Source organism: Battus philenor, unplaced genomic scaffold (assembly GCF_028537555.1).
Source record: "Battus philenor isolate CCGP_79_NKW_IND1 unplaced genomic scaffold, ilBatPhil1.0.hap1 SCAF_34, whole genome shotgun sequence".
Classification (NCBI taxonomy): Eukaryota; Metazoa; Arthropoda; class Insecta; order Lepidoptera; family Papilionidae; genus Battus; species Battus philenor.
Window position 1 is genome coordinate 118959 of NW_027181698.1, and position 57907 is coordinate 176865.

A 57907-nucleotide genomic window follows, 5' to 3' on the forward strand; every position below is an offset into this window, starting at 1 on the left:
GCAATCCCCGAAAGGGGACAAACCGGCTTCCGCGGACCGGATGAGGGAGGCGCGAGCGTGCCTAACAAAGGCGAAAGTACACCTGGGCAGCTCGCGCAACCTAAAAACGGAAATAAAAGAGCAGGTGTTGTTAGCCATAAATCGGCTATACGAATTGTACAAGGAGGCGGAGCTCGCACATAGGGAGCGAACCCAGGACCCAATAAAGGGTCCAGTAGAGGAACCGGCGGGTGTGGCGAACCGGGTGGAAGTAGAAGCGAAGAATCCACCCGCAAACCCCCCGCCGGTGAGTCATTGCGAGCTCCTTAAAAAATTAGACAGCCACGCGAGACTCCTTGAAGCCAATACCAAAGAATTGGAGGGCTTGAGGGAGTCTCTCGTGGCTGCAAAAGTACAAGAAAAAGTGAAGCCTCCCGGCACGTACGCGAGCGTGGCGGCCGGCCCGGCAAAAAGACCGCCACCGGGGTGCGAACCTAAGCACTCGGTGGCGGTCTCGTCGGGGACAGACACGGGCGAGCAGGTCTTGGGCAAGATCAGGAAAGCTCTTAACGCCACCCAGACCGGCATAAGGGTCGACCGGATCCGCAGAGTGCGGGACGGTCGTGTTATTCTAGGTTGCGGCACAGAGGCCGAGCTGGAGAGGGTGCGCGAGGGGCTGATGAAGGCAGGGAAGGACCTGAGCCTCGCGGAGGTGAAAAACAAGGATCCACTGGTGCTCCTCAGAGACGTGATGGCGTATAATATGAATGAAGAGATAGTGAAGGCCATCAAGACCCAGAACAAACATCTTCTGGTCGACGTCTCTGAGGAGGATCAGAGGGCAGAGGTGAGGTTCAGGAGGAGGGCGCGAAACGTGCAGACGGTCCATGTGGTCATGCGCGTGTCGCCTGCTCTCTGGGGACGGCTGACGGCTGCGGGCTACATGCACGTGGACCTCCAGCGAGTGCGGGTGCATGATCACTCCCCGCTAGTCCAGTGCACACGGTGCCTAGGTTACGGCCACACCAAACGGCATTGCACAGAGAGCGAAGACCGGTGCAGCCATTGTGGTGGCCGGCACCTACGCGCCGAGTGTCCGGATCGGCAAGCTGGGAAACCTCCCGCCTGCCGGAACTGCCGACTAGCTAAGGCAGACCGGTGGGACCACGGCGCATTTGACGAAGACTGTCCTGTGCGGAGAAAGTGGGACACCATAGCACGGGCGTCCGTAGCCTATTGCTAAGGGCGCCCAGGTGACCCACCGCACTCTCCGCGCAGGGCACCACCAGTACCGCGTGGCGCAGCTTAACCTGCAAAGGTCCGAGCTCGCTACTGCCGAGCTGATATGCGAAGCGCCGAAGAGAGGCTGGGCGTTCGCATTGGTCCAGGAGCCGTATATCGGCGCTATTGGCGAGATGAGGCACTACCCAGGGACAAGGGTGGTACAATGTGTCGCACGAGGCAACGGGGAGGTTGTCAAGGCGGCCATTGTACTATTCGACGACACCATCGATATCACTCAATGTCCCCAACTCACGTCTGGCAACGTTGCCGTGGCCAGACTGAGGACTGGGGCTTGGGAGATAGGGGTGGTGTCCGTCTACCTGGAGCCTAATACGCCCGTCGGACCATACCTGGACCGGATCGGCTCGGCCGTGGAGGGCTTGGGGACTGCCAACGTGGTACTGGGTGGCGACGTCAATGCGCATAACACCTGGTGGGGTAGCCGGTCCACGGACCGAAGGGGGGAGGAGGTCGCAGCCGCCCTCGACCAACTGGGGGTGCACGTGATGAACCAGGGGTCTGAGCCGACGTTTGATACGTATCGGGGCGGTAAGCATTACTCCAGTCGCGTCGACATTACTGCTTGCTCGACCACCCTGCTCGACCGAGCGGTGGGCTGGAGCCTCGTGGACGACATATCCTCGTCGGATCACAGGGCAATTGTGTTCAATCTGAAGCTTGACAGGTCCAGAGGCACGGACGTCAAGCGGACCACACGGCAGTACACTACCCGTAGGGCAGACTGGGGCGAGTTCCATCGAACTGTCGCCCGGCTGCTATCGGATCGCTGCCTGACGTCTGCCGAGGTGAATCAAATCACCGAGGAGGGGGCGTTGGACAGCATGGTCGGTCGGTACGTGGAAACCGTGAGGGACGCTTGCGAGTTGGTCCTGCCGAAGGTCTCCAAGCGGAAGAGGACAGAATTGCCCTGGTGGTCCGAACAGCTCTCTCTCCTCAAGGCGGATGTCTTGAGGAAGAAGAGAAGGATCAGGGCCGCGAGGCCGGCTCGTAAGGAGCTGGTCTGGCGCGAGTACTGCGACGCGAAGGAGGCATACCGCCTCGAGGCGAGGCGCGCTCAGACCCAAAGCTGGAAGCGTTTCTGTGAGAGGCAGGATCGCGAGACCATGTGGGACGGGATCCACCGTGTGATGCGTCGCACGGAGGTGAGGCGAGAGGACGTCCCCCTCGTCCAGTCAGGTAAAGTGCTGGACGCAGCGGGATCAGCCAGGCTGCTGGCGGAGGTTTTCTTCCCGGAGGACGACCCCGGGAAGGACAATGCGGACCACAGAACTGTAAGAGCTAAGGCCGATGAAGTCAATTCGGGGGACCATGACGGAACATGCGATCCCCCGTTTACGATGGAGGAGCTCCGATGGTCCGTATCGACCTTCAATGCCAAGAAGGCACCTGGCTCTGACGGACTCACCGCGGACATCTGCCGAGCGGCCGTCGCCGTGGACCCCGTTCTGTACCTCGCGCTCTCCAACCGATGTCTCGCGCTTTCCCGCTTCCCCACGAGATGGAAGGAGGCAGTGGTCGTAGCGTTGCGGAAGCCGGACAAGGAGGACTACACGCACCCGAAATCCTACAGGCCCATCGGACTTCTGCCGATTCTTGGCAAGGTCCTTGAGAAAATGATGGTCCGTAGGATCCGGTGGTACACTGCACCGTATATCAGTAGCCACCAATACGGCTTCATGCCGCAGAGGTGTACCGAAGACTCCCTGTATGACCTGATCCAGCATCTGCGAACCCGGCTGAAGGAGAAGGAGATCGCAGTGCTGGTATCATTGGACATAGAGGGAGCCTTCGATAACGCCTGGTGGCCTGCTATACGGTGCAGACTGGCAGAAACTCGCTGCCCCGCGAATCTGCGGCGCCTTGTCGACAGCTATTTTAGCGATCGCAAGGTGTCCGTACGGTACGCGGGGGCAGAGTGGGCCAGAGAGACCACCAAGGGGTGCGTGCAGGGATCCGTACGCGGCCCAACCTTCTGGACCCTCCTCATCAACCCTCTCCTGGAGGAGGTGGCAAAGACCGGGACACACTGCCAGGCGTTCGCAGATGACGTCGTGCTGGTCTTCTCGGGGCAGAAGGCCCAGGACATCTCGAGTCGGGCCAATGCCGTTCTCGCCCATGTTCATGAGTGGGGGGTCAGGAACAAGCTGAGGTTCGCACCACACAAAACAAAGGTGATGGTGCTAACCAACAAGCTGAAGTTCGACTACCCATTACTGAACATGGGAGGTGAGCCGCTTGGCCGGACTGGGGAGGTCCGGATACTAGGCCTCACAGTTGACGATAGGCTCACGTTCAACAGTCACGTGAAGAACGTGAGCAAGAAGGCACAGGGCCTCTATCGTCAGCTGTGTAGGGCTGCGAAGGTATCTTGGGGTCTGAACTCGGAGGTGATCAGAACGATGTATCTGGCGGTGCTGGAGCCGACGATTTTGTATGCAGCGAGTGCATGGGCGCCGGCGGCTAGGAAGCTGCTGGTCCGCAGGCAGTTGGACGCGGTCCAGCGGAGCTTCGCGCAGAAGATCGCGGGGAACCACAGGACCGCGTCCCTGCACTCGGCCCTTATACTTGCCGGGTTGCTTCCTCTGGACCTTCGGGTCCAAGAAGCAGCCCGCTTATTTGAAATAAGAAAGGGTCATTCCCGGCAGGTGGTAGGGGACCGAGACCTGGAGGTACCGGTCAGCTACCTGAGACTACCGCACCCGTCTGGTCAAGTTGGTGTGGAGTTCTCCTGTCTGGGGGAAAGTGCGGAGGAAGTCCGACTTGCCACCGCGGCTGCCGACTTGGTAATTTATACCGACGGCAGCCGCATAGAGGATAAGGTGGGTGCGGAGTTCTGCGTCAAGCGGGGCGCCGCAGAGCTGTACACAAAAAAGCTCAAGTTGGGCAACTTCTGCACCGTATACCAGGCAGAGCTGCTGGCTCTAGCTGAGGCAACAGGGTACGCGGCCGGCGAGTCAGCGCAAGCCTGCGCCATATTGAGCGACTCGCGGTCCGCCCTCGAAACTGTCGCAAGATCGGACACCCTCCACCCCTTAGCGTTAAGAGTGAAGGAGAATGTGATGAAAGTGAGAGAAAAAGGGAAGGATGTAAGGTTGTATTGGGTGAAAGCGCACGCGGGGATGGAGGGGAACGAGAGGGCGGACCAGCTGGCCAAGGAAGCGGCCCTGAAGAGTAAAAGACGACCAGAATATGAGAGATGCCCTGTTTCATTCGTCGAGCGGCAACTGAGACAGGAGTCGCTCGACGAATGGAACAGGAGGTATGTAGAAGGAACGACGGCTTCGGTGACGAGGATGTTCTTCCCGGACGCCGTTTCAGCCTACCGCGTGCTCCGCAGCATCGAGGTGGACGCGGTCTCGGCCCAGCTCTTCACGGGGCACGGGGGGTTCTCTGAGTACCTTCATAGGTTTAAGCTCAAGGAGGACCCCTCGTGCTTCTGTGAACCGGGCGTGGACCAGACCGTGATCCACCTTGTGGCCCGGTGTCCAGCATTCGGGGGACTCCGGTTCGGCTTCGAGTGCCGGTCTGGGGTTCAAATCAGGGAGGAGTCAATAGCCTCCCTAATAGGCGGAGAACATCAACATACATTCTTGACCCTCGCCAAGGAAATTGCAAAAAAAGCTTTAGACATAAACAAAAGGCAAATAAATCTGTGATAAATAAAAAATAATTATAGTGTAAGAAATTTAAATGTAAAAATAAAAAAGTAGCCTTAATATAAAAAATGGAAATTGTAAAAAGAAATGAGGAAAGAATGAAAGTTGAATAGAGCGATTGAGAAAGAAAGATGAATTGTTGTATGAAAAAGAGAAAATAGACTGAAAGAAAATGAAAATGTAAAGAAAGAAAGAAAAGAAAGAAAATAAAAAATGAATGTGAAAAAATATAAATTGTAAAATAAGTCCCTGTCCCACCATAAGATAGGGGTACGAGAGGCCTCCAATAGCGGGGGTCATAAAAAAAAAAAACCTAACCTAACCCTGTGAACCGGGTGTGGACCAGACCGTGATCCACCTTGTGGCCTGGTGTCCCGCATTCGGGGGACTCCGGCACGATTTCGAGTGCCGGTCTGGCGTGCAAATCAGGGAGGACTCGATAGCCTCCCTGATAGGCGGAGAACATCAACACACATTCTTGACCCTCGCCAAGGAAATTGCAAAAAAAGCTATAGACATAAACAAAAGGCAAATACAATAAATAAATAGAAAATAGAGAATAAAATGATAAAATAGGAAACATATAAATTTGTGATAAATAAAAAATAATTATAGTGTAAGAAATTTAAATGTAAAAATAAAAAAGTAACGTTAAAATAAAAAATGGAAATTGTTACAAGAAAAGAGGAAAGAATGAAAGTTGAATAGAGCGAATGAGAAAGAAAGATGAATTGTTGTATGAAAGAGAGAAAATAGACTGAAAGAAAATGAAAATGTAAAGAAAGAAAGAAGAGAAAGAAAATAAAAATGAATGTGAAGAAATATAAATTGTAAAATAAGTCCCTGTCCCACCATAAGATAGGGGTACGAGAGGCCCCCAATAGCAGGGGTCATAAAAAAAAAACCTAACCAAACCTACAACTTGAACAAGTGCTTCGTGTAGACTGGAAAATGTGCTTCGAAAATTGGTTCAGATTCGTGAAACTCTACATAGACGCTGGCAGAAAATCCTTTGAAAATATTTAATGAAACAAATGTAAACATTTTTACTCGAATCTTTTGTTACCATTCAGATTTTACATTTCAAAAGTCTAATTTTTCTAATTGGGACCTTTTTATGTATATGTGTTTATGTCCTTGTTATCACCGTCGTTTTAGCCTCTAGACTCTCACTACAAGGCGAAGGTCTCCTCCAAAAATATCTATGAATAAAATATCTGTCTAATTGCCTCGCTTTGGTAGGAGGATTGATGGTCGCAGTGTGGTATTATAGTACACAGAGGACGCTGCTGTCCATATTGGTATATGAAAACTTGCTTGTGTGTAGTAACAATCCTATGTTATTAATACAGTGTCATTTATATAAGATTGTATCTCGGGAATCGAACCCGCGACCTTCCATCGAATGTCTTAGTCCTCTACCGCCGGGCTAGCACTGCTCTTATATATATATATATATATAAACATGTAAATGTATATAATGATAGTAATTATTACCGTGTAGTTTATTGAAGGAAATTTCAAGCTGATATATGAATATTAATACAAATCGATTATCAAATATCAGTTTAATAAAAGGCGTATTTATAAGTTTAGTAATATAAAAGGTTGTGTTTAAAAATGCAGCAGTGTTCTTATATGACACAACATAGGATAAATGGGAATACTCTCTTATACAGCGTGATTGGAAATACGTATACAAGTTATAAAGTTGCATTGCTCATTTTCCAACAAAATATTTTAGATTTTACAACTTTTTCCAATAATACTGCTAAAATAATCTGTTTGATATATGTTACATTAATTTATTTATTCTATTGGAATACGATAGCCAAGGGTAAACGATAATTAATTTTAACATGTGGTTATCTAAACTTTTCGATCGCCTTTTTTGCTTACGTTATTTATTACTTCTTTTATTTTCTAAAGGCGAAATATTTGACCTCTGTCTTGCCTGATGTTAACCGATGACGTGGCCTACGACGGTACATGCTTGCCTAGGAGAAAGCTATTCACTCTTGTCTTGAATACTCGTAACTTATAATTGCAATTGGAAACAATGGTGCCGGAAAATTGATCCAATCTTTGGCTGTACGCACTGTAAAAGTATTAGCGAAACATAAAGTGCGGGCGAAGGGAATTTTAACCGTGTACGGATGTCGTGAATCCGTGCATCTTATTGTCCGATGGAAGAAAGGAGATGGGCGAATTATTTGGTGTAATTTCGCACTCTGCAAATTTTCAAATCCATTGATTTTTGTATAGAAAGTAGCCTATAATGATCGTTAGTAAATGAGCTTTATATAAGTCCTTTCAAAGCTCTTAATACTTATTTGTAACTAGCTGACCCGGCGAACTTTGTTCCGCCTTAATGGCAATAAATAAGCAGATTGTGTTTTTTTTTTGGAAAAAATACAAAAAAAAATTAAATAACTACATTAATCATTCATTTTTATTTCTGTATTTTAGTACATAGGTTGCTCTTCACTTAAGTACCTTGTGATACACGACATTTTTTGTTTTATTATCAGGCGCAAAAACAAACAACGCAGATGGTCTTCCGACCCGTGAACATGCCACGTATAATTGACCATGTGAAAAACATGAATGTTCTAGATTTAAACCACAAACTTTTAAGGATTGGCCTTGTGATTTGTTGATGGTCATGGCAAATGCAAGACGTATCGGAAATTGAAGTCTTTCGTGTAAATTGTGCGGTGGTAAGCCAGGCACGTCCAAAGAGTTTAAAAATTCAATTGGATAGTTGGTGGCTTCATCTTCATTTGTGACGCAGTCAATAGATTTGAATGAATGCATTGTTCCAATGATCTTATTTTGAATTATGTACTTCAGGTCATCTACATCTTTATTCTGAGCCGCTAAAATTGCTCGCTCACTCAACCATTCATTATTTTTGTAGTTAGAAATAATATTTGGAAATACATTGTTAATAAGTTCGTCTTTTGATGAGACAAAATTACAGAAATTATTTGGAAATGATATTAATCCGCTCGATTCATCGACAGGTACTTGACCATTACCGATAGTCAGCAATTGCTCCGAGAAATCTTTAGCAGATGTATCATTAAGCAATGTAACTCTCATGTTTGTTGTCAGCTGCAGTTTCTTCACATAGCGCCATAGATTTGACGATTTGAGGCAAGCGTTTATTTCATTGGCAGCCGTAGATCTTGGAATTACTGGCAGTATTTGGCGGAAATCGCCAGACAGTAAAATCATTGCTCCTCCAAAACATCTCGAGTCATTGCGTAAATCTTTTTATGTTCGGTTAAGTGCTTCTAATGCACGTTTATGCGCCATTGTGCATTCGTCCCAGATGATGATTTTCGATACCGCTAAAACTTTGGCCATTGCTGAGTGTTTTGCAATATTACACGTTGGTTCTTCAATAGTTTGAAGATTTAACGGTAATTTGAATGCTGAATGAGCCGTACGGCATCCTTCTAACAATGTGGCTGCTATTCCAGAAGAAGCAACTGCAACCGCTATGTTGGATCTCGCCCGAACAGTTGCTAAAACTAATGACATAAGGAATGTCTTGCCAGTTCCACCAGGGGCATCTAGGAAATATAAACCACCATTTTCGTCAGCGATTGCCTTCATTAAAGTATCATAAACTTCCTTTTGTTGGTAATTTAACAGGGGTACATTCCTTTGAACTACTAAATCTAATTCCTGGTGATCATATTCACGTTCCCGTTCCAATTCTCGATTAAATGCGTCATTCATTTCACGATTTGGCGCTGGCATTCCTAACCTGATTAATAAATTACCGCACATGAGGTAACACATATCTTCGATCAAGAGTAAAGCACGATTATGTATCTCCTCATTCATCTCAATATCGTGATTTCTGGAACTGACACGACTTTGATGTAAAATATCTTCTGACATACTATCCTTGTATTTGTGCCACAGGTCTCCAGACAGGTTTCCATCAAACCCATGTATTTGATGGAAAACATGTCGAAATTATGATAGCGAATAATGTGCGTATCTGACTTGGAGATGCAGAGATAATGGCTTCAGCGATTGTCGTATCCCAATGGGTAGCGTTTTCTCATAAGTTCAATTCTTCACATGCAGCACGATATGTTGGGAATATTACACCATTAACAGTTCGTAGTGTCTCAAATGAAGTTGGCCCACGCACATTTACCAGCAACAACCGCAAATAGAAACATTCATCATTCTTTGGATTAACTGTATACATACGACCAAGAGCATCAGTAGAACGCACATCTGGATACCCAGGAACCGCATCACCTTGCTTCCGTCTTTGAAAATTCTTGGATGAAGCATTCCAAGTATAATAACGTGGCATCTCCGAGTAAAGCAAAGTTCGTACAAACTGATCGCTTTGGCAGATTGCAAAAAAACTGGTCAATGTAGTTGCTGGAGGTGTTTCAGCACGTTGAGTAGCATTCGAAGCCGTGAAATATACTCGTTGACCATTCTCCAGATGCACCGCCAAATGTATAACAGTAGGATGACGTTCGTGAATTGGAAATGCGAATATACGCCAAATCGCTTCATTACAGTTCACATAACGACCAACTTGATAGCGTGAAATTTCATCGTTGGTATTTGAGGACTGCAATCCAAAAACCGCCATATCACTGCCTTTCGTGACATATTTGCAAATATATTTTATGGACTTAACTGAATTGCAGTATTCAACGTTGCAATGTGTCTTGAACGTTTTAGAAATAAGTGGCGAATATGGAACAATCCAACTGTTGTCGACAACGAAATCCATTCTTTTCACTTTCGTTCTGACAGTTCGACCGTTGTCATCTGGTGATCGACGCCGATACAGCGGATACCCATCGTTGCCAGTGACAGTCTCCGCCGTTAATTTCCGTGGATATCGTTTAGAGCACTTTCCATCGACCATGCAAGGTGATTGGGGATTGATGGCACCACACGGTCCATGAATCATATTAGTAGTAACAACATCATGTAGGTCTGGATCGACTTCATGATCAGGAATCTCGGCACATATGATATCATCTATTTGGTCAGGCTGAATTCTTTCCACTAACCAAATAAGAATGTGTGCGTGCGGCAGGCCTCGCTTTTGCCATTCGATTGAATACATCCAGCATCGAGTATCTCCAAAGACGCGTTGTTTAACAATAAAGTTCATCAGGGACCGAATTTTTTGCCTGAATATACGTGCTGTGATGTCGTGTCTATTGTTCATTGTCATTTGATGTTTGTCCGGGAAGCAGCAATTGAGTAATTTCAATCTATTTTGGATTACAGGTAAAAGTAATAAAGAGATCTGGCCGGCCGTAATGACGAACATATGTCATTGCATCTTGTGCATATTCATGCATATGACGTGGGCTACCAATGTACGTCGCCAGCAGAATAGTAAATCGACCAATATTAGCTGCATTTCCTTCAGTACTAACTGCATCACGTAAATGGATGTACTCCTCAGAACGCAGTTTGGCTTGGTTCAACCTAATAAATGTTAAACGTTCCGTTTCTATTTTTACATACATGTCAACGCAATACTGCTGAAACAATCGACGAAACCGCAGCAAATAGTTGTCAGCATTTTGACGAATCATCAAACGATATGCATAATAATTCATTGAGCTAACTTTCTTTGTAGTTTCTTCACCTGAAATTCAAAATTTGATAATTAACCATTTCAAAGACAAATAATACAGACATTAACCATTATTAAGATACTGATACTTTACCATTCAATGGATTTATCATTTTAATATTAAAATAATATTCATCTTCTCCTTGCCAAAACATCAGTGGGTATTGCAATGCGTCATATGATCGATGAGTTTCAGATATTTGTTGCAGTTGCCCAGTATCGCGACGTGTAAGCACAATATCGCGTTTTTTCAATTGTTCACCAACAATCAGGATGGCAACTTCGTCTACTGTTGGAGCATTAAATGTGCGTTCGTGTGTTCCAGATGGTCGTTTATCTGCTTTGATGACAACTTTATACTCATTTGGCATTTGCTCTAAAGCACTTTTAAACAACCTGACCAACGCATGATGTTCATGAAGCAGACACTGCAAGTCTTGAATAATTGCTCGCTTCATTCCTGCATTGATCCCTAGGCGTCGATCAAGTTGTTCTTTCATGTTGCCCATGAAATATATTTGTAAAAATTTATTCTGTGTATCTTCGAAAGGTAGTAATGATCCAATTCGATGGTGGATCTGTCCTTGTATCTACAAAATAAAAACCAGACAGTATTAACTGGGTTATAAACACTTTTTCTATGGGAGAGTAGAGTTCAGTATTAGCAAATATAATACATACCAATAGATAAAGTAAGTAAGTTATTCTTTAACTACATTCTATGTAAGTACAAAAATAAATACCTTAAATGTCGGATTAAATCCTCCTTCTTCGATAATGTCTGCCCCAAATGACGTCATTTGGAAACAACTATTGTATTTTCGAGTATTTGCAAGAAAGTGGCGTGATTCTTGTGTTTCGCCACAAAGCAATGAATACAATGGATCATGTGGCGGAGTCAACACTGGCAATTTCACTTTACCATTAAGGCAGCATAATCCAGGCGTTTCTCCGGAAAACTTTAATGCACCACAATACTCGCAAACAACGTCCATTTGCCCAATGCAAACGCTAGGATGCAAGCTGTAATCATTGCTGCAATCGTATCGAAACGCTGCTCGATTCAAATCAGCTAAATATCTTGTTCTGCGTCGCACATTATCTATTTGTTGCCTTCTGTTGTTCGCTCGACGATTCTGCATTGCCAACCGAGCTGTTTCACGGGCTGCTTCACTTTGCTCTCGTGATTGAGAAGCACGAAGTCGAGCCATACTATCGCGGCGCTGTTCACGTGCAATTTCTTGTTCTTCTTCAGTCCTTTCATTTGCAGTATTTTGTATTCTTCTTGCATTACGGCTTTGTCGGGAAAGATTCGATCGTCTTGGTCGCGGCATTATTAATTAAACTTCACTTCACTTCAATCCACTAGTTAATTATTTATTTAATAGAAATAGTTTTAATATTGATTTCTTACAAATATCAAATTGTCATCCATACGTCAAAACATAGCTGTCATTTTACGTCAATTACATAGCTGTTATTTGCGTTTTGTTATTCCAAGTCTGATTCTTTTTTGTTATACCACGTTTTATAGTGACTGACGTTTCATGTCAAGTCACACGGGAACGCTGTCGAACGGGATAAAAAGTATCCTATGTCCATCTCCTGGCTCTAAGCTACCTCCCTACCAATTTTCAGCCGAATCTGTTCTGCCGTTCTTGAGTTATAAGTGGTGTAACTAACACGACTTTCTTTTATATATATAGATTAACCTGTACATAGCGAAAGTTAATTTTATCAAATGCTTAGCGATTTTAGGTAAATGTTCGGTGCTACATTTTAAAAAGTTACTTGTACATATCGATGAAAACTCTAAAATACATTATGTCTAATGTAATAACACAATAAGTTTTGAGTAAACTTTTTGTAAGCTCTATACGAGTATTTAAAATTTAAATATCCAACTAAGTAATGTTACCTTTCGGCTGATAATTTAAAATTTAAATTAAGAATTAACGAATGTTTTTCGTATTAATTTTTGTTGTTTTTTCGATCGTACTAACATTTAAAAACTTCTCTTTTAGAGATAGAGATTGTAGAAGGAGTATTATACAGACATCTCTCACGATGGACACTTTACGAAACTAAAACCGCAAAAAACCATCTGGCTTAATTAAAGAAACGGTTTGGCTTCGGAATGAGTTTTCTGACGCTGTCTCGCTCAATAATTTCGCTGAAAGGCTGTGGTTCATAAACGACCTATGGAAATGTAAATTTTTAAAAGTACTCTCTCAAGTGCCATAGATTTAAGATAGAACTAGATAAAAAGTCCTTCGTTATTTTGTTAGAGTTGAATGATTAAAAACTTGAAATTATTAACCAATAAAGTAACATCTACACATCTTCTCTTAAATATTAAAACAGAGAACATAATAATGCTTATACATACATGAATATTGTCGGCATTTCGTCTTCTTGGGATTCCCGTGCAGGTTACATGACTGCTTCATTTTTCTTTTTTATAATTTGTATATCATAAATGCAAGAACAATCAATTACAAAATATGTACAGCTACACCCGCCTAGTCGTTGGGTTCAAAATCTAGTCACGTACTACGTGCGTGAACATAAAAAAATAAAGAGATATAACTTATAAGCATTGCAAGATTTTGCATGCGGTTGTCGAGTCCGTCGTATATATATATGCCGGGTTAGATACTCCAGTACTCTAATAGCAAGCTTAGACAGGCCTCCCTATAATGCTGTGTTCACCTCAACGTACCAGATTTCTCTTCCTATCTAAACAATTTTTTTAATGATCCTACTAATCCCGTTTTTAAGTCCGGGATAGAAAGAGAGAGACATTATTTTTATTGACATGTCTACATATTTCAGCGAGCTGTTATATGCCCCTCTCTGTTTCTGCCATTGCATACAAATTTACTACGAATTCGTATACAAAAATTTAACAAACCCTTCAATCTGAGTGTATGCATATACCATAAAGTTATACAAGGTATGTTAGACCTTCCTTTTCTTATTCTTAAATCTAAAATTAAAATCATGTTATTAAATAATTCTTACTACAGCATGAAAGATTTTTAGGTTGATTGAAATATGTGGATTCTTTTATAGAATCATAAACTATGAATTTGATCATGTGACGATCTTTAGCAAAGTTGTTATGCATAACTAACTCTAACTTGGTATGACCAATTTTTGTTAGATGGCCACTGTCGTTCCCATGAATTTCAATATTGCCGTGACAGTTTACGCTGATTTGAATTGAAACAGCAAACGAATGATGACGTTTCGAATTGTAAGTGACATAGGAATTTATGTAAATCAAAAAATTCACGTACGGCTCACATAAATAAAATAAAAAGACAAAAATCTGATAAACTAAATATTTATTTTGTTAAATTCCACGCGGACGAAGTCACGGCTAATTTGTTTATAGTCATCATATATATACGTCAAGTTAAGCATCCTCGAAGAGCCTAATCTAAATACCAACTATGATGAAATTAAACTCCCATATAATGTCTACGAGCGTTCAAATGCAGCCTAGTCTGAGGAAAACCAACAACAAATTCAGACGAAGTTTTTTTAGCGATTTTAAGAAAAATCATTCTTAAACTTTGTTATCATTTAAAAATCTTTTACCGTAAAAGGACTTTTAACAAGTTTTTGTTAAATAAACTTCTTTTATAGATGTAAGGCCGGTTTTAAACGCATTAAACCAATCGGTTTAAAACGAAAAAAAACCTTTTAAGTTTAAAACGGTTAAGGTTTAAAACGAAAAAAAACCTTTGTTTAGTGTTGACGACTATGTTTTTCTTAAATATAAACACATTATCTATTCCAAGCGTAGACATTACCTAGCTAAGTTGAAAAACTATTACCTAGTTAACTATATTGGTTATTTTGAAAAGATTTATCAATCAGTTTCATTCGGTTTAAAACCAAACTCACACACTTGCACTTCTCACGCGGAGAGACGTCAAGATGCAACGTTGCCAGCTCGCCTACTCCACACCACACACACACACATACATAGCGTGTTGCGTGCGGACATGTGTTGCCAGTATTGTAAAAAAATGTGCAAATTTGGATTCAATATAAAGGTACTCGTACCAAATATGCCAAACATTACTAAATAACTAAAATGTAATGAGCTGTTATAAAATTAGATTATTAGGTACTCGACTTTTTCTTGAAAGTAATAAAAAAACTGGCTAATCTTACACCGTCCACTCGACAACATGATGATCATACAGTCAAGAAAGTCATGAAAATTTATGAGGCGCCACTATCTTTGTAAAACTGACTGACATTTCTGTCCTAAAATTAAATATGGCAACACTTTATTTCTTTTCATGACTTTCTTGACTGTATGATCATTATGTTGAAACTTTGAACAGAAATTGAGGAGTGGACCTTTGAGTAGACCTTAACTACTTGGAAATAAAGGTCAAAACTCCTATCCACAATTTCTTTATGATTTAGGTACATATTTTAATCTATTGTATGTAATATTGTTTCTTTATAATAATAGTACTTTATATGTAATATACTTACCTACATAGGTATAAACTGCATAGGTAACTAACACAAGACCAAGTATTGTCGATAATGATGTGTAAAAACACTGTTCTTATATTTTAGTAGGGAGTTTTAAACCGTTTAAAAAGATTTATTTGGGGTTTTAAACCGCCACTTTTGGTTTTAAACGTTTTAAATCGGCTTTTTTACATCTATAGTCAATATGATCAAACGTTACAGGCGGCAGTTTCTGTAAATCTCAAGCTACAAATTTCGGCAATTCTTCCGGGTCTACTTCTTTAATTGTGCTTATAGTATCTTCCAACTCACGTTGACTTTTTCCCTCTCGTTTACGATTAACTTTTGTCTTCTTTATTTTTAGTGAGCTAAACAGTAAACTTTTGGCTTCAGAAATATCCTCTGGTTTAAATGCTGTAGTACAAAGGCGAATCATCCCTTCCTCGTCCATAACGTCACATTTATTTTGAATGAAAGTAAGTAATTCATTCACCACGATATTGCAATTAGCGCACTTTAACACGGTGGAGGTCGTTGACCTCACCGGACCGGACATCGTTAACGCGTACAGTCACAACAAAGCGTAAGCGATGATGAATTACAGATGATTTTTTATTTAACATTAGGACTGAAATTCAGCATGTACCTATGTTGCCCAAAAGTATAATGTATAGCTCATACGTATGTCACAAACAAAGGTGGGGGTGGCAACTGCAACTGTTAATAATTCCGTTTATATCAGATAAAGAGTCGCAACATTTTAAGAAATTGTTACCGTTAACTATAATTGTATGTGAAACGAAATTAAAGAAAGTCAAAATGACTTTTTTGGGTATTGTTAAAAAAAGCGAGTAAAGATGCGCGGAGAGCACTTTGATTTATGTGTTGGAGTACCTTGGCATCCGGCGCGGGGTTGTATCCTTCGGCCGTGTGTTTGTAAAAGTCGGGGCAGCAATCTTGATTTGTCAGTAAATGAATGTCGATGTAATGAATATTTGCGGAGGCGGGGTGCGCGCGCGCATCTGCACGTCGTTTGTAATTGTTGGTAGTCTGGCTGCGCTGCGTGCACCTTCCTCCTTGATTGTTTTGTTTTTTTATAAAGTTTTATTTAAATATATTATTATTAATATTGTCGTAAGGATTTTGTTAATTTTTTTTCCATTCATTTCCCCGCATCACTCTGTAAACATATGAAGATCAAGTTGTCATCTCAGTTCTTTTTTTTTGCTACAATTTGATTTGCATGTAAGGGCTCAATTTCATAGACCGTAAGACCAAATCAGCCTTGTTGGATATATTTTTATATATATTTTATTGTTAAAATAACGATAAAATGCAACAACTAATCTTGACTCTCGTTGTACAGTAGAAATCGGCGAACCAGTTGTGGTCGCCTCTTGCCGACCTGGCGCGCGTGTGAACTTCACATTAATACACTTGAAGAAATAAGTATCAATATTAATGTTCATGAAAGAAACTAAACATAATTGTTTCCGATCATAACGTTCACTTCCAGAAAGTTGCGCATCCGGCGCAGTTCCCACTTTGCTGTTCGAATAATCGGCCAGTTTAAATTAAACAAAAAGATTAAAGCCTTGAACCCAAGGACCGAGTAGTTGAACCTTGTGGAAACTACAATGACTTCTCTAATGCGCGCAACGCCCGCAGCGGCCAGGTACCTAAAATACTTGGTTTTCAAAATAAAATTTTTGTATTTTATGAAAAATTATTTTCTTAACATCACAAAAGCAACTCGCGATTACACTGAGACATTGTTTACACTGTCCGATATTGGAGCCAAATTCTAAAAATAAACTTTTTTTAAATCATTTATTTAAGAACTTTTTTCATTAGGAACTATATTTCACAAACATTAGCGTCCGTGCCTTTGTTTTTACAATTACGTTTAATATTTCCGAACATTTTTTTGCTCACGTTTCTGCATGTCGGTGGTCAAGTCTCTCGAGCTTGCTAACTTAAATCCTAAACTATTTACAACTAAGCTGAAATCAACTAATTATTATCATTTTTTTAATTACCAATGGTGTCCTCTTTGTTTTTAACATTGCCCTAACAATGTACTATTTCATCCCTACTCCAGATTATCTCAAATAAGTGTTTATATCAAGTGCAATAAGATATCGGTATGAACTGCACACAAGCGTATGTTGTTCTACGACAAATAGTGATGAACAAAGTGTTTGCAGTGGAATGCTTTGGTTGCATCGCAGGCGCGCGTCTGCGGCGAGTGATGACAGCGCGCTATCGCGTGCATGCGCGGCTCCGGCGCGGCTCCGGCGCGGCTCCGGCGCGACCAAACATATTGTATTTCAAATGTGCAACTCCGCCGGCGGCCCGCGCCCGCCATCGTGCATTAGGCACGCACACTCCTATTGTAATTTGATTACCATAGTTTATGAACTAGTCACGTGGTCTACAAAATGATTGCTTATAAATGTGGAAGCTTCGAAGCGCTAAATACATATATACATCATTGGTCAGCAAGTAGTTGTAATACGTTGACACATTATCAAACACCTGCACAATGTGATCACTTCGGAACATGCCGCTTTAGTTTTTGGTCTTTTAAAATTCGACACGACAATAACTTTTGGCAGCATACTTAAGGACAGACATTCAATATTTAATTTTAATGTGTAGTATTGAAATTCAAATTTTGAATACACCGTTTTTACAATTTCATTACTCCTTAGATCGTTGATCTTCGGACACGGTGCACTATGTGTTGAGAGAAAATGATGAGAATATTCACACATTAAAAGCTTTTACGCCTCATTACAATCGCAAGGTAGTGTGCGTGTGAAGGGGAATTGTGAAAACACATTGCTGTCACTCGGTGAAGCTGCGCGCTGACGGAAACGATGATGGCAAGTGAGAGAGCCGCGGACACGCCCCGCGGGAACTGTGAACACCACTATTGTTTGTTTCAAATACTTCGCGCGTTGACCAAGCGGTGCAGTGCGGCCAGCCCGCGACAGTGATGAATCACTGATTTTTTGACGCAAACACAGTGTGCGGACATTGACGGGCAGGTAGCAGCAAACACAGCAAAGTACTTAATGATTGCTGTGGGTCAAGATCTGAGACCGCTAAAAAGAGCTGCCTCTTGGAGAAGGGATGACAATGGTGTACCGCTCACGTTTACACGATATAGTTGCACATCGTATCTGTATTGTGTAGTGTTCGTTATTTCTTCTTATCATTATTCCCTCTTATCATTATTCCTCCCTATCCTTATTGCTCCTTATTCGCGCTTCCTTTAATCGCGTTTACACGATTCGCGGATTAAAAATTGCGATCCAATTTCTTTGTGTTTGGCTAAAAAAAATTTTATTCGTAAAGTGTTAGGGTGTAATTAAAAGATGTTTGTAACACTTTATCAATTTATTTAACGCACGAACAAATATTTGTTAACGCTTGAGGGCGAGTAAAAAGAACGTGCATTCGCCGTGGGATCTTGGGGCGCACTGAGCTCCGCGACCGAGCGACAGCGGGCAATAGAACAAAGCTGCGCCTTTGTTGTTTGAAACAAAAGGTCTGCGCCCGCGTCACCGGTGCGTGCGCGTGCCCACTGCACTACGTCGGCACACTAGGCTCGCCCGTCGGCTCCGCTCGCCCACAAAATCTTACACCAATTATTCATCCAGACATCACATTAGCGCATCTACGACTCCCACATTCGCAGATTTAATAAGTATAGACAATAATAAAGGGATTTCAAAAGGCATCCGAACCAGTATCCTTTGTAAATGCCGTCAAATCTGTAGTGTAATTATAAGGAAACTATTTGATCTGCTTTATTTTGTGTGTTGTGTGATCGCTGTATACGATCTTACATAATCTATAGAAAGTTATTCCAATATAGTTACCGTATTCAATAATACCGATATAATTAAAACATCTCTTTTCATTTGCAGACATTACACACCCATTATGGTATCGGGACAAATTGCGATGGCAGTTTTGAACCCCTACTTGCAGCCGGGGCTGGTGCCAACTAATTTGAGGATATGCTTCCCGCGCGGCGACTATTTGCAGTCAGGGGTGCAGGGGTACCCGACCGTGGTCAATAGCGCGCAGCCCTTCGGCTTCCCCAACATGCCGCAACACATACCCCAAAACAATATATCACCAAATATAAGCCACAATATTCCGCAGAAGCCGTCAAACTACGTTATGCAAAATTATCCGTCCAACAAATTTCAGGAGATGCCACCTAATGTAATTCCAGACGTGTCACCAAATATTGTCCAGGACTTGTCACCCAACGTGAGAAATATGCCGCAGCACAAGCCGGCGCAGGAGTCAACAATACAACAGAGCAGTCCAGGGCTATACAAAACACATGTTAATATTCAACATTAATTTATTTAAAAGAAAAACTACCCTGCGTTACACTGGTTTGCATAAATTAACGCGAGTAGGAAACTCTGTAGTCCAAATTATATTAGCCATATGCACTTTATACACACTTATATTGCTCTCTTGGTTAGTAAAGCAGACTGTCCGTGTGTTTTGAACTCGACCATGTGTTGCTCGCTAGGTTAATGCCCGTGTGATGCTTATGAACTCTACTCGCATCGAAATTTATCATTCCATTCCATTCCTCTCTGTTGCCATTGCGTTCAGCTCGAAGGCCACCGAATTTGGTAATTTAACCTTTAATTAGGCGCATGGGGTCAGGGCCACTTGAAATTCAAAAAATTATGGCTTACAGTCTTCAGAGCGTACTAACGCTCTTTCTAGCTTCCTCACTCTCCGCGGGGTACGCAAATTAGTCGCATCCAGAACATTAACTCTTGCCCACACATCGCTGTCCTTTAGAGAGCTGACCCCATGCGCCCAGTTACGTTCCATTTTTTGGCGAAGGTAAGTTTTTACTTTTGTGATTTTTTTGTGTTTATATTAGTATATTGTTTACTATTTATCTTTGTATGTGTGTATTTTGATTCGGTATGATTTCTTTATGTATTTTTGAGTTTTTTCCTATGCTTTTTTTTTGAATTGAAATGCCTAACGACAAACAAGTATTGCAATGGCTGGATGAAGTGCTTGATGAAGAGCAAGATGTTGCTGCTTCGGATTCGCAAGACGAAACTTTAAACGATGCTGTCATTAATAGTGCTCATAATTCAGAAAGCGAAATTGAGGAGTCTGAACATATCCAAGACATCCCTGTATCAACGGAAGATATTTTTTTTTTCTTGACATACTCAGAGAAATGGCCCGAAAGTGAAATGGTGTAAAGTACCACCATCGAACGCAGTAAAGATCCGAGTACAAAATATTATTTTACATTTACCTGGAGTATAAACCTATCTGGCATCAACGCATTTGTCATACACAAAGCGAATACTGAGAAGACTTTGACACATTCAAGACGGATTTTCTTGAAGAAAATAGCTGCGGAACTTGTGGAAGATCACCAAAAACGTCGCATACAACTACGTGCTGTACCAGCGACAACAAAAAAACGGCTCCGTGAAGTTTATAATGTGAACAAGGCGGTTTATCAATCAACATCTAAGCGCGGACACTGTTCATCATGTCCTAGAAAGGACGACAAAAAAGTGCCAACAAAATGTTTTAAGTGTCGTAAATTTATTTGTCAGCAACACTCAAGGATTTACTGCGTCGGATGCAGAACAGAAGATTCCGCTGATGAGGCTGAATAAACTTTATTTCTTAAGTTGATCTCGGCTCTGCCAAAAAAATTAGTTTAAGGAGAGGTTTACTGTTTTCGTTTTTTTTTAATATTTTTAATGTCATAGTAAGTATTTGTTTCTTAAAGTTAAGTATATTAAAGAACTTTATTAATTACTATAGAAATCCATTAAGTTTTACTCCTTTTTGATACTCCTTTCCCAATGTTTTTTTGGGGTCATTTAAGACCCCATGCGCCTAATTGAGTGATTTTCTTAATGCGCCTAATTAAGGGTTAACACTGCTACAAGCCGATATCTTTTGATAATATAAACTACAGGAACATCGAATGTAATCTGAACTTTGTAAAAGCTTTTTCGTACTTTTTGATCTAATGTTAGATAACTATTTTTGGATAGGGCGTACAGTTCATTGATTAACAGCAAACGAGCTGAACGTATATCACTTAATGTTTTTACATCTATAAACTATAAACAGGGAGACGCATAACGAAATCTATCTATGTATAATGACTATCCCAAAGTTCTGAGAGCCCAACTATGGCGACTGAATATCTCCCACACCGGTGTCATGTGTACAACAGCACGTGTAAATATATATGTTTACAAGTTAAATTAGTTGGATTATCATCTGATGGTAGCCCCCTGTGTGTGCTTATCTGATGCGCGTTGTAATGCAACTTTGTTGTCTCCAGTACAAACTAACCAGCACCACGACTTCCGGCCGCGGTACGTGTTCGACCGGCTGCCGACTCCGAGACAGTTCGACTCGACTTGGACTCCGAACAGTGAAGTGAGTTTCGCATCGATAAATACTGCCTTTTGTCTTTGTTCACAGTCCTCGGCCTGAGGGTGGGTAGAGCCAAATTCTCTACTCGTCACTTGGGTAATACCTGTCCGGCGCGTCCACGTCGCGGGGGTGGGCACCACTCACTCCAGTAGGCCGGAGTGAAATTGGTGGCTGAGTTCGGATAGGGACCTAGTGCCGCGGGGTATAGCGCGGCCCCTTGCCCAGGGTTACGGGTGAAGACCTTAACGGCTGCAAAGGCGGAGATGGAGTCCATTGGTACGGTAGAGCAGGCGGAAGAGGCAAATATCCCAGTCGCAAGCTGCCCTCAAATATTGGGGTCACAGGTTGCTCTGGAGCTACGCTGCCAGGTGGGGTGGTGTAGTAGGGTTGGTGATGAAGACCGCGGTCGGCAGAAGCACCCATAGCTCTCCAAGAGAGTTACTACCTTAGCGTCAGGCGGCAGCCGGCTGTAAAAACCCAATTGCCAAAACAAATTCTCCTTATCATGAAAGTTACAAGAAATAATAGACGAGATCATACTAGGGCGTACCCCACAAGCGACGCAAATACTTTAGAGGCGAATAAAAGGGCGACAAAAGAAGACAACACTAGGGCGTCCCCCGCAAGCGACGTAATTGACACTCTGAGATTCGCTACGTGGAACTTAGGTTCCCTTACCGGTCGCACCAGCGAACTAAGTGAAGTCCTCAAGCGAAGATACATTGATGCGTGTTGCTTACAGGAAACCAAGTGGAAGGGTTCCAAGTCTCGTGATATTGGATTAGGATTTAAACTAATATATAATGGAACATTAACACACCGAAATGGTGTGGCCATAGCTCTAAACTCTTGTCTAAAAGATAGAATCATTAGCATAAATAGGAAGTCTGACCGGCTCCTAGCCATAAAACTAGCGCTTGACAATCAGCCACCACTAAACATCATATCAGCATACGCTCCTCAAATTGGATGCTCTAAGGAGGAAAAACAAGATTTCTGGGAGGACTTGATGATGTGATAGCCTCTATAGGAGTTAATGAAATAAAACTAATCGGCGGTGACCTTAATGGGCACGTTGGCCATAAAACTCCAAATGGCAGTGAACACCATGGCGGTTTTGGCTATGGCAAGCTAAATCAAGAAGGACATAGTATTTTAGATTTTTCAAGTAGACACAATTTAATGATCATTAACACATGCTTTGAGAAAAAGGAAGAGCACCTTATAACTTACAAAAGTGGAGGTAAGAAGACGCTGGTTGATTACATACTGGGGAAGAAAAGCTTAATATCTAGATTCAAGGACTGTAAGGTTTTATCCCAGGGGAAGCATTAACAAGTCAACATCGAATACTTGTTACGAAGTTCAAATCGCGGAAACCACTGAGAAATGTCAAAGATAAAACACCAAAAATCAAATGGGCTAAACTGAACGGACCAGAAGGAAACCGCTTGTTAGAATGTATTACAAACTATTTAAAATCTGACTTGGACAACAAGTACCAAAACGTAAATGAAATGTGGTCCAAATTCGAAGATCTAACGGTCCCGGCAGCAAAAACTATACTAGGAGAGTCAAAAGGCATAATTCCAAATAAAGACCCTAGTTGGTGGAACGATACCGTGAAAGCAGCAGTGCGGAACAAAAAAGAGCATTTCAAGGCTTGGCAAGATTCGGAAAGCGACGAGGACCTAAAGGCATATAAAATAACCAAAGCCCACACCAAAATTATCGTTGCCCAAGAAAGACAGAAAGCTAGAGATAATTTCTATAGACAGTTAGAGGAAAACACAGACGATAATGATATATACAAAATTGCTAAGCAGCGCCAGCGCAGTACATTGGACATAAACATAAATAAATATATCAGAGATGTTAATGGTAAACTCTTGACCTCAAATAATGACATCAACAAAAGATGGAAAATCTACTACGTCGAATTATCCAACGAAGAATTTCCAAGCGAAAAACTCCCCTCCATACGTGTGACCTCAGCGTCCATCGAAGCCATAACAGAATCCGAAGTTAAAGTAGCGATACTAAAGATGAAGAACAAGAGGGCTACAGGGCCAGATCAGATACCTGCGGAGATATGGAAGCGTGGAGGAATAGTAGCTATAAGGTGGCTTACGAAACTCCTAAATCTTGTCCTCACGTCCGGTACAATGCCAGACTCCTGGCGGAAGAGCTACTTAATACCATTTTACAAACATAAAGGAGACGATTCACTTTGTGGAAATTACAGAGGGATAAAATTAACATCACACACTTTTAAACTCTTCGAAAGAATTATTAATAATAGACTAAATAAGAAAGGACCAATATCTAGCCACCTCCGCACATGCAGTGGTTGTCGTGCATGAAAGTGCACCGCCCGCCAGCCCGCTCGTAAATGCGCATGCGACAGACAATGCCAACTACACAACCGCCACCGTAAATTCACTCAACACGTGTTTCACCCCTCCACGGGGCATCTTCAGGAGTTGTTACACAGATTAGTGCTAAACACCGAGTGTCTCCTTATCAATTTGCGCCAGGCCACTCTATCCTGGGTTGTCCCTGCATCAAGTTGAAGGGTTTCCAGTTCCTTTCTGATATTAGACCACCACGTAGCTTTTGGACGCCCTCTCCCTCTTGGGAATTCTGGGAGGCTTAAGGCAGTTTTTACCACGTGGTCATCTGGTTTTCGTTGAATGTGGCCATACCATCGTGATCTTTTTTCCTGTAATTTGCTGGGGATCGGAGCTACCTTAAACGAACGTCTGATATATTCGTTCCGAATTTTGTCCATTCTAGTGACGCCACCCAACCATCTAAGCATCTTCATCTCATTGACATGAAGTGTTTGCTCGTGTCTCTGACTTACAGTCCAGCATTCCGAGCCGTAGAGCATAGTTGGTCTGACAACTGCTTTGTAGACTTTACCCTTGGTCTTAATGGGCATACGGTTATCACATAGAACGCCTGACACTTCCCTCCACTTCATCCATGCAGTTTGTACCCTGTTCTTGACATCAGCGGTTGAGTCTGCATCGATACTTAAGGTCGACCCTAGGTACCTGAACTTAGTGACGGATGGTATTGGAATGCCATTGAATTGCGTCCGACGTTGATTTACCAGCAGTGAAGCCGAATTGGTTTTCCGTGACCGTTGTTAGCAGCCGCAGTCTATTATTAATAATTCTTTCGAAGAGTTTAAAAGTGTGTGATGTTAATTTTATCCCTCTGTAATTTCCACAAAGTGAATCGTCTCCTTTATGTTTGTAAAATGGTATTAAGTAGCTCTTCCGCCAGGAGTCTGGCATTGTACCGGACGTGAGGACAAGATTTAGGAGTTTCGTAAGCCACCTTATAGCTACTATTCCTCCACGCTTCCATATCTCCGCAGGTATCTGATCTGGCCCTGTAGCCCTCTTGTTCTTCATCTTTAGTATCGCTACTTTAACTTCGGATTCTGTTATGGCTTCGATGGACGCTGAGGTCACACGTATGGAGGGGAGTTTTTCGCTTGGAAATTCTTCGTTGGATAATTCGACGTAGTAGATTTTCCATCTTTTGTTGATGTCATTATTTGAGGTCAAGAGTTTACCATTAACATCTCTGATATATTTATTTATGTTTATGTCCAATGTACTGCGCTGGCGCTGCTTAGCAATTTTGTATATATCATTATCGTCTGTGTTTTCCTCTAACTGTCTATAGAAATTATCTCTAGCTTTCTGTCTTTCTTGGGCAACGATAATTTTGGTGTGGGCTTTGGTTATTTTATATGCCTTTAGGTCCTCGTCGCTTTCCGAATCTTGCCAAGCCTTGAAATGCTCTTTTTTGTTCCGCACTGCTGCTTTCACGGTATCGTTCCACCAACTAGGGTCTTTATTTGGAATTATGCCTTTTGACTCTCCTAGTATAGTTTTTGCTGCCGGGACCGTTAGATCTTCGAATTTGGACCACATTTCATTTACGTTTTGGTACTTGTTGTCCAAGTCAGATTTTAAATAGTTTGTAATACATTCTAACAAGCGGTTTCCTTCTGGTCCGTTCAGTTTAGCCCATTTGATTTTTGGTGTTTTATCTTTGACATTTCTCAGTGGTTTCCGCTATTTGAACTTCGTAACAAGTATTCGATGTTGACTTGTTAATGCTTCCCCTGGGATAAAACCTTACAGTCCTTGAATCTAGATATTAAGCTTTTCTTCCCCAGTATGTAATCAACCAGCGTCTTCTTACCTCCACTTTTGTAAGTTATAAGGTGCTCTTCCTTTTTCTCAAAGCATGTGTTAATGATCATTAAATTGTGTCTACTTGAAAAATCTAAAATACTATGTCCTTCTTGATTTAGCTTGCCATAGCCAAAACCGCCATGGTGTTCACTGCCATTTGGAGTTTTATGGCCAACGTGCCCATTAAGGTCACCGCCGATTAGTTTTATTTCATTAACTCCTATAGAGGCTATCACATCATCAAGTCCTCCCAGAAATCTTGTTTTTCCTCCTTAGAGCATCCAATTTGAGGAGCGTATGCTGATATGATGTTTAGTGGTGGCTGATTGTCAAGCGCTAGTTTTATGGCTAGGAGCCGGTCAGACTTCCTATTTATGCTAATGATTCTATCTTTTAGACAAGAGTTTAGAGCTATGGCCACACCATTTCGGTGTGTTAATGTTCCATTATATATTAGTTTAAATCCTAATCCAATATCACGAGACTTGGAACCCTTCCACTTGGTTTCCTGTAAGCAACACGCATCAATGTATCTTCGCTTGAGGACTTCACTTAGTTCGCTGGTGCGACCGGTAAGGGAACCTAAGTTCCACGTAGCGAATCTCAGAGTGTCAATTACGTCGCTTGCGGGGGACGCCCTAGTGTTGTCTTCTTTTGTCGCCCTTTTATTCGCCTCTAAAGTATTTGCGTCGCTTGTGGGGTACGCCCTAGTATGATCTCGTCTATTATTTCTTGTAACTTTCATGATAAGGAGAATTTGTTTTGGCAATTGGGTTTTTACAGCCGGCTGCCGCCTGACGCTAAGGTAGTAACTCTCTTGGAGAGCTATGGGTGCTTCTGCCGACCGCGGTCTTCATCACCAACCCTACTACACCACCCCACCTGGCAGCGTAGCTCCAGAGCAACCTGTGACCCCAATATTTGAGGGCAGCTTGCGACTGGGATATTTGCCTCTTCCGCCTGCTCTACCGTACCAATGGACTCCATCTCCGCCTTTGCAGCCGTTAAGGTCTTCACCCGTAACCCTGGGCAAGGGGCCGCGCTATACCCCGCGGCACTAGGTCCCTATCCGAACTCAGCCACCAATTTCACTCCGGCCTACTGGAGTGAGTGGTGCCCACCCCCGCGACGTGGACGCGCCGGACAGGTATTACCCAAGTGACGAGTAGAGAATTTGGCTCTACCCACCCTCAGGCCGAGGACTGTGAACAAAGACAAAAGGCAGTATTTATCGATGCGAAACTCACTTCACTGTTCGGAGTCCAAGTCGAGTCGAACTGTCTCGGAGTCGGCAGCCGGTCGAACACGTACCGCGGCCGGAAGTCGTGGTGCTGGTTAGTTTGTACTGGAGACAACAAAGTTGCATTACAACGCGCATCAGATAAGCACACACAGGGGGCTACCATCAGATGATAATCCAACTAATTTAACTTGTAAACATATATATTTACACGTGCTGTTGTACACATGACACCGGTGTGGGAGATATTCAGTCGCCATAGTTGGGCTCTCAGAACTTTGGGATAGTCATTATACATAGATAGATTTCGTTATGCGTCTCCCTGTTTATAGTTTATAGATGTAAAAACATTAAGTGATATACGTTCAGCTCGTTTGCTGTTAATCAATGAACTGTACGCCCTATCCAAAAATAGTTATCTAACATTAGATCAAAAAGTACGAAAAAGCTTTTACAAAGTTCAGATTACATTCGATGTTCCTGTAGTTTATATTATCAAAAGATATCGGCTTGTAGCAGTGTTAACCCTTAATTAGGCGCATTAAGAAAATCACTCAATTAGGCGCATGGGGTCTTAAATGACCCCAAAAAAACATTGGGAAAGGAGTATCAAAAAGGAGTAAAACTTAATGGATTTCTATAGTAATTAATAAAGTTCTTTAATATACTTAACTTTAAGAAACAAATACTTACTATGACATTAAAAATATTAAAAAAAAACGAAAACAGTAAACCTCTCCTTAAACTAATTTTTTTGGCAGAGCCGAGATCAACTTAAGAAATAAAGTTTATTCAGCCTCATCAGCGGAATCTTCTGTTCTGCATCCGACGCAGTAAATCCTTGAGTGTTGCTGACAAATAAATTTACGACACTTAAAACATTTTGTTGGCACTTTTTTGTCGTCCTTTCTAGGACATGATGAACAGTGTCCGCGCTTAGATGTTGATTGATAAACCGCCTTGTTCACATTATAAACTTCACGGAGCCGTTTTTTTGTTGTCGCTGGTACAGCACGTAGTTGTATGCGACGTTTTTGGTGATCTTCCACAAGTTCCGCAGCTATTTTCTTCAAGAAAATCCGTCTTGAATGTGTCAAAGTCTTCTCAGTATTCGCTTTGTGTATGACAAATGCGTTGATGCCAGATAGGTTTATACTCCAGGTAAATGTAAAATAATATTTTGTACTCGGATCTTTACTGCGTTCGATGGTGGTACTTTACACCATTTCACTTTCGGGCCATTTCTCTGAGTATGTCAAGAAAAAAAAAATATCTTCCGTTGATACAGGGATGTCTTGGATATGTTCAGACTCCTCAATTTCGCTTTCTGAATTATGAGCACTATTAATGACAGCATCGTTTAAAGTTTCGTCTTGCGAATCCGAAGCAGCAACATCTTGCTCTTCATCAAGCACTTCATCCAGCCATTGCAATACTTGTTTGTCGTTAGGCATTTCAATTCAAAAAAAAAGCATAGGAAAAAACTCAAAAATACATAAAGAAATCATACCGAATCAAAATACACACATACAAAGATAAATAGTAAACAATATACTAATATAAACACAAAAAAATCACAAAAGTAAAAACTTACCTTCGCCAAAAAATGGAACGTAACTGGGCGCATGGGGTCAGCTCTCTAAAGGACAGCGATGTGTGGGCAAGAGTTAATGTTCTGGATGCGACTAATTTGCGTACCCCGCGGAGAGTGAGGAAGCTAGAAAGAGCGTTAGTACGCTCTGAAGACTGTAAGCCATAATTTTTTGAATTTCAAGTGGCCCTGACCCCATGCGCCTAATTAAAGGTTAAATTACCAAATTCGGTGGCCTTCGAGCTGAACGCAATGGCAACAGAGAGGAATGGAATGGAATGATAAATTTCGATGCGAGTAGAGTTCATAAGCATCACACGGGCATTAACCTAGCGAGCAACACATGGTCGAGTTCAAAACACACGGACAGTCTGCTTTACTAACCAAGAGAGCAATATAAGTGTGTATAAAGTGCATATGGCTAATATAATTTGGACTACAGAGTTTCCTACTCGCGTTAATTTATGCAAACCAGTGTAACGCAGGGTAGTTTTTCTTTTAAATAAATTAATGTTGAATATTAACATGTGTTTTGTATAGCCCTGGACTGCTCTGTTGTATTGTTGACTCCTGCGCCGGCTTGTGCTGCGGCATATTTCTCACGTTGGGTGACAAGTCCTGGACAATATTTGGTGACACGTCTGGAATTACATTAGGTGGCATCTCCTGAAATTTGTTGGACGGATAATTTTGCATAACGTAGTTTGACGGCTTCTGCGGAATATTGTGGCTTATATTTGGTGATATATTGTTTTGGGGTATGTGTTGCGGCATGTTGGGGAAGCCGAAGGGCTGCGCGCTATTGACCACGGTCGGGTACCCCTGCACCCCTGACTGCAAATAGTCGCCGCGCGGGAAGCATATCCTCAAATTAGTTGGCACCAGCCCCGGCTGCAAGTAGGGGTTCAAAACTGCCATCGCAATTTGTCCCGATACCATAATGGGTGTGTAATGTCTGCAAATGAAAAGAGATGTTTTAATTATATCGGTATTATTGAATACGGTAACTATATTGGAATAACTTTCTATAGATTATGTAAGATCGTATACAGCGATCACACAACACACAAAATAAAGCAGATCAAATAGTTTCCTTATAATTACACTATCCGTCTTAATGCCATGAGAGATCAGTCGTGAAATCAGAGAAGTCGCGGTTCCCCGTGTCGGATCATGAGAGTCCTCATGTATATGCATAAATAATAAGAGAGAATCGTACGGCAGACTGGCATGATAATTCGCGTGATTCTCCGACGCGTAGTCAGCAGAAGGGTACTGTTGCACTGGAGCATCCTGTGGATTAGGCGATGAAGGCATCGCCTGTTGAGCTGCGGACAAAAACATTGGAAATATTATAAAAACTTTAAACTAGACATAACACATGTCTCAACATATGTAACGTAGTCCCCGACGCCGCAAGTAGATGGCACGGGTAAAAGCACTCGGCCTGGGCTAGTGGACCACCCGCCTAATAAGCCTGTATAATAAAGATCATTGCAAGTTTCCGCCTTCAGCATTATTACATACATTGTGAGGTCGTGCAAAGGGATCATGATCCTACATAGACAAAAGTTGCTCAATAAACTCTATAGCACATATAGGATAAGAAATGCCACGAACATTATTGTGGTGTATTGAATACAAAGCTTGGTAATCTATTCTTTAACAGTTGTATTTTGGATATTTGTGAAAAATGAAACCGCAGCTAAAATGTATCGAGTATCTTGAGATTAGGGCATTAGGAACTTTTGTAACCCGACGTACTATACAAGTAATCATTTATATAAATAATACATGTGTACGTATGTCCGATTATTGACAGCATATATATGAGAATAATTGTATCTGTGATTTTCTTAACCGAAGACCTGATTCAGAACATTGTGATCGTTATGACCCAACATTAAATTTTAATGTAAAAACACAATATTAAGCAGTTCGTAAGACAAGTTGGGGCTGTGGAAGTGTTTCTAACTACGGCAGTCCGCTGGAAATTGTGACGGCTAAATACAACATTAAACTTCACCTAAAACCTAACAAACAATCCGGTATATTGTATGTATGTCAAATAGATATTGTACAACAACCTCGTAAGTGTATATGGTATAAAAAATTTAATCCGAGATTTTACTTACACATCGCTTGAGAGTTTGTAGGCAACGAGAAGCAATTCGGGGCGTGCTGTGACGGCGCGTGCGGAATGTTCTGCGGCAGCGAGGAATAGCTGGCTTGGCCACCTAGCGGCGGGTAGAACATGTTTCCATTCGATGCGCCGGGCTCGGAACTAGCTCCCGGCCGCGTATAAAAGAAGATGCTTTCGTTCGACGCTCTCGGCTCGGAGCTTGCCCCCGGCCGCGAATGAGTAAAGACGCTCCCTCCATGCATTGCCCCCGGCTCGGAGCTAGCTCCCAGCCGCGAGTAAGAGAAGAGGTTACCATTTGATGCCTCCGGCTCCGAGTTCGATCCCGGCCGGGGGTAAGCAAAAAGGCTTCTGTTAGACGCCCCCGATTCGAGGCCCCGCCCCGGCGGCGGGAAAGCACACTTGTTACTAATGAACAAGCTCTGTTCGGGGGCCGACGTTGGCGGCATATGAGGATAGGGTTTTGCGTTCTTCATAAGTTGCGCGCCCTGCTCGGCGGCCGACGTCGGCGGCATGTGGGAGTAGTGTTTGCCATTGTTCATACTGTGCGCGCCCTGCTCGGCGGCCGACGTCGGCGGCATGTGGGAGTAGTGTTTGCCATTGTTCATACTGTGCGCGCCCTGCTCGGCGGCCGACGTCGGCGGCATGTGGGAGTAGTGTTTGCCATTGTTCATACTGTGCGCGCCCTGCTCGGCGGCCGACGTCGGCGGCATGTGGGAGTAGTGTTTGCCATTGTTCATACTGTGCGCACCCTGCTCGGCGGCCGACGTCGGCGGCATGTGGGAGTAGTGTTTGCCATTGTTCATACTGTGCGCGCCCTGCTCGGCGGCCGACGTCGGCGGCATGTGGGAGTAGTGTTTGCCATTGTTCATACTGTGCGCGCCCTGCTCGGCGGCCGACGTCGGCGGCATGTGGGAGTAGTGTTTGCCATTGTTCATACTGTGCGCGCCCTGCTCGGCGGCCGACGTCGGCGGCATGTGGGAGTAGTGTTTGCCATTGTTCATACTGTGCGCGCCCTGCTCGGCGGCCGACGTCGGCGGCATGTGGGAGTAGTGTTTGCCATTGTTCATACTGTGCGCGCCCTGCTCGGCGGCCGACGTCGGCGGCATGTGGGAGTAGTGTTTGCCATTGTTCATACTGTGCGCGCCCTGCTCGGCGGCCGACGTCGGCGGCATGTGGGAGTAGTGTTTGCCATTGTTCATACTGTGCGCGCCCTGCTCGGCGGCCGACGTCGGCGGCATGTGGGAGTAGTGTTTGCCATTGTTCATACTGTGCGCGCCCTGCTCGGCGGCCGACGTCGGCGGCATGTGGGAGTAGTGTTTGCCATTGTTCATACTGTGCGCACCCTGCTCGGCGGCCGACGTCGGCGGCGGGTACAGCATGGGCTGCACGTTCCACACGCCCGGCTCTGCCGTGGGTTGCGGCGGGTAGGGGAAGAGGTTTCTGTTCACCGGTCGCCGCTCCACCGTCGAAGTCGGAGGCGGATAAGCAAAGAGCACTCCGCGATCAGAGGACATGTTCGGCGGCGGGTTTGGGTAGCGATTCCCGTTCGTAACGCGCTCCCGTTGACTGGCATTCGGCTGTTGAGCCGGGAACGAGCGTCCGCCGTGCCGGCCTTGGTTCATGGAGCCGGGCGTGTACATGTTTCCGTTAGTCATGTCCGAGTTTGTGTTCATCAGCGCTTGAATTCTGGAAAGAACATTGTCATGTCAATATTCATCGGAGATGCCGCAATTCTTTTAAACAAACTAATCAATATGGTTTTTCTTAATGAAAATAAATAAACTTCTATTTAATAAATACATGACCAAAAGCCAAACATTACATACGTTCGCCTTGTGAGATATATTACTTAAAACTTGACAGTGTAGCCGTGCGCGCAAACAACAGTAAATTAGTTTGTTCCAACTGAACAAAATAAGTACGAAGCAAGAATTAGGTGATGGGGTCTGTGCTTGTAATCGCAAGACGGTGCACACAGAGCGACGCGAAGTCGTCACCGACAACGTTTGCAATGCATTCTCTGCTCGAGTCACCAAATTTTAAAACTTTAATTCCCATTATTTTCTATTTTGTAATCTTTCAATCTTCTATAAGCAATGGGGTAGTTGAAAGAAACTAAAATTGGAGCCGCCATTTATTGATAATATTTAACATAAAATTACACTAAGACGAAGCAAGACGCGTCCTGATATTTGAGATGAACAACCTTTTCATTAGTATTGTATCTTTCACAGATAAAATAAGTTTCTTCAACATTGTAACTTATGAAAACTCTTCGATTGTCAGCTTATCCATTTATTTTATAATCCTATTTTATTTTAATATGTTTATCAACATGTTATAGTGGAAAATAAGCAGAAAACCACTCCACAACACTTTTTTTAATAAACTTTAACACCACTTCATCAGATATAACCTAAATCAAAATAACCAGGCGACATCACTGCCAAGGATTCTTATTTAAATATTAGTTTATTGAATAATAGCCTTTTTCCGCAAACTTATTGGGCAGTCTAATAGTATTTTTCGACTTGTTATAAAATCTGATTCCTTTTATTACAAATGAATTTGAGACATTTTGCTGTCGCTACTTTGTTGCAGACAGTTTATCACGGTGCCTTATAAACTATGTGGGCCTCCTAGTTTTTGAAATTTGTTATAATTATATAGTAATAACGTAGTTAGTACATAAACTTTAGTAGAGAAAAATTAAAAACGCCCGATAAAAGCCTTGATTTAGCCGCAGATTGTCGAAGCATTGTTCTATTTGTTATCCATCACAAGTGGAGAAGGCGAAAGGTAATCTTTAAGCGTGACGACGTACAAGTAACTCAGGCCTAGTAAACATTGAAGCAAACCCTGACGGCAACGCCTTGTCTCGATTCTTACGGGGGTCAAGCAATGAAATCCAACCTTCCATAAGGCTAGTCTAAGCATTTTATTTAACATTAGTGCCGTGGCTTGATTGATTCAGGTGCCACAATCAAAAATAAACTATCCGAAAGTGGATAGGAATTTCCATACAACACTCAGCAGACATGATATTTTCTTCGCAGATATTTATCGCGTAACATAAATAATTGATTTGGCACTGTTACTATTTGTTAAGATATTCCCGGAGAAACATCATAAGGACATTAACAGAGCAGCGCGGGCTATATTTAGAAACCAAATATACACAGCCAGCAATATTACCACGTGCTTCCTCTATGCCCCTGCTTACCCTGTGACTTACGTAGTTTTGGGCTGATTTTCTATTAATAACTTTGCGGTCGATGCTACCATTGCGGCGGCATTCGAAAGATGTAAAGTCGGTATCGCCAGTCTGGCCGCGAGATGTCATTAAAAGGAAAGGAAAGATTTCTGGATCAGTAGAGTTGAGATCACTAGAAAGTTAGCCACACTGAATGTCGCACATTTTATTTTAGAATAAAAAGAACTGTATGTATTACCAAATTTGTGTTCAAAATTTAAATTTATTTAAATTTAAACAGTGTTATTTCCAAAAATGGAAGTTTAGGAATGATTGCGAAGATGAGAGTAGAGACGATTATTTAGATTTTGAAGAATATGATGAAAATATAAAGTGTAAGTGGTAATTACATAGTTCTTCCTAAGAATTGACAGTGACGCGGAGAATAGTGAAGATGATGATGATGAAATACTATTAAACACAATTAATCAGTTTCAAGAAAATCCGAGCTGTCTAATATCCATATATTTGCTTTAAATCTATAAGGGAGAAATAACTTTGTAAAGCTAAATTTTTTCTGACTGGCTTGTGCTCCCGTCAGGGATATTTGCCGATCGCTAATAAAATCTACTTCACTAATATCACCTTATATAATTATTATTTACAATAAAATTAAAATAGAAACATAACATTAAATACTTGTGTTTTATTTAGATAACATTTGATTGCAAATAATAAACACTTTAGCCACATGTTACATTGTTTTTAATGTTTTATAATTCATATGATGATCTCACATTACCTACGTGACGTTTTATCAGATGTGCGACAGAGATAACGCTCTACGAAGCCGAATTTAGTCGATTGTCTCCTTCTAAAAGTCGATTTGCGATAAACCAGAAAAATACATAGTTAAATTTGTAAGCCTTGTATTTTGATATATATTACAGTGCGTACCCTTGCTTGGCTGGAATCTAGGGCGGGTTGTTAGACTCCTTCGCTGTTCGCATTATAAAAGTATTAGAGAAACGCTTGGTGAGGGTGGAAGACGTCAAATGTTTGACTAAAAACTTAAAAGAAATTTTAATTAACCCTGTGCTACGTGTGCAGAAAAAGAATTAATGTTTTAATAGTAATAATAATACTTTTTAATTTTTGCATTACAATTATTCCATCTATTCTCACCGTTAGGATCTTTATCGTGACTTAACGAAAACATAAATTTAAAACTGGCTTAAACGCTGAAGCCGTTCCAAGGTTTTGCTCGTAAGAAGACATTAGATGATTTTATTCATTTATATTACGATATAACAGGTTGTCAAATTCTCCCTTCCGCTTTTTTGCTCTTTATTCAATGCTTTATAAAAAGTGTTACAGTGATCGGATTTAGTTCAAATATGCGCCGTTTTGTTCGATAATCTGTTTCCATCTAGACGGCAACTTCATAATACCTCCCTCGTAGAAGCCCCCCTCCTTATTTGCGAAGAACTCGGACAGCCACTTTTCACAAACCTCTTTTGAGTTCAACTTTACACCACCAAGGGCGTTCGCCATGGACAGGAACAGGTGGTAATCACTTGGCGCTATGTCCGGGCTATATGGTCGATGTGATAAAACCTCCCATCCGAGCTCCCGTAGCTTCTGACGAGTCATCAACGAAGTGTGTGGTCTGGCGTTGTCCTGGTGGAACACTACACCCTTCCTGTTGGCCAATTCTGGACGCTTCTGGTCGATCGCCTGCTTCAAGCGGTCCAGTTGTTCGCAGTAGATGGTAGAATTAAGCGTCTGGCTATATGGGAGCAGCTCATAGTGGATGATTCCCTTCCAATCCCACCAAACACACAACGAAACCTTCCTGGCCGTCAATCCCGGCTTGGCCACTGTTTGGGACGATTCACCGGCCTTCGACCACGACCGTTTTCGCTTGATATTGTCGTATGTGATCCATTTTTCGTCGCCAGTCACCATCCGCTTCAAGAATGGGTCGAGTTCGTTCCGTTTCAGCAGCATATCGCAGGCGTTGATTCAGTCCAGAAGGTTTTTTTGCGTCAAATCATGCGGCACCCAAACATCAAGCTTTTTTTTATATCCAGCCTTCTGCAGATGGTTTAAAATGGTTTGGTGACTAACTCCCATCTCCTGGGCGATGTCACGACATGCCACATGCCGGTCTAACTCGATGTAGTCCATTATTTGATCGGTATTTGTCGTCACAGGTCTTCCGCCGGCTGGCTTATCCATGGTGTCGTTTTCGCCGGCTCTGAATCGTCGAAACCATTCCTCCGCGGTTCAAAGTGATAGAGTACCATCCCCCAAAACACCATTAATCTCACGGAACGTTTCTCTAGCGGATTTGCCTTTAACGAAGGAAAACTTTAAAATAGCGCGAATTTCGGCGTTAGTGAACTCCATGTTTACACGTCTATAACTGTTGAACGCAATATCCAAACTAATCATGCATAGCGTCGTTTTGTAGGTTATGTCAAGACCTTTCAAATTATGTATAGTATTGCCAGATACGAGCTCTGTAGCGCTTTGTACATAGCCGCGAAATTCAAAAGACAAAAAGGCGGAAGGGAGATATTTGACAACCTTTTATAACATGAAATTAAATATTGTCACTCCTTTTGTTCTCTTTCTCATATAAAGAACATAACAGAACCAATCAGTTGCTAACATATGTTAACGGGTATCTACGAAGGCATTGTATTGATTGCGTTTTATTTATTTAAATTAACATTTTTTTAATATCTTTAATTTTAATTGGAGATTTTATACATCAGTGGACATGTCAATCTCATCAGGGCCATAAATATTCGCCGTTCAAACATTTAAAAATTATTATGAAGTAAGATGCCAATCTGCAAAATTGTTTACACGCTTCCGACTTATTTCCGACAAAATATTAGGGAGACCTGAAAGTAACGCCTGTCGACATATTTTACAAAAAAACCGATTGATTTGTTACTGATCCGGCATTGATTTGTATACTATATGGCAAAAGGTTGTTGACAACGAAGGTGAATATATTGTTGATTGGAAATAAATCCTTGTCAAAAATGTAGTAGTGTGAATTTAACTTAAAGCGACATTACTCCCGTTCCCCCGATATAATGCGCTGTGCTAATACCGTAAGGCGTAATTTTATTCGCCACCATTTTAATCGCCACTCGTTGTTTGGCACTGGTCGGTGTAACATCTGTGGATACTCCGCGGAGGGGTGAAACACGTGTACAGTTAATTAACGGTGGTAGTTGTTTTTCGCATTTATCAGCGGGCCGGCGGGCGCTGCACTTCATTGCACGACTACTGCTGCTTAGCGGAAGTAGCTATGTATTAGACCCTTTCTTAGTTAGGATTGACTTCCGCAAGGTAACGCCTGAATTTATTAGGTAATTTTAATCGCCTCGATAAGACTGTCGGAAAAGCAGTGGTTTCATCATCATCACAACGCTTCAGCTGATAGTTGGTAGCTGCAGTGTCATATTCAAATCTACCCAGCGGTGATTTGCATGATCATGAGGCCAGTTCAAAGGAAGCCCTTGTGACAACGACCTGCCGCCTCCGATAGACGAGATGTTAGCGCAACTATGACGAGCAATGGCTTTTCCTCGCGAAAGAAAAAAAACTAATTGGCTTTCATAAATTTATGTGCGGTGGTGTAAAGGTACCTCCTTTAGAAATCATTTGTGTTATACCAGGTCCAGTAAAAAGCGGCCATACTTCGATGTCGATTACTTTTAATTCATTTTTTTACGTTTGCCAGAATGTCTAACTAAAATTTTCAATTTTCTTTCTCATTTAAATTCCACAATCAGTTATAACAATGATTGACTAGTTTTTCCTTATATACGCGTTATATCATGTACCACACAGATACTATTAAAGTAGCTTTATTTACTTTGTTTTACGGTCCAGTACCCTGATACCATGTCTACAGGTATGAAGGTATTTTTTTTAATATGACAATAAAAATTCAATGTTTTTCGGTAATGCACCGTGTGAACTAATTTGTGTGTATTGATGCTAACATACACTTGCATTATAAGGCAAATAAACTAAATTTAATAATTTCACAATTAGTTAGCTGAGAAACATATTGCATTTTTTTAAATTTTCGATTTAATTTTAACAGTAAAAAAGAAATACCTATATTTATACAATTATAATTTTTTGACACGCAATTTGCGGCAGGTTCCTTGTGCATAATCGTTTAGTTTATATATAAAATTTATGCCTTATTTAACACATTCCACCGCCATGTGGGGCGTATACGACCCCCGCTGCACTTTCCGTTCAGGCCATTTGCAGTTCTCATTGAAAAGCAAAGTATTCTTAAACAAATGTATTGTAGGGCCAAATGTGCATATTGAAATTTATAACTTTTCCCCGCTAATTGTAGGTTTGCAGCATTGAAAAAGTGTAAAGCATACGACAAAATTAGCCGTGGCACGAAACGTGTTAAGTGTGTTATGTTTTTTTGTACACTTTTCCTTATGCGAGTTCAGTGTTATTATTTCGGTGTAGGATATTGAAAACGTGGTATTTTTAACTTTTAAAATATTTGCAGCACCTAAAGCCATTGTAAAAAAAACGTATTTTTTATGTTAAATATTGATTTAATGATTTAGGTTGCGTAATGTTGTTATTTTTTAGAGAAAAATGCAGCTGAGGCTGTTGGCGTGTTGTTGTGTTCAGGATGGACATGCTCCATCAGAAGCAACAGTCATAAATTGGTTTCAAAGATTCAAACGTATTGATCTTGATGTGAGAAAAGATGGACCACCAGAAAAATGTTAAAAAACCGGAAAGCAAATATTATTGAATGAAGATAAAACTAAGAGACAAATGGAAAAAAATGTTAAAGAATAAACAACAAACAATTTCTGAGCGTTTAAAAATAATATGATATGAGAGTATATCAAAAAATCAAATAAAAAAATGTTGTTTAGTTGTTTAGAAAACATGAGAGATTTTATTTCCAAATGCTAGAGAAATGTTTTTACATTTAATAACTTTGCAAACTATAAATAATGTTAAAAGAGTTCAATAAAAATAATAATGCATTTCATGATTTGCCAACGCACCGGACGACAACAAAATGGCAGACGCCCGCGCGACCTACGAAATTATAACGAACACCGACCGAGCGATAAATGAACAAAGTTGTCAAATTAAAACAGTTCGCTTTTAAAGCAGAGCATGCTAAAACTATTGCTTTTAATTTCAAAGCCACAACTCCGCGTGCTTGACACTCGCAAACACAAATTTCACAACAGTATTATATAACATAATTTTGATAATTTAACTATTCAATTTTAACTAACTTTGATTTTAATATTTTATTGTAAAAGAATAATAAACCAAGAAGAACATAAATATGTTAAAATATTTTCCGGCCGCCATTCCGTTTTACCGTCGGCTTCCGGCAGTTAAATGAAATGACGGTCGATGGCGTGGCTTTAGCTACATTACAGGAATAACATAGTTTTTATTAAAAGTAAGTTCGCTTCAAACATTGAAATAAGAGCGGCACAAATACGTTAAATCAGAAGAATTCCAGTTCATGGCGATGACAACAATGAATATTTAAAATAAAAAAATAATAGATCGCGCCGGCTAGGCATTATCAACATTTCAACTGCAGGAACATTAAATAGTTATTGCTTTCGCCAAAAGCCATGACCCGCACATAATATGCACACACAAATAACAATAACTTGATAGGTTTCATAAAATAGGAACTTACCTGTTTAGTTCCTCATCAAAATGGATGTATGTACACTCGTCGCCGTATGGACAGAAAATCCTAAATGGCGATTCGCGACATATGGGCACCTTACATCCTAGGTGGGCTAAGGTGTGGGCCGTGTCTGAAACAAACAGACAACAATAAGACTTCATAACATAAGCAACACCGGACAGACAAATTCCATTTAGAAAAAGGATGAAAGCAAAGGATTGCTGCAAATCAGTGATGAAAACGCAGATGATATGGTGATAATTACTAGATGAAACACAACAACACACTAACTTAAAGTCAATCAATTGAAAAACAAGGAGGCCGCAGCTCAATTTAAAGAAACACAAAGTTCTCCGAACATAGTTAAAAACAAAACAACATTACATACACCTCTAATATTAGAAACCGCACGTTAAGATCAAACATATGCAACACTGCCTAAACCCTATAACTAATATGGTTACACTTATACATACTATTAAAAAAAAAACTTATATGTTTAAAACAGTCCGTGGTTTCTAGGAACAGCTATAAACAAATTTACACAGTATACATGGTTAGTTATGTTACAATGAGAACCTTTATATACATTAACCATTAGCATTAATTGATAGTTAATACATAAAACACAACACATTTGTTACTCTAGCGTTCTTAACTAATAATGTATCTTAAAATACATTACAATTTGTCTTTTAATACATTCCAGACTGTTCCTTACAACTAATACAACTTAACACAGATAACATGTAGAGAGTATTCTTGTAAATTATAAACATAATTAAATATATCAATAGCAGATGTCGGTAAGCAACAATATAACTTAATGGTGAGTGCTATAGCCACCTAATGTCTTTCGCTTAAAACAAACAAAGTACAAGAATGTTTTAAAACAAGTTATTCAGAATCTGAAATGATTCATCACACATTGGATGTTAAGCAAGCCGTGTTAGAATATTAAATGTCTGATGGGCTTCCCGGAGAGCTATGGAACGGTTACAAATCACTTCGATAGCTGAAATGTTAGTTGCAGTCGATTCAAAAGCAATGTACAAGGCTTGGAGCGCGAACAGTGCGCCCGCGCTCATTATGTAAGAGGTGGGTCGCTTGGAACTTACTCGACTGCTCATCACACCTGTCTAGAACGGACACCTTTGGATTGCCTCCTGAGTCCCTTGCGTGCGCCTGCTGGACGTAATGGATCAGTCCGGAGACCACTTCCTTCACGGAGGTGACCACCTCCGCCAACTGTTGCCACGACGGACTCTTCGCGTCTGCAAAGACATAATGGTGTCATTACGTGACCACAGCTCGGGTAAAAATTTCGAAGCCCAAGTCTCTGAACACACCGATGCACTGTGTTCTGTTTACCGCTTCGAAAAATTATATTCAAATTTAATAAGATAACGTACAAAGCTAAAATGCGTGGCGTCCAAATTGTCCAACGCCCAGGCAAACAGCGTATTTCACAAAAGCTTATATCATTGAAAAGAACTTTACAAAAAGACATTATTAACATTTAAAATATATATAAACACATTATGTTAACTTAAAGAAACAATTAAAAGTTATATATTTCACTTATAAAACTTTTCTAACATGCAAACACTCCTCCTCAAGCGCCCGAACCGAAAGAACTTTAGCGAAACAAGGTCAACTCTGACCGCGGCTTCGAGTCAAATATAATTATTATTATTAAAATTGTCTGGCGCCAGTCGCGGTCTCACATAAAGATGGCCAAAGATGGGACAGTAACGGCATATAGAATATAACATAGTATACATGTATCTTTATCAGATGGATCATAGCTGTGTAGTGGTTGATGGCACAGCGGCGCAAACAGGTCCTCGTCGTTAAGCAAGAACTTGTCTTTGAGGAGGACAATGAGCAGTGCACTGGGTTTGTTTGACGTAAGCATTAAAGCAAATGGCGGCGGGTCGGATGGAGGGTGACACATGCGACACCCGACGCTGGACCAACCTGGAGAAGAGTCGATGTTGGCGAGGCGGTCGAGGTGCGCGCTAAGCAACACGAGGTGCGCCGGGTCGGCGGTGCGCTGCAGCGCGATGAACAGCTCCTGCACGGACTGCGCGAACGACTGCGGCGTCTGCAGCTTGTCGATGATGCTCTGCATGTGGCTCTTGTGCGCCGAGTCGCCGTAGAGCAGCGCGCTCCACTGGTCGGGCGCGATGCGCAGCCCCGCCTCCGTCGCGATCTGCACGATCTGGGCGTCGTGCTCGCGCCGCAGCGCCTCGTACGTCCGGAACTCGTCCTTCAGCTGCATCAGCGAAGAGTCACACTCGCGCTTCGACACCTACGAACCCGCGCGAACACAAAGGTCACTAATCCGCCCTCGCCACACCGCCAGCTCAGCGGGGCGCGCAAATGTAAATAATTATCCTCAGCCAAACCTTAAAACAAGAAGCTCTGTACAGTAGTTGCACTACGTGTCCTATGCTGGTCTTGGAGGCCTGAGGGAAATGCGGCTCCAACCTTTGCACTACAAACATCACTAACACCTAAAAACACAAACGAATCTGAATACACCATCTGCACACGTGTCGCGATCGTTCAGATAAATTAAACGTATGTAATGTTGTGTGTGCAGAGAACAATAAACAGTGTTGGACAATGCCAAGAACAGCAACCGGGTGACCATAAATGTACCTTTCTAGATAAAGCCGAGCCATCTTCTAAGGCAAGTAAAACTAACTTGAGAACCTCTTCCTGCATGGCCGGACCTAGGAACTGGCAGCCCCGTGCTCTTACCGCCGCCCACAAGTTGGCGCTCAACTGCTGAGGGTTCTGAAACAAAAATAGTTTTTACGTTTTTATTGTTTTGCGATGTTGAACATACTTAATATGAAAACACTATATTTTTTAGATCTTGTGGCAAGAAAAAAATGGCAAATGAAACACCCAGCTGTCAGACATTTACAACATATTATTACTGATGTGTTGTCATGTTTTAAAATTTATTTTGTAAGCAATCCTTGTTTATTATATATATACTTTGTTTTTTGTTCAGTTCGCTATTGTACAGTTGCAGATGAATAACTGTTGATAGCATGAAGTCTATTGTGCTGGCATTATAACAAATTTGCTACATTTTTCCAAAGTTTTTCTCATTTATTGTTAAATTTTAATATTCTTTTATTGATATTCATGCCTCACTCGGGGATAGGCCTCCTGAAGGCGCTTTACCTCATCTAATTTTATCCAAGCATTCCCTATTCTCATCAGCTCATGTCTTCTAGGTGCATTGAAATTTTGTTTTCTCCTGGTTATTTGTAGCATATGATCTCAGCAGTCCATCTGATATCAGTGTAGTGTAAAAAGTCACCTTCGGCAGGTATAAGTCTTTGCTTATTAAAAACATTTTATATTCCTGTTGCTGTTTATTAGATTTTTTCTTTGTATATATATATACATACATAAAAATGCAGATGTTCAGCAAAAACAATTTATTTTCACACTTACAGAATCACTTTATTATTTGTTTCTGTGCTCTGAATTTTTTTCTTGTGGATTCTTGTTATTTCTTCTTCTGTCTTTTATATATCTTGGAACAACATTCAAGACAATTTCATTTGGCCCAACATTTGAACGAACACCGAACCACACCCGAGCCAATGTATCAGTTTAGAGTACTGTGGTATATCCTTGGCAAATAAGGGTTTCATTTAGTTTCCATTTTTTTTTAAATCATTCCAACTGTTTTGTTTAGTGCAGGGATGTTACCCACGTAATTTTTTTTCATTTTTTATTTCTATTGCTTTCTCCCCTTTTTATCCTCACAAATTCCAACAGTTCCTCACATCCTGCATAAAATCTTTTTTTCCTCCACGTTCTGATCTTCCTTCATATGTTGCCTTTCTTTCCTCATCTACATTAATTTACTTTATTTTCAATATAGTTTTAACCCGGCCTTTTATTTCAATCCTTGCTCTTGCTCCGAACAATGGTATGCTGTTTAGTTTCTATTTTGATTTCAGAAGTATATTGAGTTTTAATGATCCATTGAGCGTGCTCTGATTGCAGCTTATACTTCCTGGACGGTAGGTCTGTAATTTCCAGCTTCAGAAGTGTGTGTTTCTTTTTCACAAAATTCCCCTATTCTATGTTCTTTCTTAAAGTTCTTAGTTTCTATGTTCTATAACATATATAATGATATTGATATATGTTTAATTAAACCATATGCATCTGATTTAAAAACTTCATTCATTCCGTCCACACCAAGGCTATCAAAGTTCTTTTTTCTGTTCAATGAATGACACATAAGTACTGTTGCTAGAATCCATGTTTGCACTTGGGATTTGTTAATGAAATCAATTTCAATACTATTACAGTCCTTTCCGAAGGTTCTTCATATATATATTTTATAATTTTTGTTCAATAGAAACCCCGGTACATGTTAGCCTGTCTTTTGGTATCATAGAAAATATAATTCTGATGCTTCCGATGATTTCAGTGAAAATCATAAATTGTTTCAGTTTTAGTTTTACAAGATGTATGTAAGTTTATGGAAGTGTTGTCATTTATGGAGATGCCAATTTTTTCATTCACTTTTAAGTTCTAACAGTACCATCAACATGATAAAGGGCAGCTCACTCTTTCTTGCTAACCATGCGGGAAAATCGCAAAGCTGTAACTATATTCTGAAAGTTCAAGAAAGAATACAAAAGAACCTACTTGATGCTGCAATATAAGTTCAGTGACAGTCCTCTCGCCCAAGGATCTAGCAGCTCGCGCAGCCCTCCCGCGACCCTCTTCATCGGTCATAGCACATTGTAAGAGAGTAACCAGTTTTCTTTGCATAGGTCTTGAAAATCTGTTAGTGCTCAAGCTGGTACTGGCTGAAAATATTTATGTCTAATTTAAAATGAAATAAAAAGTTGGAAATAGTAGACAAATTTAATTCTAAATAAGCAACAATTTTGTCAAAGGAAGATTATTGAAATCTTATCAGTTGATAAAATATACATAGTCATTCTATGGCTATTGCATGTGCACTTTTACAATTTGACCCAAGAATCAAATGTTTGTGCCATAGCACATTTTATACAAGATCACACATCTTAGGGATAATGTGTTCGCCTCCACACTCTTCCAATCTTTATTAAATCATGCAATTTTAAATTATTTAAAATAAATAGCCCCATAGAGTTGCTTTAGCTTCTTCATCGTCTGAAGGGTTTAATCTGAGCAAGTTGTGGACTTTGTTGAATTTATTTTAATAAGACAGTCAAGAGGCCATCACCGGAAGTATTTCTCCGCCAGAATGCCTTTCTGCAGAATCTGATTTGAATATGAACAAAGATGTTCCTTCAGCTTGCGGTTATATAGAGTATGGACTCAGTTCACATAATTATTGTAATTCCAATTGTACAAAGTAAATCACATATGAAGTCACTATAATAAATACTAAAAAAAACTCTTAAGGTTTACACAAATAGCACGCAAACACTCACCACTTCCACAAAGTTTAAGATAAACCGCAAGCTGTTCCATGCACCGCACAATGGAGTCATACGCCTTTTTGTCTTGCTCTGGCAATGCTTTGATACATGGCGGGTGATGGGGGTGTTCTGGGGGTGGGCATCCCGCTAATAGTAGAAGAGCTGTATTCACTACTAGTTCCTCGGGTTCCGATTGAATTACTGTCTGCAAAAAATCCGATGAGAAAATAATCTATGTAAATGAAAAATGTAACTCTTGTCTCTAAATAGGAACGTAAAGATAAGACAGTCATTCTGATCAATAAGTAGCGAAATTTAAACAAGTTGGCAAACAATTTGAACGTTTTGGACAGTGTTGTTAGTAAAGATTGGAGCAAATTAAATATTAAATGTAAATTTTGTAGTCTGCATGTACACCACACATACCTGATCGAAGGGACATTGCTTTTTGTGTAAATTTTTGAGGCAGTGTTTGCAGAGTGTGTGGCCGCATCCTAAGCTGATGGGGCTACGGGGCGGTGGGCCAAACTCTCGGCAGCACACTGGACAGTTGAGGTAGTCCGTCCATTGCGGCGCCTGAATTGGCATTCTGTAAAAATGTTATAATCATTTAAAGGTTTTTAACAATAAATATTTTAATAACTGTAATAGTCAAACCAGCACTAATGAAAAAACTGTTTATAATTTATCTATGTCAATGACAAAGTATTAAAAATCAAAACCGAGGAAGATTGGAATTGTTTTTCATTAAATTATATAAAATTGACTAACCTACAGTATTCTTATCATTTAATACTATGCAAAGTCAAGTTCGTTGGTAACTGCATTTTATATGCGGCCTCAGATTATAAGGCGTGGTTCACAAGACATGCAAAACAAATACAAAGTAGAATTACACCAATGTACAGAATAGAAACAATTTTTATTTTGTTTACTTGAAAAATAATACACATTTTTAATACATAAGACTTACAAATAAATAAATAGTTAATTTAATACAGAGTTATTATTTAGCAAATTTTGGGAGAAATGGGTTTTTCGCAATCCCATTTTGTTAAAAAAATTAATACACACAAGTCTTATGTTAGGTTACTACAATGCAATAAAAACACCTTAAATTAAATTATATATATTGCAAATGTCTTCTGCACTCTAAACATAACCAATAATACATGATTCATAACAATAATTATAATAATGTTACAATTAGGTAGCAGTAGTCAAGTAATATTTACAAGAAATACCAATTAATTACATTGATCTTCCATACAACTACAATTTATATTTGATTATTAATAGTTAGTAAAGCATAGACCAAAATTAATACTTGTATTGTAATTATTATAAGTACACGATTATTTTAATTGCCCCAAGCATAAAAATGTTAGCTTTACACACTATCCTTTATACTAAAAACATTAAAGATAAGAATAAGTCTGGAACGAGGGTGTGGCTGTCTATATAATAATTCTATATTACAATTTGCACTGATTGCGAAACAACAAAATATTTATATATGCCAGCGGTTCCCAAACTTAGTTAACTCTGAATCCTTGATCTTATAAGCAATACTTCCCAAAATCCAAATAAAATATAATTTAAGTGATGATGTGAAAAATTAGTTTCAAAGCATCCCAATGAAATTATTAACAACGCAACTAAGTTCTAGCATATACAAGCCTTTTGAATCTACTTTTTCCATTGTTCTAGCAGAGCTAGAATACCAATACAATAGTGTTTGTCTTCTAAGGCTTCCTCTGATATATGACCAGATATCATTGATTATATATAACATAACTGCTCATCACTAACCATGTGCCTTCCAACAACAAGTATTAATCAATCACAGTGCAATGTCTGGTGAATATAACAACCAGTGAATATTCTAGCCTGGTGTTTTACCCTGTGACAGTTAAGCTATTTCTCATCACACTTCAACAAGATTAGCACTTTTCAACAGTAACAACATCTGCAAGAGTGAGTCAAGGAATTCATAGACTTCTTTGTCCTGTTCAGGATACTTGCCAGTCAGGGGCTGAAACACAGTATTTAGATGCTCCAAGTATACACCAGCCTTTTCACATTCAGTTCTTGTTGATTTACCATCTCTCATTTTACTTGGAGGTATATGTAGTTCCAGCCTCAATATCTTTGTTATCTTCCAGAGCAAGTAGTTACAATCTTAGTATGGAGTGAGGTTCGCTAATTGTAAATAATTTTGAAGGCCATCACTACCAGCTTCGCAAGTCATGCATTTAAGGTCTTCAGAGGTCTTCTTAAAAGGTTATTTTCATTGCAAGGATATTTTGTAATATGCAATTTCTTTCGCAGGAGCCTTCTCTCATTTAGTGTTTTAACTTGTTATATTGATATTTGTGTTGTTGACCATAGCATGTATGTAAATTATTCTACTACCAGGTAGACAGATCTCTTTTTAAATTTTTTATTTTGTAGTTATTTCTGTCCATTTTGCAGCTTTACAAACTTTCTGTAGGCTCCATCAAGATAACCTTCCAGAAATGGCCATTGACTACGGGTCAACATGTTCTATTTCTTTTTGACTTGACGCTAATACCTTTTTTGGATCTAATGGCCAATAAGCAGGAACACCATGTGAAGCACATTGCAAGTTTAGATTAAGTTCACTCATGTTGTATCTATTTCACATATTACTCATCTCAATAGCAACAAATAAGTCAAAGCTGTTCCCGGTGATGGCTTTGTTTGGTTTCAACAAATCAATACAAATAACACCAATTTGGTCACATAAAATACACTACATAACCTTGGCAGCATGTATATTAATTGAAGTTGATATTGTATCAAGATAGACCTAGCAGTCTCCAGTATTAGCCTTGCTTTGAGTTGCTGTAATGAATTCATTTATCATCACCATTTACATACACAAGGAAGCACTTGCTGATTCTTGAATAGTTGTAGTAGTTATTCATAAGAGAATAATGCGGCTCTGTGTCACTTGGCTTCAAACCATAGTAACAGAAATAAGCTTCTCTTCTTATTTTAACTCTTTTTCACTAGTATGTCTTAACTTTTTCTCATGGAGAAATCCTACATGGAACACTCCTCAGATGCAATACACAACATACAGTACCAGCTTTTTGTTAAAACTATGGCATTGCCTTTAGTGGCGGCAGCCTAGTGACTAAACTTCTTGGCATAGAGCTATCATATACACACGAGATCTAGCTCGTACGCCATTGAAGGAAGTTATATGTGCGATGGATCACCTCAAATCCATATCCAGAGCCATTTTAGGGGGGTTGTAGTAGGACATGGTACAGCCCTCTCCAACATTAAGGTCTCCAATTGCAGATAACTCAGATGTTCTTTCTCTTTCCTCAGCCTTATTTCGCAACATTACTTTTTCACAGAGGTTTATACCAGCGCTCTATGACCGAGGCTTCTGTATCATCAGCCTAATGAAGCCTGGCAATAATAACTCACTATGTCAGTGAATTCTCAGCGCAACTCAATCTAAGCTTACAACCCCTCAATTGTGTTACAAGTCTCATCCTCTTCACTACCACAATTATGGCATATGGTTGATACAGCAACAGAGCTACTTCCTGCTCTTGGATCGCTTAATATTGTTTCCACCATTCTAACAGTAACTGTTATATGAGTATAGGACCACAGTAAGTCCAGTTCATTTTGTGGGGTTCAATCACCAGCCCAAAGCTCCAAGTACCATTCATTGACCCAGGCTTCTGGTCAGGCTTCAAGATCCCATGGAAGGGATCCCATATGTAGTATGTTGTAACCTATGTTAAATCTCTCAATTTTGAAATTATTGTCTCTAATGTTCTACTTGGAGTAGGATTTTCTTCAATATTTCTTAACCATGCTTCTGCTGCTGTTTCCTTTAAATGATAAGAAAAGTAAAAATATTTTTTGTAAAATACATTGACTTGGTATACAATCAGAAATCTTCAAACAACCAAAAGCCAATGATGCCACAATAAAATCACTATTCCATTAGATATTGTTTACCATATTTTAAAATTTGCTGAATAACATTTTAGATGTAATATTTAAAATATGGCCGGCACTTACTGCTGGTGTGATCTATACACAAACAGCGAGAACTTAGTTGTACACTTAATAAAGCTTTCATTCCACTAGCACCACAAATCATAACTGAGGAGTTTGGGGGTCTATAGGAAACACTTTGAGAACCGCTGATGTAGTCTGTAGAATAAACAAAAGTAAATTTATTCTGTAGATAAGACTCAAGTCAGGAGTCATTCAGATATCACAGAAACCACAATATAATGCCATTGTAATTACTGAACCATTTTGTTTTATACACACATTGTGTTTTCATTGTTAACTCATACAAAAAATAATATTGCCTAAGCTAGCATATGTTCCATATGTTTGGTCAGATGTTAGAACATATCTACATGGTGTTAATATAAATTTACTTAAATACATTTAAAAACATCAGATACTCTACCACTAAGCTTAAACATGCATAATGCATAAGTTTACCAAGAATAATGAAAATGAGATATGATTTGTAAGCAGAGGAAGAGTTGTGGACTTTTACATTGGAATACATCACAAAAACACTTTTTCTCCAGAATAACTTACACCTTTGGTATTAAATTACTTAAAATTTGGTGGCTCAATATTTACTGAAAGCCACAAATCAGACATTCAAAATGACTTCATTGAATATGTAAAACAATCACAACAGATGCTGTTTTACAACTAAGGTGCTTTGTAGGTAGAGCAGATGACATTGAAACTAATAGAAATCAATACCTTCTCATCCCAATACTTGCCATAGCACAAGTATTTATAGCCATAAAGCAATGACAGATGTAATCAAGAGGTATGACTTTTATGAATATTTGTTTATTTTGTTAAATTTCAAGTGTATCGCATTAATGCTTAACTACCTCAGAATAGTCTGAACGTCGAAATGATAAGCTATCGATTTTTAGTTGTCGATTAACGAGATTTAATCCTGTTTAAAATATTATGTTTATGGTTGTTCGAACTATAGATGTAAAAAAGCCGATTTAAAACGTTTAAAACCAAAAGTGGCGGTTTAAAACCCCAAATAAATCTTTTTAAACGGTTTAAAACTCCCTACTAAAATATAAGAACAGTGTTTTTACACATCATTATCGACAATACTTGGTCTTGTGTTAGTTACCTATGCAGTTTATACCTATGTAGGTAAGTATATTACATATAAAGTACTATTATTATAAAGAAACAATATTACATACAATAGATTAAAATATGTACCTAAATCATAAAGAAATTGTGGATAGGAGTTTTGACCTTTATTTCCAAGTAGTTAAGGTCTACTCAAAGGTCCACTCCTCAATTTCTGTTCAAAGTTTCAACATAATGATCATACAGTCAAGAAAGTCATGAAAAGAAATAAAGTGTTGCCATATTTAATTTTAGGACAGAAATGTCAGTCAGTTTTACAAAGATAGTGGCGCCTCATAAATTTTCATGACTTTCTTGACTGTATGATCATCATGTTGTCGAGTGGACGGTGTAAGATTAGCCAGTTTTTTTATTACTTTCAAGAAAAAGTCGGGTACCTAATAATCTAATTTTATAACAGCTCATTACATTTTAGTTATTTAGTAATGTTTGGCATATTTGGTACGAGTACTTTTATATTGAATCCAAATTTGTACATTTTTTTACAATACTGGCAACACTGACATGTCCGCACGCAACACGCTATGTATGTGTGTGTGTGTGGTGTGGAGTAGGCGAGCTGGCAACGTTGCATCTTGACGTCTCTCCGCGTGAGAAGTGCAAGTGTGTGAGTTTGGTTTTAAACCGAATGAAACTGATTGATAAATCTTTTCAAAATAACCAATATAGTTAACTAGGTAATAGTTTTTCAACTTAGCTAGGTAATGTCTACGCTTGGAATAGATAATGTGTTTATATTTAAGAAAAACATAGTCGTCAACACTAAACGTTTAAAATCGAAAAAAATGGGTTTTTTCGGTTTTAAACGGTTTTTTTCGTTTTAAACCGATTAGTTTAATTCGTTTAAAACCGGCCTTACATCTATATTTCGAACATATGGAAATCTAAAAAGAATCGTAGAAACTAAATTCTTTCCAAAAAAGAATGCGCAAAGATTGCCAACTAAGCTTAACCTCCTCAGTCTAAACGTCGCCATAAGGCGACATACACCGCCATCTAGGAAAGGTAGGTAAAAGCCTTGTATTTTGAAGCAGCGGCAGTACGTTGTAGTAGTTTCTTGCTCCTCGATAGATGCCGCTACCGCTCATTTATAAGTTTTGTCATAAAATTGCACCGCTAATTTTATGCAAGTGATTGAAAATGAGTGCGCGAAAAAAATTCATAATTGGCGATTCCGGCCAAGGTAAGTGCAAACTGTGTACATTATTTTATGTTTCATAATGAAATCAAAGTAGTTATCATATTTCTCAATAGTTAGACTAAGTATTACGCGAAAAAAATCAATCGAACTTGTTCATTCCTGTCACACGCACACATAGAAACGTGTATGTCGCCTTTTGGAGACTCTGAGTTTTAACCTGTAAAAAAGTACATTTTTGCCATATAATTTCGTACCTCCTTTTTTCCCCCTAATTTAGATATTTTGGTTATATTTCCACGAGATTTTTATTTATTTGGATCTTAGATAATATACTTTTTCCAGATAAGGAACTGGAGGATGCCCTATACGACGTAATCACTGGGGAGGACTCTGATTTAGACTATGATTTTGGTGATGAGGATATCGCGGATGATTCGGCCTATGTTCCCGAAATTACTGAAGAAGATGACGAGGAAGATGAAGAAGAAAATGAGGAAGAGGATAACAGCCTTTCTACAATGGTTCGCTCTCATCAGTCGACATCGAGTCATGTCCCTTCCACACCAAGTACTTCCGAAAGACGTGTATTTTGGAAGTCATCAGATAATTTCGATCCATTGCCACCAGCCCCACGATTCGAATTACTGAACACTGTGGCAATCAATTTGCCTCCTCACGACTATGTGGCAAAGTATTTAACGAGCGACATTTACGAACAAATTGCATTTCATAGTAACCAAACGTACCTTAGTAAGACGGGCACTAATTTGAACACATCTGATAAAGAAATCAGAACATTCTTTGGTGTAACTATCATGATGTCATACCTTCGATTTCCTAGGATCAGGATGTATTGGGATCAGAAGTCCAGAATTCCAGCAATTGCAGACAGAATAACTAGAGATCGGTACTTCAAACTGAGGGCCTCATTGAAACTTCTAAATGATTCCGAAGTTCCGGAGGAAATAAAAAGTAGCACCAAGTTCTGGAAGGTCCAGCCCTTGATTTCTTGTGTTCGCAATGGGTGTCTCCTGAATTCCCCGTCGGCAGATGTTTGCATTGACGAGCAGATGATACCTTTTTATGGAAAACATCAGGCAAGGCAGATGATAAAAGGAAAACCCAATCCAGTGGGGTTGAAAAATTTTGTCTTAGCCTGTCCTAAAGGATTGCCACTTGATTTTTTTCCAATCTCTTTCACTTGATTCCAATCTTTAGATATTGGTGGTAAAGTAATAATGCGCCTGTCCGCCCAATTACCTCCAGGTTGTTCCATTTTTATGGACAGATACTTTACCTCAATCCATTTGCTAGAGTTGCTACATTCTGAAGCTGAATGCACTGGGACAGGCACCTTGCAGAAAAATAGAATACCATCTAATTGTAATTTCAAAACAGATGCACAGCTTCGTAAAGAGGGCCGGGGCAACCACTCTCAACAAATTTTATCCACAGGACAAGTAGCCATGGTAAAATGGTTTGACAACAAGCCTGTTCATATGGCGTCATCAGTCCATGGTGCGGAGCCAACAGATGAGTGCCGCCGATGGGATAAAAAGCAGAAGAAATATATCTGCATTCAACGCCCACATATAGTCAAACAGTATAATGAGAAAATGGGTGGAGTTGACTATTTAGATCGTATGATCAGTTACTATCGAATTTCTGCCAGAACTCGAAAATGGACTGTAAGGTTAATAATCCACCTATTTGACTTTGGTATTGCCGCTGCATGGATAGAATATAAATTGGAACAAGAAAACCTTGGAACACAAAAACGTAACATTCTAGACTATTTGGGATACAGAGAAAAAATTGTCGACTATTTACTGAACTTTGACACTGAAAATGATGTAAATGGTTCTGTTGACGATGATGTTACCATTGCAAAACAAAGTAAGCGTGCTAAAACAAGTCATCCATCTGATTACATCAGAATGAGAAACGTAGATCACATTCCTGTCATATTAGAGACACCAAACCGCTGCAGGATGCCAAAATGTAAGTCTAACAAAGCGAGACATCAATGTCCTACTTGCAATGTGATATTATGCATGGTTTCGGGGAGAAACTGCTATAAAAACTACCACGAATGAAAGTAACGATTCTTTGTCCCAACCAATAACATTGTTTTTTATTTCAGTTGCTTACTGTAATTACTTTTTGAATAAAAGATTTCGGAAAATATATGGAGTTTTTTCAACTTTTTAAAGCATTGAGACCTGATGTCGCCGTTTGGCGACATATTGGAAGGGCATTTTCCGCATAATTTTTATTTTCCTTGGGTCTTAACAAACCTAGAAATATATATATTGTCCATGGTTACCACTTTTTACAAAAAATACAAACAAAAATATACTCGGGACTGAGGAGGATAAGGTCGGAACGGTCGCTGTGATTTACGACATTTCGTTCTTTTAATAAAAATAAAATTAGCATTTGCTGGTTTGAGATCATTTTCTCGCATTACCTTAAAATTAACACGAACAGTCATCACAAAAATAACACATTCAGCTTCTACCCACATCGAAGCATGATCCGTCAGCAGCCCTAAACAGAGACATTTTTTTTACACGTCTTGTTAGTTCTAAAACTAGCTATTCATTCTGCCACTAATCATACTAATAAATAAAATCATTTTCAAAAAGGCTAATTTAGCGCTGCTTAATTAAAATACGTATGAAATTTAATATTAATATATAAGAAAAGAAACTTAACAAATTCATAATTTTATTATGTAAAATATAAAAAAAAACTTTTACGGTTAATATTTCATGAAAAATGTTAGAAAGTATCGATTTAATGCTAGTTATAAAAATGTTAATGTTATAACTTAATAATCCAAAATTTTTATCAATAATGACACAAAACAATCAAATCACAACAATTCTTTGGTTATATTATTTTAACGCAGTTGCCACGGCATTATGCTAATGTTACAGCTCATGAGAATTAAGTCGCAAAAAATAGTTTCTTCCTATATAATAATATTGTTTCACTTACTATAAATAATTTTTAATGATTAATGGCAATTATTCCTTTAATTATTATTTATACTGATTATTACTTATATTTATCCTAATCTTCGCTAGAATCTTAGAGATGGCAAAGATTAATTATAAAATAAAACACTTAAACTCTTTACACAATTTGTCGGTCATATGACGTCACACCTACATAAGCTATAACACAGACAGCCATATAGAAATGCTTAAAAACAGGTCAACATTTAGATGGTTTAAATAATTGCGAGAAATGAGCAGTTAGGGCCTACATACAGGAAAAAATAGTATAGATTTGTTACCTCCTACTAATATAAAAAAATCTAAAATTCAGCTAAATGTGTGATATGCCCATTTCCCTATCAGCCACAAATACACAAAGTAGTAACCTAAACCTGCGAATTCCTTTACTTAAATACATTTGCGCTATTAAAAACAGACACAAACTCTACACAAATTTCTACTTATTTTATCATTGCACTAATTATAACGGGAAATTAATTTGCAACAGCCATCGTGTTCGAAATCTTATTTTATTTCTTATTCCTCACAAAAGCAAGGTAGCCACTATAACTAATAGTTTTAATGTATACCCAAATTAATTACGACTAAACTATTACCACAAATATGAATGTGTCTCAAGTGATGTGATTGTTATATTCCTATCGATATATAAAATTAAAACAATATTTTGAACAAAAATTCGAGTAAAAGATTTCATTTAAAAATTTAGAGAACAGCTAAAAAAATTTAAGAAATGGTAGGTCGTAAGTTGCTTTCAGCGGACTTTACTTCAAACACATTGTTTTATGTATGTGATACAAAATTAGAAGATCTTTAATATTACTAATTAGTACCAAGGTGTACGGTTTACTGACAGAAATTAAAATAAATTTGCATTCTACTGTAAGTAATTCCTGCAAAACTACAGTAACCATTAAAATTTAAAAATTAACAAATTAACAAAATAAATTCAAATGCAAACAATGAAAAAAATGCAAAGTATGTAAAATAAACTTTCAACTGGAAAAAGATATAAAAACTGTACACTTTTTAAGTCAATAAATTTTATTAACAATGTTCTTAATTGTTAAGGTCCATTGAAAAATCAGAATATTTGTTATAATTTTAGGATTCGACAATTTATTAATCCGTTGACGTCCTTGGCTCCTGTTGCTCTATGATTCTATTGATTGGGAATTACTAGCGATAATACGATGAAGCTTTGCAGTTCACGAAGTTTGTTTACTATGTGATTTTAATCTGATACCGGTTGGAAAAATAAGGATTGCTCTACACCACACATTCGTTTAGACAACTTGGGGTCAGGGGCCTATTTCTTTTAAATACCTTTTGATTAATCTCCATCTGTGGCGTTTTATCTTAAACTTTGAATATTCAGAATTTAATTTTCTTATTTGTTCGCCTCAGCATTTGAGCTACTATGTAAGTATAATCGTTTGAGCTGAAATTCGTAAATTACTTAATATTTATTAAAAACGTTATGCCTCTTACAAAATTAAATATGAGTTGTAAAATCAGTGCCAAAAATATATTTAATTTGGTGTGCTACAGGCTTGAACCTTTTTAGAAATTCTTGCATAATATAGCGTAATTTTCGTTTCACATTATTTTGGCAACAGTGTACCTGTCGTTATATTGAGAGCAATTATTACATTATTTAACATTTGCCTCTATTTAAAATGCAATTCAATATTAAATAAGTACATTTTAACAGTTTAAATTATAAAATGTAGTATTTAGTATATTTGAATTTTTTAGTTTTACTTTATGAATTAGACATTACATAAATAAAAAATACAACGTGAAATTGTGAAATTGATTATAAAAAATTCTAAACAATTTATTGGGTAGCAAATGAATGCAAAGCTTTTGAATAAGTTTTTATATTGTATTGTAAAAATAATATGATTCACTATGAAAGCATATGGAATGTGACAATGTTTGAGTTGGACATTCTCCAAATTATTATATTTAATGGATTCAGGCGTTACATTGCGGAAGTCCATCCTAAATAAGAGAGGACCAATATCTAGCCACCTCCGCACATGCAGTGGTTGTCGTGCATGAAAGTGCACCGCCCGCCAGCCCGCTCGTAAATGCGCATGCGACAGACAATGCCAACTACACAACCGCCACCGTAAATTCACTCAACACGTGTTTCACCCCTCCACGGGGCATCTTCAGGAGTTGTTACACAGATTAGTGCTAAACACCGAGTGAGCTCAGTCCGCTGTCGCTTTGTTATTTATATGTCACCTCCTCCCCACCACAACTTAATGTCACGTGACCGACCACGTGGGTATTTTTATTTTACCCTCTCTTACGCATTTGTTATATTTGAGATTGGAATTGCAAAGGATTGCGTATGGACGTGTTGGAACGGCTAGAAATAATAAGACACGCGGGTAGTGGACCTGTATTTAATGAGCAGGTCAATGTCTCCTCCTCTCCATTATTGCAGGTTTGTCTGGGGAATCGGTCGGGGCACTCGTCTATTACGTAAAATCTCAAACAACAACGTAAAATCTCAACAAGGTGCTCCGAGCCTTGCCCGGGCAGCTACTAACTCTGCTTGCAGGTATATTCAACGTCCTGCTGGCCAACTGCACCTTCCCTGACGAGTGGAAGGAAGCGGTGGTCATCGGCATCCACAAGCCGGCCAAGCCCAGGGAGCTGCCAAGCAGCTATCGCCCCATCAGCCTCCTCTGCACCATGGGAAAAGTGTACGAGAGAATCATCCTGTCAAGATTGAAGAACTTCGCATTCGGCCAAAATCTCATCCCGGACGAACAATTCGGGTTCAGGCCGAAGCACTCATGTGTACATCAAGTGCACAGACTGACAGAACACATACTGTCAGGTCAAGCAAGATCCAAGAAGAAACCCGTCCTCACCGGCGCACTTTTCTTCGATGTCGAAAAAGCGTTCGACAAAGTTTGGCACGAGGGCTTAATATATAAGCTCTATCAACTCAAGGTGCCCGACAGGCTTGTGCTCACCATACAAGCCTTCTTGAAGAACCGCACGTTCAGATATCGTGTGGAAGGCGCCCGGTCCTCCAGACGACCGCTCCTGGCAGGAGTACCACAAGGCTCCTGCCTCTCACCGCTCTTATTCTCGCTGTACACCAGCGATATACCGAAAGACCCCCAAGTCGGACTAGCCATGTTCGCGGATGACACGGCCCTGTTCTACACAGACATGCACCAGGGCCGAATCACGATTAGACTCCAGACCGCCGCCAACCGCCTAGGCGAATGGTTCCGGAAGTGGAGAATAGACATCAACCCGGACAAGAGCGAAGCCGTTCTCTTCGGCCAGAAGTTCGGAAGGAAGCAAATGCCCCGACTCAAGCCAATACCCGAGAAAAGGAAACTCG

The 57907-nt window shown here is 40.1% G+C and overlaps 1 protein-coding gene across 2 annotated transcripts; it reads right to left on the reverse strand.

Moving 5' to 3' along the window:
* Window positions 1–29630: 29630 nt before the first annotated feature.
* Window positions 29631–54048, reverse strand: LOC137927579 (roquin-1-like). Of its 2 annotated transcripts, none has more exons than XM_068771352.1 (11): window positions 53973–54048; window positions 45577–45739; window positions 45163–45355; window positions 44384–44547; window positions 42359–42496; window positions 42103–42210; window positions 41672–42005; window positions 40810–40965; window positions 39698–39821; window positions 30748–32441; window positions 29631–29940 (listed from the first exon to the last, which is right to left on the reverse strand). In XM_068771352.1, the coding sequence occupies exons 2-11, from the start codon at window positions 45736–45738 to the stop codon at window positions 29645–29647; spliced, it is 3369 nt and encodes a 1122-aa protein (XP_068627453.1). In that variant the 5' UTR covers window position 45739; window positions 53973–54048; the 3' UTR covers window positions 29631–29644. The 2 variants fall into 2 exon arrangements, with proteins under 2 accessions (XP_068627453.1, XP_068627454.1); XM_068771353.1 differs by lacking the exon at window positions 53973–54048 and adding an exon at window positions 49765–49844.
* Window positions 54049–57907: the final 3859 nt, after the last annotated feature.

Bases quoted from the DNA above. Each gene is read 5' to 3' on its own strand.
- LOC137927579 (XM_068771352.1), bottom strand. From the start codon at position 45,738: ATGCCAATTCAGGCGCCGCAATGGACGGACTACCTCAACTGTCCAGTG. The intron at 44,548-45,162 runs GTGAGTGTTTGC...AAATATTTTCAG, and splicing joins TCTTAAACTTTGTGGAAGTG to CCAGTACCAGCTTGAGCACT. The intron at 42,497-44,383 runs GTAGGTTCTTTT...TTTTTGTTTCAG, and splicing joins AACTTATATTGCAGCATCAA to AACCCTCAGCAGTTGAGCGC.